Below are 72,089 nucleotides of genomic sequence, written 5' to 3'. Positions count from 1 at the left end.
CAACTAGGTGAAATCTCCAACACTTGTCCCACATTTGGAGGGCATATCCCACCAAAATAACCCCTGCAGCAGAGCAACAGTACTTTCACTGCCATGGATTTTACCTTGGCTTATCTCATGCACTGTAATCCGCAAACACAAAGGATGCCAGGGTTCCTTCATAGAATCCAAGTCTGGAGCATAATCCACATGAAGTCCAGGAGAACAGTGTGAGCTCAAGGGACAGCCATGAGTCTGAGAGGTGGTTGAGTTAATCCAGGACTTGCTCCTGCTCTGACTGCCCCAGTGTTCTCCCTTCTGCTGGTAGATGAGAGGGGAGAGATTGTCAATATTGAGACTGCAGCTGCTATTCCAGACTTGATCTGTTCTGGAAGAGGTGGCGGAAGACAGCAAAGAGGCTGCCTGTCTCCGGTGGAAAATACTCTGCCAGGAATCTCTCCTTATTTCCTTCCCTCACCTCCAACACAGTGAAGAAACCAGCTTTGAATTCTTAATGTATAACAACCCAACTGCCATTCATTTTCTTTAATGCAATCAGTAGTAGTGGCACATTTCAGTAATGAAACCCAATTCATTTTCCAAATCTTGTTAGAGAAATTCCACTGTCTGATGAAGGAGTTAAGAAGTCCAGACATAACACAAGAGAGGGGTTTGGGTAAGCACAGATGGCAGAGGAAATAGGAAAAGAGTAAATCAAGGCACTTTTTAATCATTTAATCAAGCTGTGCAGAGAAGTGAAAAAATATATGAACAAAAAAAAACCCAACCTTCCAACCCGTGCAGGACCCTACAGATGACCACACCACCCATGGCTCAAATAAAATCTTCCAGAAATTTCTAGGTACTATAGCTTACTTCCATGAATATGAAAGACAGCCCTGGCTTATCCTTGACCAGGTGCAATACTGAATTTTAATCACTCCTCAGTAAGAATTTGATAGCTTGCAGAGAGGAGAGTTTTTGTAATAAGGTTTGATAAAACATCACCCTTGGGAGAGCTTGTACATAAACACCTCTAAAGAGTTATGCAACCTAGTATACAGCTTTCATGACAACAAATCTATCCAGCGCCAGGAGCACAACTCAGGACTTAAAAAGGTTATACAGCTGCATAGCAATGTTCTCTTCCTCACAGTAATATTCGTTCTCAACAAGGTATGCAAAGGGCAGCAGAGACAGCTTCCTCCCTCTCCCAAACCTTGACTAAAATTATAGTTTTCAGGAATAGGACTAAACCCAAGATTTTTGCCAGCATTGCCACATTGTTTGCACAATAATCACCTCCCCCAAATGACAGCTCGGTGTCATTTCATATTTTTATGATGCCATCTGACAGTCAGGGTTTCCAAGGAAACACTGGTATTGGGGGAGCTGGAAGGATCAGAAGAAAAGGACAGGACCTAAAAATAAGAATCACACACCTCTTCCAGACAGTAAAACCACCTGATAAAAAAGCTGTAAACATCTTCTCCTTGGAATGGTGACCTTTCTAAGATACCCGTAAGACTCCATCCAAGTTGAATAATTTTGCACTGAAAAATGTTTCACTAAGAGAGCTATATTTATGAAATCCCATTCTTTTAAAGGATGCTTGGAAAAATATGCTGACTAGATTATTTCTTAAATTGCCCAGAATAAATGGTAACATTATCATTTTGCACTACTGAAGCCCCCAGTAGCACTCAAAGTCTCATGTGGAGCATGAATAGAACAGATTTCACCTATTTTGAGTGTTTGTGGCTTTTATGCTAGAATTGCAAGATTTATATATACCTGCATATATATATATATTAAATTGAAATGGGTGTGGGAACAGAAAATAATGCTTATTCCCATGAACATTAACAGAATATGCTGGATTTGGATATTCAAAGCACTCCAAACTCAACTGCGCTATATGTGCCCAAAGTAATGACACTGCAACATAGCAAGTTAAACACATTTAAGTCAAGCTGCATCTGAGTTAGGAGATAGCAAAAATATACTAAACATTTTGAGACTGTTCAAAACCTCTAATTTTTCAAAATGTCATTGCTTGTCCAATTACTCCATGAAGAAAACAAAAAATCCCCTCTTAGAAAGGTGTTTCAGGGATATTGTCTCATCTGGGATGAAATTAGGGCTGTGTTCTAAAAAGGGACTATAGTCTGGTCTGTAACAACACATAACACAATGCTGAAGACAGATTTATTATAAAATAGCTTTCACACAAAACTCACTAGAAGTGCTTAAGTATTTTGCCATCTCTCCCAGTTACATAGGCAACCACAACCATTGCACAGTTAAGCAGATTTCACTGAATGTGACTACTGGTCTTTAGACTATATATAAGTATTCAGACTTTTACTCCTAGACAGTCACTTACATTCCATGTACGGGTCAGGAGGGAAATATTCATGGAACTGAAGTCAGAACATTTCAATGTGCTTTTAGAAATGGTATCCAGACACTTGTTTGCAGTATAACTTTGATGTTTTGCACTGCTAGTATCTACACAGAGATCCAAAGGATATCAGTTCAGCAGTGTGTGTAGACCCCCTAACACCAAGTACAGTGATTTACCATGAAAACTTTGTATCAGGGTTGAAATAATTCTTATGCTACATAACTTGGAGAAAGAGAGAGCCTACATATCATAGCTGTACAAAAAAAAAAAAAGGAATCAAAAAAAAACCATATATATAAAGTTAATCTTTTTTTCATGCATCATCATTATTTAAAGGAGCCTTTAACCACTAGCTTTTAGGTATGCAAGCATACTTTTAAGTATATAGGAATCACCAATCACTATTCTGAAATGAGCACAGAGACATAACCCCGGAAGACAAAGAAAGTTGGGCTGCTCTGTCAGTTTGGAAGAGAGTGGCCTCTCACCTCCCCAGAGCACCTCCCCAGCCTTGCTCTCTTCAGAACGCAGCTGCCTTTTCTTTCTTCAGCTGATAGGGGCAGAGCCCAGGCTCATTAGCTACATTAAAGGATGGTTGGTATGCCTTCTTGTTTGATAAAATTCAAGAGTCTCATACCTATTTGTTTGAGCAACCAAGCAGCTCTCCTCTGCATGGCCCCGAAGCTGAAGCAGCGGGAATGCCCAGGGTTTTCCAGACTGATTTAATCACTGTCTTAGTCTCTTCCAATACACTGAAAAAGTGCTCTGGCATATGGAAATTAATTTTTAACTGTTCTCATGTATCATATGCTATGAAAGAATTCCTCTGCTGTCTGAGATAGGTTAAAGCTTTTCAAATCTAACAGATATTACCTTAACTACTGTGCTGAAGGAGCACTCCCATTTGTAATACCATCAGCTGGAGCCCAGGAAATAGGTTTCAACAGCAACACACACACCTGAAATATAAAGCAGAAAAAAAAAAAACCAACCAAAAGCCACCCCTCACTATTTCTTTCCCTTGTTACAGTCAAAACTACACAAATTCATCTTTGTCGTTCCTGAGTTTGGTCTTTTCAAGTTTGATTCATGATGATAAACCAACAGAAAATAAATCTTCATGCCTGAGTTAGCAAGTGGACAGAACAAAATCCCAGCCTGACTAACCACACTAACCTTTTAAAATGCTTTATTTTCATCGACAGGCCATTCCCCATCCTGGCTGCTGAAACTGCACCAGGGGAGAACAACAGTTGCCAGTTAATCCAGTTATAGGATGCTATAAAGGTTGAAGAGGTGGAGTAGTTTGCCATTTGTTGTATGATTATGAGGGATTAAAATCTTTGTTTGTGTGACAAAATTTTAATAAGGACAGTAAATGACTCTGAGAAAAATGTGAAATATCTGCAAATGTTTAGGGATTCTTGGTGAATAAAAAACGAAAGAGAAAATATGAGAGAAAACCAAGGAAAATTTCCAAACATGTTAAAAAGTAGTCAACAGGTTTACAAATCTTTACCATTACACTACTTCAAGTGATACTTTGTGAACTTGCTATAAGCTATAATCAAGAGCCAACATTGAAGGTCCAAGAACTGAAGCAAGGTCTTGAAGGACAAATCATCCAACCACATTCGTGAAGCAGTGGTACAGTTGAAACCCTGAGCAGCTTTCTGCAAACAAGAACTCATGCTGGCAAGAAGCTAAGTACCAGGATGACTATATTAGCCTAAGAGAAAATGTGGATATCAAGCAGAAGAATGCAGATGATTTCTTGAGCTGTTACTGCCATTCATTATTCTCTTTGTTACATCATGAGACATTCTTCAGCATCTCATAGTGCTACTTATTTATTTATTAATAAGTATTAAATAAGTTGTCATTTATTAGTTACCCTGATGAGTAACGTGTTCCAAATTAAAACCCAACACTGCCATAATGAGGAGGGTGGCCAAGAGTGTGTAACTCCATCCTCGGAGGTTGTGTTTTGTCATTTCCACATGTTTTTGGTTTTTCCCTGTGGCAGATGCCAGGACACTGAAACTCTTCGGAGCATCAGTAGGACTGAATCTGGCCATGAGAAAGAAGGGACAGAGAGCAATTTCCAATTTCCAATACATGACAGGGATCCTGTGATGAGTTACATTTTAATTTTTATATTGCAACTGAGGAAGAAAAAATGTAATACATCAAGGGTAATATTTTGGCATTTTATCTGAAGAATGAAAATCACATTTTCAAAATTACTTAAGGATCAAAGGCTTAAAAATCTCAGTAAAGTTTTGTACTTAAGCAGGATCTTAGTTGATTTCAAGATTTTCAAAAGCCATAGATGAAATATAAGGACCAAGACAGAAAACAGCTACAGTGCAGAATACTCATAATCATAAATATATACTGTAGAAAAAGAGGGACAGGTAAAGCCACTGACAACGTATGTCCCTGAAGACATTCTAGGTGTAGAAGGTAGAGTTTGGAAAAAAATAAGGGTTATCCTAAACTGCCCAGGCACTCTATCTTAAAACCCATATAAGCTCAGCTCTATTTCTGAGAGCCTAAAGACACTGGGAAACATGGCCTAAACAAACAAGCCCCAGGGAGTTTCTAAGGGCTTAAGGTCCTTATCACATTGAAAAGTGTCTTAGCACAAAGAGATTTTGCTTCTTGAATCATTAGAGCAATATATGAATATAGGTCTATTTTATTTCAGATTAGTTTTATTGCATGAACTCTGCATCTGCTCTGGATCACAGCATCAAAGCACTTAGTTTACCAGAGGCAGCAGGAGGACAGGTGCGAGGGGGAAATATTTGTACAGCCAGATTTGAGTTCATGGATTTGAGATTCTTGATTAGGAACTGACCATTCCTTTAAAATAAAATATAGAACAGCAATATATATGAAACCTTGTTAAATTTCTAAATAATTGAATTTTCATAACTGATGTACATGTTTCACTTTAAATTCTAAACTCCATTAAGTATCTTTACAATATTAATTGGTAAATGTTAGAAATAGAGTATAGATGGTTTTCTCCCTTCTTATTTTCCTGGAAAAGGTTTGCATATCTCCTGTTCTCTAAAAATCCCTTCTATGTTTCTTCACACAAAATAAAGAAGATGATTCCTTTTATCCTTTAGCACATTTCCCAGTGGAACAGTTTCAGCCTCAGTCTCAGATAGATGTCCAGAGTGACTGCAAATTGATTTATTCCTTGTAACTTTGTCATCAAAATCTGGGAAATGCTTTAATTCAATTTTTGTGTGTCCTTTACCTTTCTTTTATCTCTTTTGCTGCTTTAACAACTGTTAAAATGTTAAAGGCAATCTTTTGTTTATGAAGCAGTCAAAATCAAGGCATTAGATTAAACCTGTATGCTTTGCTTAAAGTAGGAAATATACAAGACAATACTTTTACTTGAGTTTTGAGGCCAAGATGGAAGACTAACAATAAGAGGGGGCAGTAAAAAAAATCTTAGTTTAAAAACAAAAAAGTTTTAAACCAAAGGAGAAATAAAACTTAGCATCATTATACATATTACAGCTGTAGTAAACGCCACACATTTATCCATGTGCATATGTTTGCCATTGCATATGTTTAACCTCACACATCACAATGATTTAGAACATAAACTTAATTCAAACATGAGCACAAAGGTTTTCTTAGCTTCGCGTTCAGAGATCTGTATGTTATATGTAGATATGTAAGATATGTAGGCTCCTCCAAGCTGTCACAAATAAAACCTTCAGTTAAAAACATGGCCCAACTGAAGGCAGTTGGGGATTATAAATAGACCAAAATACCAGTGTTTATGTCTTTTCTCAGCCTAGTATAGTCTATTTAAGCCTCTCTGCCATGCTGAATTTGGGGTGTGTGTGTGAATACCTGTGTGGAATAAATGCATAAATTTACTGACCATATATACTATAGATTTCAAAATGAAGTAGGACAGACATCGATGTCCTGTACAGGCCAAACAAAATTGTAAAATGTTGCTAACCATTTGTTCATGTTTTATTTAACACACTAACTTGTCTTTTACGTTTTTTTATTCCCAATTATCATTTATATATATTTATCATTTACATACATTTATCATTTACATATATTTATTGTTCTACTCTCAACTTGTGGCTTCTTTTCTTATACTGAAAACCATAACCAGCAAAGTCTGTTTTTCTGGAAGGTCTGTCATTATTTACTGTAATTTAAGAGCATTAATCAACTTCTTCCTTTCTGTATTGACTTTGTAGACCTCAAGTCCATATCTGTCATTTCACTACCTTATATTGGTGATACTATCTACTTTTATGAGTTTTTGTTTTGTTATGATCCTGTCATTTAAAACGTGTTCCTTTACTGAGATTTTAGGTGTTAGCTTAATGAAAGAATGGCTTTTTTCCTCAAAGATGAGTGTCTGCAAGTCCTCTGCAAATCTGGGTGCTGCCTCAGGTATTTGTGGTAATCTAGTTCTATGTGCATCAAGAATCTGAATTTTACTAGAAGGGTTTTATACTAAAATATTTTGGCTGTAGGGATTTGTTTGGGGTTGTTTGTTTTTTTTTTTAATCCTTAGGATCTCAGTATTTACCTTTCACTATGCAATGCTGAATATTTTGGCCTGTGCCATACTGTGTATGACTCATTGTGGTCCTTACGTTACTTGAAGCTGAGATGAAGGGTAAGTACCCTGTAGAGAGCAGCCTCTTCTCTCCAAAGGAAAAAAAACAACCTAAAACCTTGCTCTTGTGAAGTATGCTTATGAGTCCCAGTGAGAAGTCATTCTAGCAGAAAGAAGTTAACTGGGGAATTGATTCATATTCAGGAGGATGGAATCTAAATTGCTTCTATCTTCTCCCTGAGCTAGTGGCAGGGTTTTAGCAGCTGGCCCTTCAGCGCAGTTCTTGTAACACATTAATAGAAATAAGATCCTTACAGTCAAGGATTGATTCTAATCCAAGTTTAAAACACCAAGTTCAAATTTTCCAGACAAATCTGTACTTGGATGGCTTAGCGCCTACAGTTATCTCTAAATATGAATGCAAAGAAGAAATAAAAGATATTTGAATGCACACATATTTTTATCCATAGTATCAGTGTTCTTTCTGTAACAGTCTATATTGGTTAATATTAATCTACTGAATATAGCCAATGTGTAAACCAAATGTAAACCAATGTAAACCATGTGAATGTTAGCCAATGTGTAAACCAAACCAAGAAACATATCACAGGGTGAAAGAATTTTTTTATTACAGCAGACTCATGACCACCTTATTTTATTCCTGCCAGTGGGCAGCTACAAATCCATCACAGAAAGTTATAAAAAGCCCTGTCACAGGTAAATAAAATCAAAACATTTTTTTTTTAATTTTTTTTTTTTCTCTTGGAAGAAATTAGCCTCCAACCGAATGCTAGAGGGTGAAATATGCCTAAAGGAATGCTGATGCATATTTCTTCAGAAAAGTCAAGGTTGGATTCTGTGGTAAAGGGGTTGAAACTAGATGATCTTTAAGGTCTCTTGCAACTCAAACCATTCTATGATTCAGATTCAGGCACCCAAGTATAACTTTTTTCCCCAGTTAAACTTTGAGCCTTGCTTGATACACTTAAAGTTACAGCAGTGGTTTCTGCTATTACTGTTTTTTTTTTTTAATACATAGGTATCTCTCCTGTAGCAAATTGCATGTTTGACAATTCATTTTTTCTAATTGTATTCTTAAACCAGCAAATAGCAGCAGCTAGTTTACTCTCAGTACATCATTAATTATTTACTCGGAAATGTAACTTCAGCATATCCCCTTTGATTTGTTTTGTCTTCAGTATCTTATCTTGATCTTTTGATTCTCAACTTATATAGAAATCTTCTGAGAAATACAGTGTTTTGCCTCAGTATTTCTGAAATATTCTTTTTGTTATATTTTTTCTTTCTGAGAGACTGATTGGCAAATAACAGAATATACTGGTTGAATATCTAGCTTTCATCAGCAGACTAACACCTATTCCTTGTTCTGTATTGTAGCACTTATACTTTGTGCACACTATAACTTTGATTACTAGTCTGAAAACTGATGCATATTGAATGAAAATCTTGTGTTGATGCCCAAAATTGTGTGGAGATCTATTTGTCAGCAATGGATGTATCAGCCTCTGCATTACCATTTTGCCTTGTATTTTTTGACTTCTAATATTGTCTAGCTTTGTTAAATATCAAGAGATTTTTATTCTGCAAATATTATGATCTCACTGTTAACAGTGAAATCTCCTCATTGCCTGTTGCCTTGAGGATATTTTTTTCTTTCCTTCACCTGATGTCTTTTAGTTAATTTTTAGTCATAATGAAACATTACCTCACACTTCAGCAGCTTCCATAACATGACCTTCTCAAAGACTTTAAACTGTGGCTTTCTCTGAAGCCCGAGAAAATAATTGTTAATCTTACTGATAGTCTCAACGAGACCTGTTGTAGCAGAAAACCTTCATCAGAAGAATGTTTAGGAAGGACTTCAGGACGACTTTGTCAGTTTCCATATCAGTGAAAACACTGGGAGATAATACTAACTTGTGGTAATTTTCTAGCCAGCAATATTTATGTTTTTATTATTTTTGAGGGCTATTTAAAAATATGAGTATAAATTTTCTGTTAACCTAATTGCACAAGACATCTCAACAGTTATATCAGATAACATTCTGAGTTGGTTTGGGGTTTGGATAGGGAGAGGTTAATTTTTTTATTTTTTGCTTTCACATACTCCACTTCTGTGTAGATGTGTTGAAATATTTAATTCATCTCATAGATTTACGTTATATAGAGGGGCCTGGTAGTACATGTGTTATTACTAGGTTTAATAGATTATAAGTTACTACTTTTATTGTAATCTACTACTTTAGATTTACCGCCTGGACCACCTGTAGAGATATCTACACTTCTGGGAATAATGAATTATATTATAACTTAATACATATGACTTTACTAAGCAAACTGCTATCAGTATAGATCCCCTTCTGAATGTGAAGACTCACTCGATGTGGTACTTCTCTTGTTTTACTTCCTTCTGGGAAAAAGAAAAAGAAACCAAACCAAAAAAACAAAAAACAGCCCAACCAAAAAAACAACCAAACAAAACCAACCACCAAAACAACCAACCAGAAAGGTGTTCTGGATGAATTCTGTTTTTCTTATTTAGTTGCAGGAGCTGCTTCAGGGATAGAGTCTCAGAAGCACTTCAAGACAAATTATATTTCATATATATAATTTTCCTGAATAGGAACTTTTTTTCTGAGTTAAAGTCTTGGCCTAACCTATGGGCACATGCTTAGTTTTGATTCATTCAGTAGCACATCCATGATAGTAATATGGTAGCAGCCTTAAAGTGTTTAAGTGTTCCAGAGAAGGGGCGTTTATTTGGGACTTCATAGACTGTCCTTCAAATGAGACATTTTAACAGTATTTTCTAAACTGACAGAAACAATACACTTCCAGGGTTTCTTACTAAAATACCTTAATATCTAAAGAGAAGTCTACCTCTTCTTCCCTACATAATTTCAAAAAATTAGTATTGAGTTATACAACCTAACAAGGGAAATTCATTTCCTAAAATTACCTTCTGTGAATGAAACCAGGTGTAAGGTATATAACCAGTTGGATTTTGGATTTTTTTTTTTTTTCCCCCAAAGGAAAGATAATCACAGTCAGCCAAACAAACCGGGATGCCTTAGATAAATAAGTACTTTATTTTCTTTCCAGAACAAATTTACATGATAATTCTGTTTTTACCCTCCCACTGCCTTCTATTCCATCTCTCTTCCTTTTTAAAAAATACAATTATTGCACAGATAAAGTTTTTTAGCTCCTTAGGTATTGATTCTGTAATAATTAACAATAAATCTAAAGATCACCTACACAGGATTTCTGTCAGGATCTTTGAATCACTTCAGATATTCTTTTTTAGATAGGAGCTTTTATATATATATATATATACATATAAAACTCAAATGGGTTACATTTTTACTCCTGTACTATTAGCAACTCTTTGAAAAGTGCACAATTTTGTAGTTTTATTCTAGAAGGAACCTGGCTTAAACCACGAGAGCACATCCAAATCCAGGATTAAGGCAGTAATATTAATAGCCAGACTATGATCCTATTGCAGTAAATTCCTGAACCAGCTTTCTGCAGATTCATGAAAAGGGATTTTACTTTTTTGTAAATAAAAGAAATAGACTGAAAAAAACCTCACAAAACCAAACCCCTAAAAGGAACACAACACCCCCATCCTTCCCAACTCAAACGAAAACCAAACAAAATAAACCAACCCATACCTCAGCTGAATGTTTTCACCCCTGGCCAGCTGTGTCTTTTTTCCAGAGAAAGAATGGGGAGTGCTGCAAGACAGGAGACCTCCCTGCCCATCTTCAGCATCCTTTCATTGAGACAGATCAGATCAGCATCTCTGGGCTCATTATGCCAGCATTCACAACATGCCCTGCATCAAGCACCCAGCCGCAAGTCACTCTTGCACTCACCTTTGCATCTTAGGGCATCGCAGCTTTCTCAGATCATTCATAAGATTCCAAAGGTGAAATCATGGTGCACTGCATCTTTTAGGAGAGTGAAAGTTTTCTGTAGTTCTGCTTTTACAGATCAAAGTGTGATGATCCATGTGCTACAGATCTGGAGTTACAGATCCTTCCCATTGTGCAGCAAAGAGGTGTCACCTGGGGGATGCCTGGGAACTCCAATGAGGGAAACCACTATAGAAATGCTAAAATTTTTATGTTTATAACAGCTGCCAAAAAGCTCCAGCACAGCCAGGGAAGGCTCGGAAGGGGGAACAGTGAATGATGTCCTCCCAGTTCCTGCAGTAAGATTTCAGCATGCTCCTGAAATGGCATGGCAGTTGCAGCAGCACATTGCATTAATTTTACAAGTTAATGAAAGACCTAAGGCAATCTAATTCAAGCTCATTTCTGGGGAAGCATGCCAGCTATATTCCCAGGCCAATTATTGTTTTCACAAAGTGCTCTAAATCTGTCAACAAGCAAAAGAGTGAACTACAGTATAAAAACACAGTTGAGAAGGTGAGGCAGTTGGCCCTCAACACCAGGGCAATATGCTTATATGCTATTTGCACATGCCAAAAAGTTTTTACCCCCCCCCTTTTTTTAAAAAAGAAAAAGCTATACAGTTTGATGGTAAATAAATGTTTATTCTCCTACACATCAATATGACAAACACTTTGCAAGCTATTGCGAGAACTCCCAGGAAGGTTCAAATAACTTGTCTGTCTTACTTCTAGGACTGTGGCCAAAGGTAGATAGTACATTTTTATCTACAGAAGAAACAGCATCACAATGGTTTTGGTTTGTTTGTTTGTTGTTTTTTGTTTTTTTTTAAAGTAAAAAGATTACTGAAATAAAAGAGTTGCTATCAATTTCCATGATAAACCAATTCCGGTGTCTTTCTTAAATATTCAGTATTGCTGGGTATATAGTCTTCACAAAAAAAAATGAGAAAGTTTCTTTGCAATGTTTATTTTACAGACAACACCAAGTTGGGTGGGAGTGTGGATCTGCTGGAGGGTAAGAACGCTCTGCAGAAGGCTCTGGACAAGCTGAATGAATGAGCTGTGGCAAATTGCATGAGGTTCAACAAAGCAAAGTGCCGGGACATGCACTTTGGTCACAACAACCCCATGCAATGCTACAGGCTTGGGGAAGAGTGGCTGGAAAGCTGCTTGGCAGAAAGGGACCTGAGCAGTGCTGATTGATGGCTGTTGAACATGAGCCAGCTTGTGCCCCAGCAGCCAAGAAGGCCAACAGCATCCTGCCCTGTGTCAGAAATAGGATACCCAGCAGGACCATGGAAATTATAATCTCCCTGTACTTAGCACTTGTGAGGCCACACCTCAAATCCTGTGTTCAGTTCTACAAGAGAGTTATTGAGGTGCTGGAGCAGATCGAGAAAAGGGTATTGAAGCTGGTGAAGGGCCTGGAGCACAAGTCTTATGAGGAATGGCTGAGGAATCATAAAATCATAGAATAGTTAGGTTTGGAAAGGACCTTAAGAGCATCTAGTTCCAATCCCCCTGCCATGGGCAGGGACTCCTCACACTAAACCATGCCACTCAATGCTCTGTCCAACCTGGCCTTGAACACCACCAGTGATGGAGCATTCACAGCTTCCCTGGGCAACCCATTCCAGGGCCTCACCACCCTTACAGTAACAAACTTCTTCCTTATATCCAATCTAAACCTCCCCTGTTTTAAGTTTTAACCCGTTACCCCTTGTCCTATCACTACAGTCCCTAGTGAAGAGTCCCTCTCCAGCATCCTTGTAGAGGAACTGGGGTTGTCTGAAGAAGAAAACGTTCAGGGGAGATCTTATTGTTCTCTACAACTACCTGAAAGGAGGATGGAGCGAGGAGGTGGCTCTCACAAGTAACAAGCAATAAGAGATAAAAGCCTCAAGCTCTTCCAGCTGAAGTTTATACTGGATATTAGGAAAAAATTCTTCACCAAGAGGGTGGTCAGCCATTGGAACAGGCTTCACAGGGAAATGGTAGAATCACCATCCCTGGACATGTTCAAAAACTGTGTAGTTCTTAGTGACATGGTTTAGTGGTGGACTTGGCAGCCCTGGGGTAGAGGTTGGACTTGTTGATCTTAAAGGTCTTTTCCAACCTAGTTGATTCTATGATTCTATTTCACATACAAGGTAATTTCTTTCCTTCAGATGTATGTGCTGTAATTAAAGAAAGTGTAATTTTACCTCAGTCCCCTTGAGGGCTGCTGGCATATGCTCAACAAGTGTAAGGTGGTTTGGCTGTGCTCAGTTCCTCCAAGACAGGTTGATTTTCCCCTAAAGCTTTGTAGATTTACCTCTTCTACAAAAATAACTATGATCTGCAAAGGCTGAAAGCTCTTCCAGATTGTCAACATTGCACAAGCTTTGGCTATGGCCTGAATCTCAGGGCTGGGTACTGACCTATTGCAGCTATAGCTCTGTAATTGCAAAAGTTATTCTGAGTACTCTCCAAACAAAGACCCAGAAAGCACATCATATTTCATGGGGTGCAATTTGGTAAGATGTGATATGGGAAAAGAAGACAAGATTTTATAATCAGATGAACTAAAACTATAGGACTGATGATGGCTGTCAGCCTAATTATGAAAATGAATCATGTCTGGCTTTGCAGTTATTAGTCAAAGTAATTCATTATTTGCCTAAAAATAACATTAAAATGTCACCAATAAAACCACTCATTGATGGCTGCTCTAAGTTTCCTCTTGTCCATTCTAAATGTTATCCGTGTTAAGAAAACATTAAAAAAAAGTCAGAAAATTATCCTAGTTATAAAAAAAACATCTTTCATCATTTAAATAAATAGAAAATTGAGACATTATCTGATACAGGTTTACAGTATCACAGTATGCTAGAGATTGGAAGGGACCTCGAAAGATCATCTAGTCCAATCCCCCTGCCGGAGCAGGAACACCTAGACAGTGTTACACAGGAATGTGTCCAGGCGGGTTTTGAATGTCTCCAGGGAAGGAGACTCCACAACCTCCCTGGGCAGCCTGTTCCAGTGTTCCGTCACCCTCACTGAGAAGAAGTTTCTTCTCAAGTTTAAGTGGAACCTCTTGTGTTCCAGTTTGTACCCATTACCCCTTGTCCTATCATTGTTTGCCACTGAGTAGAGCCTGGCTCCATCCTCGTGACACTCCCCCTTTATATATTTATAGACACTTATAAGGTCACCCCTCAGTCTCCTCTTCTCCAAACTATAGAGACCCAGCTCCCTCAGTCTTTCCTCATAAGGGAGATGCTCCACTCCCTTAATCATCTTCGTTGCCCTGCGCTGGACTCTCTCCAGCAGCTCCCTGTCCTTCTTGAACTGAGGGGCCCAGAACTGGACACAATATTCCAGATGGGGTCTCACCAGGGCAGAGTAGAGGGGAAGGAGGACCTTTCTCGACCTACTAACCACTGCCCTTCTAATACACCCCAGGATGCCATTGGCCTTCTTAGCCACAAGGGCACAGTGTTGGCTCATGGTCATCCTGTCATCCACTAGGACCCCCAGGTCCCTCTCCGCTACACTGCTCTCTAACATGTCGTTCCCCAACCTATACTGGAACCTGGGGTTGTTCCTGCCCAGATGCAGGACTCTACACTTTCCCTTGTTATATTTCATCAAGTTATTCCCTGCCCAACTCTCCAGCCTGTCCAGGTCTCGCTGGATGGCAGCACAGCCTTCTGGCATGTCAGCCACTCCTCCCAGCTTAGCGTCATCAGCAAACTTGCTGATAGTACACTCAATTCCCTCATCTAAATCGCTGATGAATATATTAAATAATACCGGTCCCAGTACTGACCCTTGAGGCACTCCACTAGTTACAGGCCTCCAACTAGACTCCGCCCCATAGACTACAACTCTCCGGCTTCTCTCCTTCAGCCAGTTCGCAGTCCACCTCACTACCTGATCATCCAGACCACACTTCCTCAATTTAGCCGTGAGGATGCTGTGGGAGACTGTGTCAAATGCTTTGCTGAAGTCAAGGTGGACCACATCCACCGCTCTGCCATCATCCATCCACCGTGTTATTTCCTCATAAAAGGCTAAGAGATTGGTCAAGCATGATTTCCCCTTGGTGAAGCCATGTTGACTGCCCCTCATAACCCTCTTATCCTTGATATGCCTTAAGATGGCACCAAGGATAAGGTGTTCCATCGCTTTCCCAGGGATGGACGTGAGGCTGACCAGTCTATGGTTACCCGGGTCCTCCTTCTTGCCCTTTTTGAAGACTGGAGTGACATTTGCTTTCCTCCAGTCCTCAGGCACCTCTCCCGTTTCCCAAGACTTGGTAAAGATGATGGAGAGTGGTCTAGCAATGACTTCCGCCAGTTCCCTCAGCACCCGTGGGTGCATCCCATCTGGACCCATGGATTTATGGATGTCCAGATTGCTCAACTGATCTCTAACCCATTCCTCATCGACTAAGGCAAACCGCTCCGTCGACCTGACTTCATCTAATGTCTCAGGGGTACAGGGCTCTTCAGGACTGCCTGCAGCAGAGTAGACAGAGACAATGAAGGCATTCAGTAACTCTGCCATCTCTGCATCTTCTGTCACCAGGGCACCCATCCTGTTCATCAGTGGGCCTACATTGCCTCTGGTGTTAGTTTTGTCTGCCATGTATTTGAAAAAGCTCTTTTTGCTGTCCTTGACCCTTCTCACCAGGTTTAATTCTAAGGATGCCTTAGTCCTCCTAGCTGCCTTCCTACATCCTCTAGCAGCAGCCTTATATTCCTCCCAAGTGGCCAGCCCCTCCTTCCATGACCTGTAAACTCTCCTCTTCCACTTGAGCATACCCAGCAATTCCCTATTTAGCCACGCAGGTCTCCTGGCCCTCTTTCTTGACTTCCTATGTGTCGGGATGCTCCAATCTTGAGCACGGAAAAAGCAATCCTTGAATGTCAACCAACTATCTTGGGCCCCTTTACCTTCAAACAGCCTTGCCCATGGGATTTCCCCTAGCAATTGCTTGAAAAGGCCAAAGTTTGCCCTGCTAAAGTCCAGGGTTGCAATTCTACTTGCTATTCTACTAGTCCTACCACACAAGATCCTGAATTCCACCATCTCGTGGTCGCTGCAACCAAGGCAGCCCTCAACCCTTACTGCTTCAACCAGATCCTCCTTGTTAGTGAGGATGAGATCCAGCAGCCTATTTGCATATTATTTATGCAATGAAATATTACAGCTTTTTTGCAAGGGCCCTGAGGCACTTATAATTAAATAAGACATTGTGCTTTTACTAAAAACTTGGCCTTACTTAAAGGTAAAAAAATCTCTGAAGACATGAAGCTCCCCCATATTCTTGCCAGTTAAATACCTTAGCCTTACCTTGTTTGGTATTTTTTGTCTTTCCTGAAGAGGCAAGCACCAAACCAGCTACCTGGAACGAGATGTGGGAAGGCCACCCCACTGGGCAAGCTCATCTTTACACCTAATCCTGATCCCCAGACTTTGCACCTACAGCTTTGTCTCACCTTAGCGACTTCTTAGCAAATCTGCAAGGAGCTGTGGATAAAACAACATCCGATCTGAAGTAGAGTGGAGAAAATAAGAGAAAGGGAGAGAATGAAAACAAATTGAAAGGCAATCAGAAAGTTTTTCTTTCCTTCCAAACTGGGCCCATTGAGATCTGTCACTTCATATTAATAATAGCAGTGCATGCTGTTAAGGAAACATAGGCTCAGAAAGATATACGGACTTTTTTCCTCCCAGTTGAATTGGGAAAATAGACCAGGAGAGAGAGAAAAGAAGGAAGAAAACCAAAGACGTGTAAGGACGCTAATAGTCCAAACTGAGTCCAGTTAGATGGATTTTTGACTCAGTTGTCAGTTGTCTGTCTGATGCCTTTACCAAGCAGAACTCTATGATTGCTCATAAGAAAATAAACAAGCCTTGTCTCCAATTAAGTTAAATGTCTTGAAAACCAGACTTTTCAGATTTTATTAGTGATTGAATACTTCAAGGTGTTTCTAAGTACAAATCAATAGAGAGATTAGCTGCAACAGTCTGCCAAGAGATTATGGACAAGATGTCCATCAAATGGAGAGCTGATGTATTCTGAGCCTGAGAACTGCCTTTTGAGTTGGGGATCAGGTGAGCAGGAGCCGATTCTCCAACTTTCCACTGCAGTACCACAGTGAGGACTATTGATCTCCATCTCTACAGCATGTGGAACATCATTTGACATGCCCATGTTGATGATTAGTGACTGAAGTGTTCAGGCATGGTTCACACCAAGGGGTACTCAGGCAGTGTTTGATCAGATCAGTAGCTTACCCCATGAGTTTCATCAGAGTTTCATTCCTGAAGCCACTGTTTCTGCCAAGGCTTTGTCTATGTTCTCTCCTGCCTAGCAATTTGGATGTAAATGGACCAGTCAGGTCATCCCACCACACTTGTGGGGCACCTAATGCAGAATCAGAACCTTACATGTTTGATTTTTATCCAGCTGGATAAGTCTCTTCTGTTCACAGTCCAAGGTGATCTGACTTTTCATGGATGACACAAGTCTGTCCAGTCCAGGAACAAAAGAAATTCATAAATCTAAAGCCTCAAGCTTTAGTATTTGTCCTTGCAAACGGAAATCCCTTTCCCAGGCTCCAATCCCCAGATGGTTTAAACTTGATGAATTTGTTATTAATTTCTAAGAATAAAAATGCTTGATGAAATTCATTGAGGAATATATTTGTCAAGACAATGTTTTAACAACTGCTGTACCTTTGGGTATGATCAGACTTGCAGTCTCCGCACCACCATATCCCTAAGGGGCTTTTTGTATACTTCCATTTCAAATACTTGCACAATTTACACATTAAATATTTCCATGGATGGGACAAGTTACAGCCTGCCATTCAATTTGATTTAAGTACTGATATTTATTTTTCGCTGGTGTGTCAGTCAATGCCCCCTTTTAGGAAGAAAAATTCACTATGAATTTTTAAACTATCTAACAGGTTTTTAATATACTTTTAAGCATTTTACAAGAAGTCTCTTATTTTCAGATGAGATTGAATTTTTGTATATTTTTAATGTTCTCATTAATGACTTGTCAGGTACCAGTGTTTCCACAGGTAGTTTTACGGATCTCTAATCATAGCATTTCAGACATTTCCTTTTCGTATTGCTTTGTGAAGGCTAATGAGGCTTCACCTCTAAGCAGAAATTACCTGATTCTAAAGAAAGTGAGAACTGGTTGTACTAACAAATTTGAATGCAACAGCAAGACACTGAAAATAATTATTTGCAAATGTGTCTGAACTTGTGAAATCAAATTTCAAACACATAACAGCACAAGAAAGGAGTATTACCATGCAAATTTAAAGCTTCTGTGCTGCTTCTTTCTCCCCTGCTTCAGAGTCACCTCTGCTCTATCACTGTTGTCCTGGACCTTGATCTCTCCAGAGAAATAGTCAAAAGGGACCAGGCAGCCTTTTACAGTGAGATCACCACTTCTTCTCCATTCAGGTTTGTGGAGTTTGCAAGTCTGATGGCTAGTCAGGGGCATAAACTAGATTAATTGGTGGTGTCAGTTCAGTGGCTGGTAGACAAGTGACTATACGATAACTGGCAGTCTGTAACTATCCTCTGCAAGGATAGCAGGAAGTCAGGAGGACTGAAATATTTCTTTGCTGTTAAAAAGTAGGCTTGAGATGTAATCAAAACAATAATTTTGGATTTTTCTTCACTGCTTTTCCATACTTCTAGCTACAAATAAAACAAAACTGGTATGCTTTTAAGTGAAACTAAATGCTGAAGCTGACTTTAAAATTAAGTTTAATATAACATCTAAAGTAAAAAGGAGGTAAAATGAAAAGTCTGCTCTTCTACTTTAATAAAAACAGCACAGATCATCCATGGAAAAATAGATATAATTTACCAATAACTTATTTAAAATGCTTAAATTCAGATGTTCATAAAATAACAGTTATACTCTAGAAATGGAAAACATAATTTTAAAGCTGATCCCATGTGAAAATGAATCTTTAAAACTTGATATAAATATCAACATAAGGTGTCAATCTGTTCTCTCATTTCTCCAAATATGTAGACACATTTAAAATAAACCAAGAAATTTACTGATCATGTATTTATACTCATAAAGCATTTCTCTGCTTGTTAAATGTAACAGAACTGAACCTTTATCTTTACCAGAAATTACTTCAAAATAAGGAATTTCTAATAATATTTCAAAAATGCTTTCGATAAAAAGAAAATACAGCTGCCAAGTTTCTTGGCCCTTGGTGAAATCTGTTTGCGTTTATAGTTACCATTATATCACTGTTAAAAATCCTAGACAAAGTTAAGATTTCAAATGAAATTCTGCAGACAGGACACTCATGACTGTGTGAGGCATCTAATTAGAATCCTAGTCCAGTAGAGAAGGGCACTAACTCTATGTACAAATGCCTTGCACAAGTCTGTTAAGATCTGTGATCAGACAATATTGAAAAAGCTTCAGTCTTCCTTTTCTTACCTCTTCTGGCAGTGATGGAATCTGTGTTTGCATGCACAAAAAAGTCATTTTGCAGCCACTTCATCTGTGGGCACTCATGACTTCCCTGTTTTTATCAGAGATCTTGGATGGGAGATTTTGTGACAAAACTCTGTCACTGCGGAGGGTATATAAAGTGAAGCATTAAGAAAGCATTTCTGTTCCTCAGTCCACTCACTAAAGATCTGTAAACTCCACAAATTAACTCTACAAAGCAGTGTGCATATCAGGGTTTTGCTTTTCTTTCAGCAGTTACAACAATGTCCTATAGTTTTGTTTGATGGATTCAGACTTTCGAAGAAAGCAGTTGCCGTCTGGTGTCCTCTTTTCACCAGACTCCAGACTCCTGCAGACATCAAAGGCAAGGCAGCCTTTTACAGAATTGAGGTGTTGTCCTGCAGTTAAATGGTGTTAACTAATTTTGCTGTGTACTAATCCTCTACAAGAGATTTTGACCATTCTGAAGATAATAGACATTTCAAAAGGAAAAAATAACAGGAAGGAAAACAAACATTCATGACTGTACTTCAATGCCTTCTCCAAAACTGTCCATTATGGTGGACAATACGCAGACCTGCACTTCCTACAGCCAACTACCATTTCTAGACCCATTTGGAATTTCACAAACTCAGCCCCTAAATTCTTAGGTCAAAACTGGCTAAGGTGGAGGACACCATTTCATATGGTAGGAGGACACCTGGAGTACTGTGTGCAGTTCTGGTGTCCTCAACATAAAAAAGACATGGAAGTGTTGGAACAAGTCCAGAGAAGGGCCACAAGGATGATCAGGGGACTGGAGCACCTCCCGTATGAAGATCGGCTGAGAAGGTTGGGGCTGTTCAGCCTGGAGAAGAGAAGGTTGCGTGGAGACCTCATAGCAGCCTTCCAGTATCTGAAGGGGGCCTATAGGGATGCTGGAGAGGGACTCTTCATTAGGGACTATAGTGACAGGACAAGGGGTAACAGGTTAAAACTTAAACAGGGGAGGTTTAGGTTGGATATAAGGAGGAAATTCTTTCCTGTTAGGGTGGTGAGGCACTGGAATAGGTTGCCCAGGGAGGTTGTGAATGCTCCATCCCTAGCAGTGTTCAAGGCCAGGTTGACGAGGCCTTGGGTGATATGGTTTAGTGTGAGGTGTCCCTGTTTATGGCAGGGGGGTTGGAAATAGATGATCTTAACGTCTTTTCCAATCCTAACTATTCTATGATTCTATGACTGGGTTTTAACAATCGATAAACATTCAGTGATACTAATGATTTGATCCTGCATGAGACCAACTTTTCCTTGCCTGGTCCCCCTAGCACTGGATGAGGCTGACATGTGAAGTGGGTGCATAAATGGCCAAGCAGTAGTGTTTGCCTTGGACAGCAGTTGCCATGGCGCAGACAACATTTCTGGTTCCAGAGCTGTTGAACTGCATTGCTCATGCAGAGTCAGCTCCAAAACCATAGTGTGATACTACATGCCTATTGTAGCTCCATCACCTATAGGTGTGGGATTGTGTTCTGCTGTACAATGCCCCTCCTTACTCTGCTGCAGTGTCCTACTTTCATATTCTGGTTTGACAAAGTTTGAGGGGAAAAAAGAAAACCAAACAACACAGATAAAAACTCCAAGCACTTCATCAACAAAAGCATGAACAAAGAAACAAGTGACTACTATATAACTTGTTCTTTAATATTCTTAAGCTGTTATGGAAAATAAATAAGACTCAAATCTTGTAACTCATTCTTATATACCTGAGGTAATACAATATGCATTTTTGCATGTTGGATTTTTGCTTTAAATAACTTCGTAATAGTATTATCCAAATATAAAAAATGAGCTGCAAATGTTGTTTTGGGGTTTTTTGTTTGGTGGTTTGTTTTGGTTTGGGTTTGTTTGTTTTGGTTTGTTTTTTTTTGTTTGCTTGTGTGTATCTGTGTGGGTTTTAGTGGGGTATTTTTTTTCGTAAATAAAGATGTAAGGAACAGATTTTGTCTGAATATCTACAGCAAATAAGACTTATATTTGAATGTTTACATTGAATATTAGAGACTTAATCTGTGAAAGACAAACGAATTAAGCCTTCAGAACAGTGAGAACTTAGTTTTGATTGTGTTTTTTGAGAGTTAAAAAACAATGTAGGTTGTTAATTCTGTTCTCTGAAATGTGATCACAGCTGCAGTGAGAAGATGTAATGACCTGACAAATACTGGGGCATTTGAAGAAAAAGTTAAAAATATATAAAGCACCAGATAAACTGAAGGCTTATGGCACAGCATACTTTAGAGAAGAAAAGATGATATAATTATCTGGATGACTTTCTTAACCGCAGGAGAGCCTATATGGGGAAATGGAATTGTCTACACTGGCAGAGGCCTAAGTCAGCAAACCCAATGTATGTATAGCACACGTTGCTTGGATTACACTGGGTTACGTACCTAGCCCTGAACTACTAATAAGCTGTAGACCTAAAAAAAAAAAGTAGTTCATTCTTTGAGTTCAAAACAATCCTGGCTATCCAACAATTTAATTGAACTAACTAGTTAGGAATACTGCTCTACCATGGGTCTAATTCCCAAATACTACAGATCCAGTGTGGAACCTCACCAGTTTTGGTGTCTTTGAGTCAATGTAAACAATGTAGTAAGAATATTTTAAAGCACAGGATATATGGATGATGTTTGCACAATAACATTTCATGCTATTCATACTATTTCATCTGGTCTTACTACTGACCAGATTAACAGAGGTGCTTTTTTGAACATAAATGTTACAGAATTAGCTTCTGCTCTTCAGTATCACTTACATGGTCTATCATGTTGTTGGGCTGGTTAGTATTTTATGTTAGTTCTTACTGCACTACCGGAGTACCCAATGATATAATATGAAACTATTGATAACCATGGCGTTCTTCCATAGGAAGACTCAATTTTACAGTTTGAAAATGGAGATAACAAAAATGCTGAAGTCTTATTCACGGTGCTGATCTCTCTCTATGCAGTTATATTATCAGTCTTCCTAGTGTAGCTGCAAACTGATTATACCAACAGTTATTCTAGTACTCATCAACTATTTTGATTAGGGAAGTCAGCTATTCTGTCATAAGAGCTTTTTGCTGTTGCACTGGGATGCCTCAGTGTTTCACTATCATGGCTATATCCTAAAAATCATTTTGTCTCTTGAGATGATTGGCAAAACTTCTTGTGGTTAGAAGAAGCCCGAGACATACAAGATTGCAGTGAAGCCAATATCTGAGTTCAAAACTAGTTATCTTATATCCCCATACACTTAACAATATCTTCATGGGTTTATTCATATGGAAAATTTTAGGAAACTCAGGACAATGAAAGTATGCAGAAATCAAATACTCTAAGTCATGATAAGAGAAGCAGTTATGAAACTTCAGAAATCTTACCTCAGAGGAACCTATCCCGCTCAAGAAGAAACAACACCCAGCAATCAGAAAATTTGTTTGAAATTGTTCTGTGAAGAAAAGGACATTTACAAAGGGATTTACGGGAATTAGAACAGAAATCCAAAAACCAAATACGATTTGATGATGAAGCTCCTAAACATAACTTACAAAATGCTCTCCCAGTTTAAGTTTATTAGAATACATTATAAGGACATATGACAAATCACCTATAATCTCTAAATAAATACAATGCCTGGAGCTCTATTCATGGAGAAGGGACATGAGAAATTAGATCTGTTACAAGGGAAGTTCCCCAACCAAGAAATTTGCCAAAACATACAAAATTATAAGAGCATGCAAAAAAAACGAAATAAATTTCAGAAGGATAAACAAGTGCATCAGCACCCTGGCTCCTCTTTTATATGTAAATGCTGTAGTAAAAATAATTAAGAGTTTTGGAAGAAGATAAAAAAGTAGATTTGCACATGAGCAAAGAGCTGCACAACTGATTTCATGGCTGAATACCCATCAGCTATACATGGGAGCTGTTGTCCTGGTATGATCATAGCAGGAGTCAGACTTGGAAAGAAATAATACATTCAGGGATGCATAAGCTGTTAATAACATTAGAAACAAAGAAACCTGATTCTGCAACAATTTAAAACAGAGAAACTAGTTAAATATTCATAGTAATAAATTACACGCTCCAAGCAATGGACTAGGACAGTCATCAGATGCAAGATTTTAGTGGGTAAGATAACAGTTGTCAGAAAGTGGAGAAAAACAAATGATTCATATAAAAGATGTGATGTGGACAAGACTTAGGAGATGTGTATTAGAAACCTGGTGTAGGAACTATGCAAGTGAAGCCTGAATATTAAATAACTTTTAATTAATTCCTCTTTTTATGTGCTTACATCTTTGCAATTTCTGAATTAAATTTTTTTGATAGTGAATTCTGTGATTCACCAGCACAAACATTTTTCTGAACTTTGCCTTTCACAAAATATCTTCAAATTTAATGTGTCCCAACATCCTTTTAACACATTTCCACTATTCCCTGAAAGCACTTCACATTGTTCCATTGATTCCTATAGTATTCAAATCAGACGCATAGGACTGAAAGATAAATGTATTACTTCAGAATGAATGGTTAAAAAAGAGAGTGTGGTAAGATTAATGTATTTGTAACTATTGTTTCCACAATGCCAATAAAGAATAAGTAGGATAACAGATTGCTACTCAAGACACTATGCCCTCAGAATGCATCACTTGAAAAGGGCTGCATTGTTCTTAACGACAGGGATATTTTTTTCATTAATATGACATTTTTCAAGAAAGTGCACATGCTCTGAAGGCCTCCAAAAGAGACACCTGCTGATGCCCTAAACAGCTATTCATAACATAAAAGTGATGTATGTACCTTAACAAGATATAGTGCTTTAAATAGAACATATTTGAGTATTAGCACTGTTGTTGGTGCTTTGAAAACAGATCTTCATTCTCTTTTGCCATTATACATTTGCATTTACTAGACAATTTGAAAAATTCTCTACACCTCCACCCACCCATTGTCTGTCCAGCAGAAGCAAAGGCAGAAGAAACTCCAGCTTGGAGCAGCAATCCATCAACAGCAAGATTAATATAGGGATACAATTATGCATGCTGTTCATAACTTATGCTGCCCTACCATCCATGTGGATTCACAAACTTATCCAGCCCATGCTATTTTGGATGCTTTATTTACATCCAGCTCTAACCTGGTACCGTGGACTGAGTGTCTGGGAGAGGCTGCCATGTTCCAGGGAAGATACCAGAACTGTGGGAGTGTGATTGTGTAGCTGCCTCCAGACTGTCCATCAAGAGCTGGATGAGCAGTGCCCAATTTCATGTTCAAATCAGTTCACTGCAGCCAAGTTTTAACTCACATTTCTTTCTGCCTGTGACCAGAGCCAAGAAATTTCCTTCTCCACTCCCCAAGCTTCTCCCCCTTCACATCTCCCCCCCTTCTTTCAGGGCTTATTCACGCTTGTTCATCAAGTATTTGCAGGGGAACAGCTGTGCTGCTGATACAATCAGCCAGGCAGCGCAAGGTGACTCAGAGCTGGCAGGTCACAAAGAGGCAGCAAAGCACAAATAGCAAGTGCTTATTTAAAATTAGTTGTGGTCAATATATGGACTTAAAAAATTTACCCAAGACAATAGCTGGATAATTTCAGATAACGTGTACATCTGAGAAAATTGTTCTCTGTTGGTGGATATACTCTGAAGTCACATTGATCAAATGACTTATGAATTATTTATCCACCTGTGCTCTTTGCCTTAAAAACAGGCATTATTGATTTTGCTTCCTATATCATATTATGGAATCAAAATATAGGAAAAAATAATGCCATGACTCAAATGGCATGGAAGCGCCCCATCAATGTGCATTTATCTGTTCTATAATGCAGAGAAAGATGTAGAGAGGTGTAACGGCAAGTTAGAAAGTGATTCTGCCTTCACTGGCATCTGCAAAACACTGTAAAGAGAATCTTCCTTTAGCTACAGAATGCAGTCTGGATTTTGAACAGCAGAACACCGCCATTTTGATTTAGATTCAAAGTGTAAGTATTCTACTCTCATATTCCTGCATCCAAAAAAAAACCCTCTATTTGTGTATATATCAAAATTGAGACTTAAATATTCAAGGTGAACAATAGCGAAATGGAGTAGTTACATTGCTGGAATAACAGAAATAGCCTGGGGAAGAATACTCAAACTTCAAACAGAATTTCCTGGGAAAAGCTGAGAATTTTGTTTCTTTTTTTACCACTGAACTATACAGAGAATGATAGGCTTCACAAGGGGAAGAAACAACAATATCATAAAAATAACAACTTACAGTCAAGAAAAATAATAAATACTAAGTGCTTTGTTGTACACTTAAGTTATTCAAGTTAACAAACTTCTGTGGGTTTTCTTCCCCTTCTTATTAATACATTATTACAACAAAAATATTGTGATCTAAGGTGGACAACACGAGCTCCTTTTTTAAGGCTAGGCACAAAATTACTCTTAAGCCCTTCAAACAGAAGAGCTAGGGATTTCCCATGGGTTCCTCAGTCCATTAATTTCCCTGTCATTCCTATCCATTTTTTTCATATCTTCCTTGGACTTGGTGGCAACAGAATACTTGCAAGGCTCCAAAGTACCATTGTCAAAATAACAGATAACAAGGGCAAAGCTCAGCGTCACCTTGTCCCAAATGATACCTGATCAGAAGATCTTCTTATAAAAATCATGCATTTTACTTTTAGTTATGTGACTTCTTTTGACTTCAGAGAGAGTTGCAAAACCTGTGACAAATGCTTGAACTTTCTAATTTTAGTGGCTTTACACAGTAGAATTTGGGAATCACCACTCTGAAACTGCTTCCATCTCCGGTTATCAACACAACAGGCAAAATACAGTAAAACATTTATAAAAGTGTTAATCTATGGTTTCTTTCAAATATTTCCATTGCATTTCAAATTAATACCTTTTTTAATTCAAAGTGAGTCTCAATAGTGCCGAGGACTTCTCATTACATGACACCCTATCAAAATTTGCTATCTTCCTCTCATGTTCATGTGTTATGTAGATGAGTAACACAGCTACTGGTCTTCCAACATACTCACTACATGGAGAAAAACAGTGAAACATTTCGCAAGATGTTTTTTTCCATACCAGCTCATCTTAAAAACTCTACCTTTAAAATAAAATATTTATCTGCAATGAAGCTAACTGACTTCCTATGACTGTCCTGCCTTTAGCTACAGCCAGGGTTTATTAGGACGTCACTCTTAACACACAGTATTATAGAAGCTTTAAAAATAAACCATTTGGTGATGCATGGAGTTATGGCATCTATGGAGGGGAACATCTCTGCTTACAGGAAGCCTTTGATGAAATAATAATATGGGAGACAAACTGAGTACTTTTGTCCTCTATCCCCGTTCCCTGCTCTGGAGTAAAATCTATCCTGTGTGGAAAAAAATCAATACATATATTTCTTCTTTCAAATCACTGCTGGCAAATTAGATCCACATTTCTTTGAGAGAAATTGCTTTAGTGAGAAGCCTCTCTATCAAAGGAGATTTCAAATACCTTGTGTTTCAATGTTTTTCATGTGTGCTTATATAATACATTTACTATATAGGAAGAGTTATACTCTGTACTATATTTGTTGACATAACCTATAGGTATCTTAGTAGCATATCTCATATTTTGAAAGATATTTTGACTACATGTGCTTATTTGGTACAGTTTGGGGACTTCAGATGTTGTATTTGACATATAAACAGCTATGAATGATGACCAAACTTTCAAACACGATATATAAAAAAATTACATTTTCCACAGCCCTTGCTGATGGATGGTGGGGTATAAGAACCTCTAATGGAACTCACTGATACTTGAGAAGATGCAGGCACCTCAGTATGCAAAGATAGTAAAAGACTTAACTGTTGACTGAAATCGCCTTGTATAGAGAATACCTGGTTCTCTCCTGCGGCCTTAAAGCCACTTAGAAAGTGTCATAGTGACATAGCAGAGAAGCAGCAGAAATAATCAGGCCAGCCAAAGCTCTATTCACATTACTCATAATGGGATCCCTCAGCACACAGACATTGAATTTCACAGGCATGGATGAGTAATTTAAAATTACTGTCCTGTTCAGCTGAACCCAGGACAATTAGTTATCATTTTGAATGTATTGTCCTATGATGTGAGATCATTTTCAGTGGGTATGGGATTATGCAGCTATTACATTTAATAAGTTTACATCTTAGAAAAGCTTCTTTTTCTTCTGACAAGTGGGTAGGAAGGCACCGTGCAAGACAACCTAAGGGAAGCCTTAATTCTGCACATTTAGTGGCAAATTAGTCATAATAACAAGTTGCCCTAGAAACTTGAAATACAGCCTGAAGAAGAATTTACCACATATTTAATCATAAAATTCTTCTTTTCTTCCTATTGCCATGAAGAGCCACAGCTGAGCCTTGGTGATGGCATGCTATTCCCATCTACAATGCACCCCCACTTACTGAAAATGAGCATCTGCACTGACACTGAAGTGCAACCCCAGGCTTTGGTAGTTTGGGTTGAACGCATGAGATGAGAGGGAGGAGAAGGCTCAAATAATTTTGGAGCTCATTCAGTTGATCTGAAATTTTACCTGCTCATTGTTTTTCCAGGTGTTCATTTGGTAGATGATGGCTATTAGTCCCATGGTCTTTCCCCATAGTCCAGGGTCACTGAAAGGAATTTATTCAGAGAGAATTAAGGCTCTTCATCCATGAGGAGAAGCTGCGAACAGACACCCCATCAACAGTTAATGGGCCCTGCAGAGGAGCAGGGAGTACAGCACAGTCAGTTGGAGAAAAGTGGGTTCTAAAGGCTACATTGTACTCAAGGACCAAATTCTTAAAAGCAAGGGAAAGTGTAGAGGTAAGTGCCATGGTTTGGAGCTGCACTAAGTGGCCTGAGTAATTCTTGCTCACCAAAGGCTGTGAGAAGAGTTCATCACTGAAGTAGGTTGTCAGCACTTTCATTTCCATGCTTCTGCCTCTGTTCCAGCCCATGCTCCTTGGCTTCTCAGTTTTTTGCATTAATGACACTACCAGTATACAGTTACATTCAGCTTACTAGGAAAGCAGATAAGTTCAGTTATAGTTACATCATTAACAATCAACAAGTTTTCATCCTGTGTCCATAAAGACCTGTCAAGGTAGGTACAGACTAAATGTCTTTACCTTATTTATAAAAGGTAAACATTAGTTTTCATTTTAATGTCAAACTAATAAAAGAATGAATATCCTTGGATAAAGAAATTCTCCACTGATGTCTCAGGCTGCAATGAAATTTTGCTGAAAGCCAATCTATTTCATACTGAGTTTTCTTAAAATTATTCCACATCAATTGGAGGCAGGAAAGATGAGTAAAAAGGCTGGCAAGATATTTGTGCTGTCTTCTACGGGGTGTACTGGGAACAACTTCTTCAACCATCAAATAATGTTTTACAGCTTCTGAGATTATATTACTTCTCCTTGTCAGTCACAAGTACAGGAAAAAAATAGAGCTCTAGTAAACAGAGATGATGGGGATTTACAGGGCCATTCAAATAATACATAAACAGGGATTGAAAGACTATAGGCATACAACAATGTTTCAGAAAATGTTTTTAGATATTTAATAGTACCCTTTAAATATTATTTACTGGCATCCCCCTAAGTATTCTGTTTATCTTTTCTGATACTTTCTCCTCTTTTTTTTTTTCTCTTTTAGGTGGTTTATTAATACAGTATTTGACAGAAGTCACACATCCTTCCCCTATCATTACATTGTTTTCTTTTACTTGGATATTATTATATTTCAATCTGTTTTGGAAAAATTGTTTTCAGCTTATCCTCCAGTTACCATAAGTGAGAAGATGCATTTAAATAATGACAAGTTTTGTAATATATGTTTATAGAAAAATCTGACCTCTCCTACAGTATATAGAGAGAGTTATAATAATGGCACCCAGTTTTGGATAAAAAAGTTTCAGAGCGTTGTGAAAATAGGCTGCATAATTTAAAAAAAACATTAGTGTTAAACAAAAAAGTTAAAATTTCTTAATGAATTTCCTAATTTTATTTATAAAATCTGTATAGGAAAAGTAGAATTTTCAAAAGCACTCAGCTTTGGCTATTTTTCAGCATTCCTTAATTTATGGGCACCTATTTGGATATCTTCCAGTGGAAGTTCTCTAGAAAGTATGCAAACATGCTAACAAATGGTTCTCAAGGTCTTCTAAAAGTAATTTGTAAATGCCCAAGGTCCCTGGTTGAAAATTACTAGTCTATTCTTTTGTCTGCTACAACAAATCTTTACATTCTTAAAAACTACTAGTACTTTGTTTCCAAAAAATGTTTAACACAAATATTTCACTGATTATTATATGCAGTAATTTAGTGGCTTCCTTATTAATGTGGTCTTATTAGCACAGTAAAGAATGTAACTTCAAAATACTTTTAATACTGACTGCCAGTGCATAAACGTATCAGTAGCATAAAACCAGCCATAAGAAAAGCCAAATGAGTCTTACCTAGTCCATAAATATAACAAACCAAGTTACTCCACTTGCTTACTTATGTCCAGTTGACAGCGGTCACTTCACGACTGAATTTGTCATTACAAGATGTCTTTCTCGCGTTCATCTATAAAACGAAGGATCAAATAGGACATTAAAACTTGAACTTAATGGAAATATAAGCCACAAAAGCTTGAGTTCAGGCTTAAGCTCATTAACATTAGTAATTTGAAAGCCAAAAAAACAAATTCCTGAGAAATAAAACCTGCAATAACTTTCAATTTGCAAATCAATTATGAAATAAGGATGGCTTAGGAAAAAAAAAAAAGAAAAGAAAAAAAAAGAAAAGAAAAAAAAAGTCAATTATAATACCTTTTGAAAATTTTAGATTTTAATATTCTATGATTTTACTACAGTATTTTCTGCTTGTGAAGGAAAAAAAGAAATATAAATTCATAGAATTGCAAATCCATGACCAGTTTGTGTGCAAAACCACCAAACAACTTATTTTTTCCAAAATGTCAGAAATACAGAAAAGACTCTTTTTCTCCCCTAAAACAGGAATTATCCCTAAGTGGAAATGAGCATATTTTAAAATTTAAAGTGCACCAGCATTTGAGAAGAGTTGCTTCTGAATGAAAACACTGGTGTTTGGAGCTGTGTATTCCTTCATGTCATTTAAAAATCACTTTGTCTCTGTAGCATGACGTACTTTCCTTTCTCTCCAAAGGGTGGAATGGAGGCTGCTAGCCAAAAAGTTCATCTATTCAACAGAAGAATTTGTCAAAGCCTGATCTATGGCTTATTCTCCCTCTAAAAAATATTGGTTCATAGAAAGTTGATGGGATTTTTCATTTACTGAGGTACTGCTATATTTATTATTGATCTCTGTATTGTAACAATTCTTACAATTCAGTCTGTCACATGGATATATTTTTACCACATTTTCGATAAGAGCAAGGCCATGCACACACATAAGTAAAACGAATGTAAGGGGAACATTCTGTATGGTTCTCTATTACTAAAATCTGAGAAATACTTAAAAAAACAAAATAACATATTTATTGAGCAAATGTGCTTACTTAAATCCCACTTCATTTGGGCTGTGCTTATACTACGAAACTGAGTTTAAATTCAGATTTGGAATTTTAAGGCCAAAATAAATCTGAAATGTCTATTGACTTCAGCTTGATACATCTGGATACACACGTGGAACTGAGAAGAGAATTTGCCCAGCTGAAGACAATTCCCTGCACAATATATATGTTAAAGATTTAAGGGTCTCCACTTTGAGCAAACTGAGACTAAATATAATCCATAGAGTCTATCTATGGAGAAAAGAAGAAAAAAAAAGGGGGGGTGGGAAGTGGAGAAAGAAAAAAAAGGGTTGCAGACAAACCCAAGAGGAAAAAAAGATGGGGGGGGCGGGGGGGGAGCCAAAAAAAAAGAAAAAATAATAAAGAAAAAACAACAGCAGATTCACTTCAATTCAGACAGGTAAAATGCTTTTCCAGGCTGATCAGCAAGACAGAAAAGAGTTTCTGATATATCAGCAAAGCAAGGTATGCCACATAGCCAGAATGTGTCCCCATCCTCCAAAGGAGAAATAAAACCTGCCAGCCCAGTTTAATTGGTGGAGATGGAATTGCCTTAGAAAATCACTACTGTATCTTCTTAAGGACGTACATGTTGGAGTCTTGCTAATCCTTATCCACTCTGTCTCAGAAGCTGTGCAATGCTCACTCAGGTGTCCAGGAGGTACTTTGGCTTAGCTCAAGGCAAAGGGAGACAAGGAGGTGCTTTGTCTATGTGGACATCTTTGGAGCACCTTTTGCTTCCTCTCCCATGAGCACTTTGTGCTTGTGGGCTGCATCATTTGTTGTGATCTTATTCCCTCTTGACAGGAAATTTCCTGGGCTGTACAGCCAGTATGTAAAACTGGTGTGCTATTGATAGGGACCTAGAAAGCGGGAAAGCAGAGGTGTTTCAAACTCATCTGCCACCCATCCCACCCTTTTTTATGGGGGCATGTTTTGCTGGTTTTGTTTTTTTTTAATTCAGTACTGTCAAATGCTTTGCTTGAAAATAATTCCTGTAATATTCTGGATTCCCATTTGTTTGACAAATATGAGAAAATCAAAATTAAAGATATTTGCCATAGAATCAACTCCAGACACTAAATGTGAGCCACATCCAAAAGGACTGCTTTGTGTTCTGGAGAATTGTTTCCTAGTCAGAAAAAAATTGCCCATTTGGGGATGTTACAGGTGGCACATTAGAGATAACCATTCAGACTGGGTACAATAACAGAATCTCTGCTGAGTATAAAAACATTTCTTTTTCCTAGTAGAAGTTAGAAAGACTCAATATCAAAAATCTTTGTAACTATGATTGCCTTTCCTGATAAGATCCAAGGTCTCTCCCACCCCACTTTGCGAAGCAAATTTCCCAGGCAGTCATGAGCCCATTGCCCCTCTGGCACAGCGCTGGCAGTGAAGATTTAAAGGATCTGCTTCTTCCACTGCCTTTTTCCCCAATATGTTTAATGAAATATCGTCATGTTTCCTTGTACCGGAACTGCTTCAAAGAAAGAACAGATTTATTTCAAAATCGAAGTGCAATCTAAGAGTCTAGTCCAGTGCATTAAACAGCAGCCTTCCATAAGGAAAGATTGCTGGCTTTTCATGGTTAATAAATTAATGGGGGGGGGGGGGGGGGGGAGGCAAGGAAAACAGAGGCACAGGTCTCAGTTCAGAAGGTTTAATCATGAGTGATAACAAGGAATCAAAGGAGGAATCATCAGTAAGTAGGAAAATACACACCTGCACAAGAAGTTCTGTTGCTGTAAGAAGTCTCAAATATTAAAAGGCCTGCCAAATTAAAAAAAAAAAATATTAAAAAATTATTTGGTATAAGAGCAAGCTGCCAACTAAAGAAAATGCTCAACCAAATTTGTCTACACAGGGTCATTTTTCAAATGGTATTAGAATAGAAAAATTATAACACAAAGAAGTCTGTAATTTTAGCAGATGATTACTAACTGCCCTAATTAAGTGGCTTTAATTGACTCCATTGAAGTCAAGAGACAATGCCTACGTACATTGCTGCAAGACTCAGTAATCATAATTTCTGCAAAGTAACTTTTAAATGAGTTATCCTGCAGCTTTCATTATCTAGATGGCTGTTTTCTATCCCTGATTTACAGATCCCCAGGGGCTAGTGTGGCACTGAAGGTGACTAAGAAAAACATGTTTACTGTCAATACACTTTTCCTGGGAGCTTTGAAGGATCCCAAAATTGAGAAAGATAAAGAGAAAGGGGGCAAAGGAAATACACTTTTTCTGCTTTATTATGTATTTCTAACTTTCTAAGCATTTTCAAAACATGGAAAGGTATCTTCTTGCTTTCCCCTGAAGAATTAATTTTGTTCTCCTTCTTAATTAAAAGGAAAGACTATTAAGAAAAGAAAAATTAGGCACAAAACCAAAACATTTCAACATGTGCAACTGTTGCTCCTAAAACATACTTTATACTCCTTATAACTTTATCTAATCTCACTACTGAAAGTGGGCAACTTCAACTAAATTTTTTTTTTTAGAGAGTCTGAATAATACAACTTCATCAAAAAACAAATTAACCTGTGGTGCCACTATTCAGCAAAACTTTTAATAACTGAAGACACAGCCCTATAGCAGGAAGCATTAAGGCCTCTTGTTTTGTTTTCTCATTTACCCCCATAACTCCTTCATTTAATCTTAAAATCTGGCAAAAGCAATTAGTCCCTGTTCCTCCCATGAAATCACTTTATGGATCTGCAGCCTGTTGCTTTACTGTCATTCCTTTCTTCTAAGCTGAATACGTTCAACTTTCCTGCAGTTAGACGTTATAAACCCTTCTCTCTTTTATTTGCACTCTTCCCAACTCTCTTATTTATCTTATCTTGTTTTTCAGAAATATCGTGCTTGAAAGCTTAATGTAGCATTTTAAACGTTATCTTCCCAATTCAAAATTGAAAGGACTATATATTTTCATTTACAGCTTGTGTTCTACAGGGAATCAAAAACTCAGAGTGGAGACCAGATCTAAAGTATAAAAGCCTTGTACTAGAGCAACTACTTTAAGAGTATTTTAACACAAATATATGAAAAAGCTGAATTAAAACCATGTGTATACATAAGTAGCTCAGTCACTTCTGAGTCTTTGAACATCTACCATGACTAGCTTAGGGTTTTTTTTAACTCAATACTTAATTTTTTGTACAGTTTCCCCTAACAAAAGAAAAATATATAATTTCTTCTATAATTTTTTCTCAGTTACTTTTTTAATACCTTTTCTCCATTTTTCCCTGAAGATATCCAAGAAAACAGTTGGTAGCCAATGTTCTATGGTAGGTTTCTTTTTTCCTCTTCTGAATAAATTGAGGAAATAATCTGGTCTACTTTTCCACCCTTGGAGAATCATAGAATGTTTTTCTGTTTAACTCCACAATGCTCATTTTCTTTATTATTTTCTTCTGTGGGGCAAAAGAAGCTCATTAAATTACAGTCACATTTCTTTAGATACTTCAATAAAATTCACATAGGTCAATACTGAGAATGCTGACACCATTTTCTCAGTTTTATTTACTGGTTCTGAGAAGCTAATGCAACAGTTACAGTCAGCTGTGAGATTGACAGTGCTGTTTTAAAAAGAAATAAAGAAATAAAAGTACTGTCCACATTTGGAATCAAGCTTTCAGGGGTGGTGTGCCTGTATATGACAAGTGTGAAGCTTTGCACCCATTTCCCTCCTTGCCTTATTTCTGCCAACTCAGCCTGGGGTGGACAGTAGGTAATACTTTCTTCAGCACAAGAAACTGCACAGAAAAGAAAAATACTAAAACTACAGGGAACAACAGTGCAGCGCAAAACTAAAAGAAGACAGAGACAGTCAGGAAAACTACTGAAGCAATGAAGACTTGCAACAACTGCAAGAAGGGATCAATAAATATAGGCAACATGTAGATATCTGTTTGAATTCTGCCAGTCCCATGGAAATTAATATAAAGTGACACTGGAAGCAGTAACACTGCAGTTGAAAACAACTCTCCAGCTAGTCCAGCTAATATGGTGCTGGGTGGTTAAGACATCCTCTGGCAGACATTTTTTCCCCAAGACCTGTTGGAGAAGAGATAAATAGTTACCTAAAGAGCAAAAAATTCACAAATAGACATTGCAGCTTACCAGAATGCCCGTGGTTCTCACCTTGTTTACTATTATCTCACTACATTACTGCAGTTCCCTGGGGAGCACAACTCAATGAACACCATCAGCACCCTAGAAGCATAAGAACGGCCAGACAAGTTCCCTGAGGTTTTCCCCAGCTGCATCTACTGATAAGGGTCCAGGTGATAGCATTTAAGTAAATCTGTTGCCAGGTAAATTCTCCTTGAGCAGCCTTTAATACAGATTTAGCTGTGACAAGAAAGATAAGGTTAAGTCCATAAAAGGTAGTCTTGTGTCAAGTAAAAAAAAAACAGGAACACTGTATATATCAAAATACCCTCATAAAGCAAAGGGGAGAGGATTTGGCACAACATGGGAGCACTTTATACTCTTATAAACCTGATTATTAGTGAGAACCCTAGATTTTATTATGCTTCAGTTTGTACTGGTCCCTCTCCTGACTGCAAAGGAGCAATTTGCACCACCTCGGTGTCTTGTCCAGCATATGGGCATGCAAATGTATACTCCCATTCCTCCAAGTGTCTAAGGAGCAAATACACTTCAAATATACTTCAAAGACTGGGTATTCAGTTTTACAAAGTTCATGTTGTAGTAGGTGCCTTTACATTAGCCTCCTGGAGAGTATCAGGAGATTTGAGTTATTTCTGGTGGAGGACAAAAAGTTTTTAAAAGTTGTGATATTTTTACAGTTCTTATGAGAACTGCCATGTAAAATTTATTTTACTCTTTGTGGGTTTTTTGTTTATGATTTTCAAACATTTGTTCACTTAGTTGTTTATTTAAGGAAATAGTAATATTTATCTTCAGTGTCTTTGTTTGGAGGTGTGGGCACTGGATTGTAGATAGTTTTGTCATATTGCAGACTGTGACAAACTAAAAAGTCTCAGGTTCCTGCAGGATTTAGAAGTTGCCAGCAGAGGCTGGAAACAGTGAAAGGCTCTGCCCAGAGCTAACATGCATGAAATATCATATGTGGGAAGGAGAACACAGTGCTGCAGAAACCCAGTAAAGAGGTAACATCTGTGGAGGATACCTGTCCTGGGTTCAGCAGTAGCAGTCATGGTTTTTTTCTTTGTGGTAGCTGGTGCAGTGCTGTGTTTTGACTTCCAGCCTGAGAACAGTGTTGGTGAAGTCGATGTCTTCAGTTGTTGCTAAGTGATTTTTACCCTGACCAAGGACTTTGTGAGGCTCATGCTCTGCCAGGGAGGAGGGGAAGCTGTGAGGAAGCAGAGATGGGGCGCCTGACCAGGGCTAGCCAGGGAGGTATTCCATACCACAGCACGTCATGCCCGGGGTGGGGGGTAACTGGGAGTTACCCGGAAGGACACGGGCTTCCGGGTGGAACTCGTTTTCTTGGCCGGTGGTATCGTATTCTCTTCCCTTGTTATTTTCCCTTATCATTGTTGTCGTTGATAGTAGCGGTGGTGATTTGTGTTGTACATTGGTTGCTGGACTGTTCTTGTCTCAACCCGTAGGAGTTGCACTCTTTCGATCCTCCTCCCTGTTCCTCTGGGAGCGGGGAAGGGGAGAGCCCCGGTGGCGGGGGGGGGACGGACCTCGATTGTTGTCAGCTCGGCACCACTCACTGGGAGTGAGTGAACAAGTTACCTGACTGGGTTTAAACCACGACAATCCCTTTGCCTGGAAAATTAAGAGGTTGTATGCCCCATAATATGCCTTCCAATATCTTTATACAAGACCTTCTTGAAGGAATAATAAATCGCCTTAGTCGATGAGGAATGGGTTAGAGATCAGTTGAGCAATCTGGACATCCATAAATCCATGGGTCCAGATGGGATGCACCCACGGGTGCTGAGGGAACTGGCGGAAGTCATTGCTAGACCACTCTCCATCATCTTTACCAAGTCTTGGGAAACGGGAGAGGTGCCTGAAGACTGGAGGAAAGCAAATGTCACTCCAGTCTTCAAAAAGGGCAAGACGGAGGACCCGGGTAACTATAGACCGGTCAGCCTCACCTCAGTTCAAGAAGGACAGGGAGCTGCTGGAGAGAGTCCAGCGCAGGGCAACCAAGATGATTAAGGGAGTGGAGCATCTCCCTTATGAGGAAAGACTGAGGGAGCTGGGTCTTTATAGTTTAGAGAAGAGGAGACTGAGGGGTGACCTTATAAGTGTCTATAAATATATAAAGGGGGAGTGTCACGAGGATGGAGCCAGGCTCTACTCAGTGGCAAACAATGATAGGACAAGGGGTAATGGGTACAAACTGGAACACAAGAGGTTCCACTTAAACTTGAGAAGAAACTTCTTCTCAGTGAGGGTGACGGAACACTGGAACAGGCTGCCCAGGGAGGTTGTGGAGTCTCCTTCCCTGGAGACATTCAAAGCCCGCCTGGACACATTCCTGTGTAACGTTATCTAGGTGTTCCTGCTCTGGCAGGGGGATTGGACTAGATGATCTTTTGAGGTCCCTTCCAATCTCCAGCACACTGTGATACTGTGATACTGTGATACCTCCATCCCTGGGAAAGTGATGGAACACCTTGTCCTTGGTACCATCTTAAGGCATATCAAGGATAAGAGGGTTATGAGGGGCAGTCAACATGGCTTCACCAAGGGGAAATCATGCTTGACCAATCTCTTAGCCTTTTATGAGGAAATAACACGGTGGATGGATGATGGCAGAGCGGTGGATGTGGTCTACCTTGACTTCAGCAAAGCATTTGACACAGTCTCCCACAGCATCCTCATGGCTAAATTGAGGAAGTGTGGACTGGATGATCAGGTAGTGAGGTGGACTGCGAACTGGCTGAAGGAGAGAAGCCAGAGAGTTGTAGTCTATGGGGCGGAGTCGAGTTGGAGGCCTGTAACTAGTGGAGTGCCTCAAGGGTCAGTACTGGGACCGGTATTATTTAATATATTCATCAGCGTTTTAGATGAGGGAATTGAGTGTACTATCAGCAAGTTTGCTGATGACACTAAGCTGGGAGGAGTGGCTGACACACCAGAAGGCTGTGCTGCCATCCAGCGAGACCTGGACAGGCTGGAGAGTTGGGCAGGGAATAACTTGATGAAATATAACAAGGGAAAGTGTAGAGTCCTGCATCTGGGCAGGAACAACCCCAGGTTCCAGTATACGTTGGGAAACGACCTGTTAGAGAGCAGTGTAGGGGAGAGGGACCTGGGGATCCTAGTGGACGACAGGATGACCATGAGCCAACACTGTGCCCTTGTGGCCAAGAAGGCCAATGGCATCCTGGGGTGTATTAGAAGGGGGGTGGTTAGTAGGTCGAGAGAGGTCCTCCTTCCCCTCTACTCTGCCCTGGTGAGACCCCATCTGGAATATTGTGTCCAGTTCTGGGCCCCTCAGTTCAAGAAGGACAGGGAGCTGCTGGAGAGAGTCCAGCGCAGGGCAACAAAGATGATTAAGGGAGTGGAGCATCTCCCTTATGAGGAAAGACTGAGGGAGCTGGGTCTCTATAGTTTGGAGGAGACTGAGGGGTGACCTTATTAGTGTCTATAAATATATAAAGGGGGAGTGTCACGAGGATGGAGCCAGGCTCTACTCAGTGGCAAACAATGATAGGACAAGGGGTAATGGGTACAAACTGGAACACAAGAGGTTCCACTTAAACTTGAGAAGAAACTTCTTCTCAGTGAGGGTGACGGAACACTGGAACAGGCTGCCCAGAGAGGTTGTGGAGTCTCCTTCCCTGGAGACATTCAAAACCCCCCTGGACACATTCCTGTGGAACATTATCTAGGTGTTCCTGCTCCGACACGGGAATTGGACTAGATGATCTTTCGAGGTCCCTTCCAATCTCTAGCATACTGTGATACTGCGAATATTGAAAGTGCCACATGCCTGAAAAGTTGTATTGATTTAACATCAGAAATAACTGTCAGAATTTTCTCCCCTTAATCCCAAGAGACTCAGGCTGGGGTTTCACACTGGCAGATGGCCTACACACCACTTCCTCCAAACACTTTCTCATAGCCAAGAATTAAAATTTACAGAATTCAAAAGAAATAACTTTAACTTCCCCAATCAAACCCAAGACCACTGACCTGAGAACTGTACACAGCCCCTCACCAGGCAGCTACACAATGCTATTGTGCACAATGCCCTCTGTGCAGCTCACATGCCTTTGAAATCAATAAGAAAGATTTCCTCTAATAGTTTTTGAAAAGGGCTGGAGCACAGTACAAGGCTGCCATGCTCAGAATAGAGGGTATGCATCAACAGAACAATTTTTAGCACCTATAAATAAGAAAACAATGTAGAAATTATGCATTGCCCTAACTGCAGCAAAAAGAACACAAAAATATTAATGTAATTACATGAAAAATACCAATTATTACAAATTTCTTTTTCATGCTTTCATGCCGATTCATTTTTTTGGTAAGCAGCTCCACTGCTCTTTGCCATCCATATGTGTATGTGCATATATTCAGATATATGTATGTACAAACACACATGCACTTTTTATTTCTGCACCACAGGCCAACATGACTTCTTTGCCTCTTCAATAACCAGATGGCAAAGATATATGCCTGTGCAAAGGCACTGTATTCTGGATCATTGCTCTTTGCTGTTTTTCAGCTGGATGTCACTTCAGATTACCTAGTGTTGTCTGAAGTACAACACAAGCCCAACAAGCCAATTTCTATACTTTTGTAATACACTTGCATTCACTGACACTGCATGAGGTATAAATAAGTACAGATATTGCCCTAATAAATTTACAGTAATATAAATCTGGAAAAATAATCTTCTGCATTAGCAATCAAATAATATACTGAGATAAAATGAACCTTTAGGGAAAATACTTAAAGACTGAAGGATGAGTGAAGTATGGAACGTTTAGCTAAGTAATGATTAAATAGGTACATGAACTACATATTAATATTTGATGAATTAAGTTGGAAAAAAATACGTAGGGTAACGTAAGGGGGTATAGCTTAAAGCCATGTGAAGAAATCTCATCAGGAAGACATATTAGATTGGGGAATAGTCTCTCAAGAAAAGAAGTATTAACCCTATAATTTAGATAACTGAAAATACAACTGGAGAAAATACCAGAAAACGACAACATGCAGCAAATATTCCAGGATTTGAGGGAATGATCTAGAAGACAAATGGTGACAAGAGTCCTATCTCTAGTTTCAGCTGACACTTCTTTAAGCTCTTGCCAAATGAGCATGAGACAGAGCTTTTCTGCCATGGGGACCAAAAGGGATATCCAGGAAAAGCAGAGGACCCTGACAGCAGTTGTTAATGGAACATCAAGCTTTGCTAAAGGTAAACAGAGACTGCCAGGTTAAGGGCACGGAGACTCAACAAAAATCATTGAACAAAAGACAAAATCTATTTATATGGCTCTGTTATTCAGTTAGAGGAATCAACATTTGGAGAATATGTTCTACAGCTCTTTCTCCACAGTTATGTTTATAAAGGATGAACTGCTTAAACAAGCCATGCAAACTTGTCTGCTGCTTCTCAACTTCACGTCTTTTGGTTCTCCCCTCTCCCAGCAGTAGAAGATGCCATTCAGGTTCAGGTCTAATTAAGCTGATCTGACTTGTATAGAAAGTCCACTGCTTCAACAATAATAGGCCCCATTCTGTGACTACATTTCTTTAACCAGAAAATGTCCACTGAAATCAAAAAAGGAGTTTTACATACCCATCACACAGCAGTGAACAGCAAGTCTTGTCTAAGGACTTCATTGTTCTTTCTGTGCAAGATATGGCTCATTGTCAGAGGCTGTCCTGGGTTCAGCTTAAGCCACAGTATTGGCTTATATGATTTTTCATCTGCTTAAGTGTATAATTTATGTTTACAAAGTGCAGATTCATAACTAAAGTAAGAGCTAGTACTTGCCCTGGGCTAACATCTCTGTTTTCACCCAATAGCAAAAACTGATGTCATGTATCTTTTTTATCTTTTGGAATTGCCTACAAGTCCACATTATAAAATATATATAAATAAATAGATGTTATGCCTACATTTAAATTATATAATCTGTATACTTGTACTATATATATATTCATATATATATATATACATTATGTGCAGAGGAGAGAGTTTCAAGCCAACCTTATTGAGATTCAAAGCACAGCAGACCTTTTTCTCATCATATGAACAAGACTATTTTGAGGCAAATTTGCATTTTGTAGCCAGAGGCCTCATTTGCAGGTGACTGAACTATCAATTAAAATAGCTTGTGTAGGTTTTTCTGTAGGATTTTCATATAAACAGGTCATTGCTCTTTATTCAAGTGGTGAGTGGCATTTTAGACATTAATAACAGAAAGTTTTCCTAAAGATTTCCAGTACTGTCTTATGGATTGGCATTTTCTTTTCCCCAAGCTAGTGGAGGAATGAAGATGCACCTTTCCACACATTGTCACACTGGTCAAGAGTCTTAGCAGTATTATAGATATGTGCTGCTATAACAAGTTGTCTACCTTACTAATTAAAATTTAAAAACTCAATTCAGATCATATATGGTTATCAAAAAAATCCATCAATGGCTCCTCCATAGCCTTAAACCTTTGACACTTTGGACTTTGAATAAAGTGAAAAACAAGTTAACAGAACTGAACTGATTTCAGGATTGGTACTTTGATGAAGCTTAGGATAGTCCTGTTTACCTTGCATTGTTTCAAAAGCAATCTGTTCTTGACCTACATGTTGTTTATAGCCAGTTTTCTATGGTTATTTGCAATTTATCTGTGCTGTTCAGTTGCATGTTTATATCAGGTCCAGCCTCGTAATTCAGCTCCAAGCCACTCTTCAGTGTAAGCATGTTAAAATAGGTCATGAACTCCATACTCACAATTACTACAGCTCTATTTCTGTTATTGACTGATTGTTCTTTCTTAGGATATTTTTATTTGTCTCAACAATGCACTTAAGTGTAACTGGGTTCAGCACTTCTATGATTAAGGGATTTTTAGGTTAGCTATTTAATCATGGACCAACAATTTTGTCACTGGTAGTGAGTCAATCATCCTACAAAATACACAGTTAATGTTTGAGGTTTTTGTTTCATGGTTTGTTTGTTTTTCATAAACTGTTCATCAAACACTTGTGAATAATGAATGCACAACTACTTAGTATCAGACATTATATGTAAATTTAGGGCCCAATTAATCCAATAGTTTATCAAGAATATTTAAGTAATATTAGCTAAAAGCATCAAATTAATTCTCTAATAGCCAACTGAACTTTCTGACTGTGCATAAGTGTTTGCAAAACATGGGCGTGCACACACAGCCTCTACCCTCAAGCTGCTGCTGAGCTAGCCTGAGCCTTGTACTCACCTTCACCAGCCTCAGGGAAAGCAAAGGATTTGCAGCCTCACTCATATTTTCATTCAAAAATTGCCCAAAACCAATAATGTTATGCCTAGTGGAAGTGAAATGTCATACTTTACATTCCTTTTATGACTTTATTTAATATGTATATGGTTTTCTTGATTTAAGATATAATCTGTCAAAGTATATTTGTACCACCACCTCCAGGATTGCTGTGGTGTAACTAAGGTTCAGTTATAATTTTCATTATAAATATATGCAGTAAGTTTGAATAATTTTTTTGTAAAGCATACCAAGCTGTCTGCTTGGATGCGTTGGATTTTTCCTCCATGAAATTGATTTAAATCTTATAAGACATTTTTCTAGAGAGGCCAAAAAATAAAACTGCATCTCTCAATATTAATAGTTACACTTCATAAGAAAAAGCAAAAAACTTTTTTACATAGATTATTTTTTTAACAGTTTACACAAAAGCAATGAGAAAACCAATACTGGCTATGTAAGTTTTATCAGCAGCTTTGGATGGGGTGATACTAGTGTCTCACAATGGGTAAAAACGTGAAATCACCAAAGTCACCATAATGTAGCTTTTCTAGAAACTTCAGGGTATACAATCTACTCTGATTTCTAAATGAGGCCAACCAATGTCAAAGATGATATGTTTCACAGATGATGATTAAGTAATTCAGGCTCAAAATACTGTAACTTAGGTCTTGAGTATGAAAACCTTTACTTAATCCCTTTGAAGTCAACCAAGCTGCCTGTGTGTTTAGGGATACCTCTCATGAAGGAAGGATTTCTTTCTTAAAAAGTATCTGGGAATAAGGATAGAGTAAAACCACATATTTCACATTTAGGTATTTTATCTAAACAGCTGGAGTTTGGTCAGCAGATTCCAGGAAGTTTGTCAGATTTCTGAATTTTATAACAAAGATACTCTGCTTTAATAATTAGAATTTAATAATTTAAATCGTGTCTTTGCATTCCAAAATATAAACAATTAAACCCCCATGATTTATGTTATATATTGCACATGTAAAGCAGTCAAGTGAATCACTGGTCACTTAGACATGCAATGACATGTATAGAACTATTCCCTTCACAATTTATTAGAAAAAGCTGAAATTGAGAGCTTTTTTACAAATAGAACATCTTGGTTAAAAATGTCAGTCTGTATTAACTGAAATATTCTATCCAGGATTTGATAAGTTTAAGTAAGATCTGTATGTCTGTTGGGTCATATTTGAAACCAAAATTAACTTTGAATCAAAAATCAAATTACAGCTCTTTGCAAAATGTCAAAATCTGGTTCTCTTACAGCTGTGCTGAAAAAAAAAAAAACAAAAACTAAATCAAAATTAAAAAAAAAAAAAATGCAGAAAGCCTAAAGAAATTGCCAAAGCAGACTCTTTTATGCAAAAAGTCCATGGAGCTGAATTTTTTAAATTAAGAGAGGTGTGACTATTTGATGTGTTTCGCCTGAGTACTTTATATTGCTTATAAAGACCCAACAAAGTGCCTGACGAATTCTGCAGCTCTATCTGTTGTGGAGCCCTAGCAGGTACAGAGCTCAAAGAAACAGCCACCTCCTCCCATTATATGACCTTGTTCAAAGCACAGTATGTAGCTGCAGGAAGTAAGAACTGATAGTGCTGCAAGCTGTTATAGGCAACATTACCTTAGTCATTCTTTGGGTGGAGGAAGGAAGAAGGAAATTTTCTGAGTTAAAGTTGCTATAATTAATTTTCTGTGTGTGCACTTTACTCATACAGTCAATTTGTCATTGAAGGGTATAATTTACTCTTCTCTCCACAGACTTTTGAACAGCAAAGTAAAAGATGTTCAATATCGCAAAGTATGCAATACTGATGATAAAGCAGAAAAATCAGTGCTTTGCAAACCCTCCCATCACTTTGAGTCCTTTTTTCTAGCTGGGCTCTAAAGGAACTTTCCATCAAAGCCAGAAGAAAAATATATACAATTTTAAACCTTTACCTGACCTCTTGTTTCCAAAGGGTTACGCCTTAAACCTCTGGGTCCTTCCAGCTTTCTTTTTTCTTGTTAGAACTTCCTTTTCAGGTGTCCTCCATGCCCCTTTATGGCACAGACCAGGCTTTCACGCCAGCTACCTCCTGCTCTGCTGGGAGCCCACACAGTGGAGCCACGCTCTGACCTTGCCTTCAAACACAAAAGACAAAAGGGAAAGGATGAAACCAACTGAAGCAAGAGAAACAGTTGTACTAGGCAGCAGACGAGAGAGTGAAAAACCGCAACAACATAGTATTAGTGGGAACTGCAAGTTACAGCAAAATGCACTGCACAAAAAGCATTTTAACCCTAACTCTGCAATCCAGAGGATTTTTTGTCCTTGTCATGTCATGGAATAGATTTCTTACTCTCAAATGCAGGTCTTGTGAAGCCCAAGCAGAACTGTACTAGAAGAAACTGGAGAAACAAACAAAATTCCAGGTGGCTGCTCTGTTAAGAGAGGTTTTACAAAGACTGGTCTAAATAAGGAGTGAACCGACCTTTAAAGTAATAGAACCAAGGAAGATTGATAAAAGTATTGATTGAAGGAGATATTAGTAGAAGTATTTTCATATCTATTCATCTTTACTGCATGAGCCAGATGACAAACTTTTGAGCCATTTTTTAAAAAACAGGACTTCTCAGAAACAGGATGAAATACAAATACCAACTGCAACATTAAAGGTGATATCATATTTAACATAGAAGCATCTCTGGTGTATCTCAGAAGACATACTAAAAAAAAGGTCTTATGAATAGAAGTCTTAATAATGCTTAACCATAATAAGAGGGTAGGAGAGAAAGGATTAAGATCTAGTGAATCATTGTGAGGATATACACATCATAATGTCTTCTAAAAGTGAATCCATTTCTAAGAGCACAGACTTACAGAGAAATCACATCTCACATCTGAATACTTACAATTTTAAAATATGAGTAAAATAACTCAGCTCACAATGATGAGTTCTCCCTGCTGTTGACTGTTTTTTTCCTTTTGCAGCCTGAGTTAAGCACCATTTCTAGTGAAAGCAGTCTAATGTTTTCTCTGTAGAGTTTAGTTTCACAGTTATAATCCAAGCTTTTTATTTGTAACACTAGCCCATTGCAGATTAGGGAATAAAGGAAAAATTAGGATGTGTGGAGGTGCATTTCAGTTGTCAATTTGTTTGCTTTTAATTTCTCAGAGATTTGTGATAAGAGAAGATTGCTGAGAGAAATCATGTTTTTTCGAATGTGTAGCAGTTTTGAATGGGATTACTTTGAGCTCTGCATTTTTTCTCCATCCTTTGAAGCATTGCAATCATGTTCTGATTTCCAGATTCACCCTGCTGTATTTTTACCTCATATCAGTTGAATGTATGACAGATATAGTGCATGGCATAGTTCCAGTTAAATATTGCTGGAAAAGCAAACACTGAAATCACAAGGAGCCTCAAGGAGGGTGAAAAGAGCTTTGCCTTACTCAGCACAACAAAGCCGTGGGCAGAAACACCTATGGTTAAAAGCGCAAATTCCTTTGGAAGACCTCACCAGCTGCAGACGTCTGTATAGACACATACTTGCACATGCATGCAAGCATATATTTGTCTGTTTTCTATGGTCTTGTCTATAGCATGCAAATCTTTAATATTTTTTAGTGAACGCTAAGGTCGGTTCATTATCAAAGACCCTTTTAAATCAACAGGATTCTTGAGACAAATTAATATTTGCACTTAAAACTGAATTTTGTCCTTTTAGGGCTTTTATTGAATCATTCTGAGAGAAAATGAGTTTAAGATCAATTAAATAAATTTACAAAACTCAGAAGTGAATGTAGGTATTCAGTTTCAGTTTTCTAACCTGCTTGAATGTTGACCTTCGAAATGACTTGTAACCATCTGCTCATGACATCTATATATTTCTTGAAATTGGGGAAAAGGAGTTCAGAGCATGAATTTCCTAAGGGCTCGATTCTTGGCAGAAGCATAACTAGGGAAGCATGACCTATAATTTCCCAGCCTAAAAATCTCTGGAGTTATCAGCAGAGATGGCGAAGGGAGGTTTTAGATGTTGAGGGCATAGCCAATTAGAAAAGTCACTTTAAGTGGATGCTAAAACAGGGAGAGAAGGATCTTGGCTGGCACTCAAAATTTAAATAGAGCATAAAAAGATGGTATTTTATTATTTCACGAGGAACTAAAGGAAAGTAATCAAGAATAGTCTGTACAACTTATTATAGGAAAGAAAAATAGAGGGACTGCAATTCAGATTTTCAAATCCAACAGTTTTATGAACTAAATAAGTAATAAATCCAAAAATAACAAAATTAAATAGAATTTAAGAAGCTATTTTAAAAAAACAATTTGAATTAAACAGTATATTAGTTAGCATTTGAGCAAATTTATGTATTCTTATATTGTTACAGCTCTTGGTTGGGTATAAACAGCAGGATAAGTAGGAAGGTAAAACTCCTGGAAATCACAATTACTGCATTTTACGATGGCAATTTATATTTACAGTATTCATTGCTCAAAGTTGAAATTGTGACAAGTCTGTAACAGCTGTCTCTTTGAAACCTGTTTGCTATAAGACACATTTTCTGAAGGCTTATACCCAGTCCCCAGTAAATGTATCACACACAGATGTCCCTGATGTTTTATCAAGGCTCATAGTTTTGTCCCTTTTCTCCAAATACAATGATATGTTTTGCTATCTCTGCTTTTGTAGTGCTACAGGTTGTATTCAAAGGAGAAATGCCTTATATAGGCTTATCTTTGTTATTTATGCAGAAGAGCAAACAGGTGTAAAGAGCAGATAAATGAAAGGTCCTTCTCAAAAGGAACATGGGAGCTGGAGTCCCAGGGTTCCTGAATGTGCTTACCTTTAACCACGGCAAACAGGTCAATGAGTGAGTCTCCATAGACATGGGATACTGATCGCACGTTAAAGAGTGAGTTGGGTGAAGAAATGCAGTGAAGAATAACAGCAGAGCAAAAGGGAATTTAAATCTGCTCCAGAGTTCTGAAAATTGGCAGAGGCACAAGGTGATTACAGCTGTTTATTTCAAATACTGAAGGATCATTAGGGAGGTTTTATGGAAAAGATTTATTAATTTGTCAAACTTACCTTAAATATGTTTTCTCTTTTTATCACACCTCCACAAAGCTAAAAAGTCATATCGTAACTGTTATTGGACTAAGCTTTCAAACTGCCTTTAGGTAAGTACTGTCTGTGCATCTGACCATGATTCACAGAGGTGAAGTGGAACAGGAATGGTTAATTGAATGGTCTTTATAAAAGCAGGGTGTCAAAAGCAAGGAGCACTGTTTTGCTCCCAGATTTTAATCAGAAAGCTTTCTATTAAGACAAACAGGTAGGTAGGTAGATAGATATTTGCATGTCTTGCACCTCTGGCAGTGATTTCAGTCTGTGGAGGCAAGGTGTAAGACATCAAACAAAACTCTCTTCTGATGCTGGCAGTAGCAGTCCTCACCTAATTTGACATGTGTAATTAGTGTCTCAAGGTGCAAGGTAGTGAAGAATCCTAACTACAGTCTTTGTACGAGAGAACAAAGAGTAAGAGAAATGCTTATATTTAGCCTTGATGTACTTTCAGTTTTTAAACCAAACAGAAGTGTTAAATAAATAGCTATGAATAGATTTGAAAACAGCTAGCAACAATAAGACAAAGGACTGGAAGAGATTAAGAATTTTTTTTTTGGGGGGGGTACTTTGACTTCTTTTCCTCTTTCACACCTTATTAACCTCTTCTTACTTCCCATTTCAGTGAAGTTTCCACAGTACTGATGTCCATGCCTTGGCTTGTCAGACTGTCACAACTTTCCCTCCTGAGCTGGAGGGCAGCTCTCCTTTATCAGAAAGGTACTCAATAGGAAGGCTCATGGCTGAGGGCATGTTCTAAAACTTTATTTTCCAGAACCATCAATTTTTATTCCCTTCAACATAAGTATCCTGTCTTGCTAGTCAGCTTGATAGTTGTCAACCGCATTAATGATAGGGAAAGGAGCAAGAAGAATTGTTTAAAATTCTGTAATGAAATAAGGACAATGGAAATTTTGGCTGAATAAGAGGAGAAACATCTATCTCTTAATGGACAGCTGCAATAAATTTTGAAATATCAATTTGGTCAAAACGCTGGAAATAAGCTATAAAGAACAATTTCTGCACTGACACGAGATGAACTTCTAACCAAGAAGCTTTTATGTGTCTCTAACTTCTGAATATACCAATAGAACAGGAAGAGGGTGTGGATATCAAAGAAAATTGCTTTAGGGAATTTAATCTCACTATTAGCCATTTGTCCCCATGGATGTTGTCATGAAATGAAAAACATCACCTAGAGCTACTATAATGGTAAAATGAAAAAGAAATTTTTATTTGAAAGAAAAAGTTTATAAGATGTTTATAAGACAGTAGACAATAACACAACAAGGTCAGATTTAGCAGATAGAAATGGTTCTTGTGTTACTGGACACCAGCAGGAAATATATCTTTGTTCAAGGATTAATTGCCACCTTTCAGCAACAGAGGTTTTCCATCAGGAGGAAGCTTGAAGAGAGAGATTTCTTGAAAGGAAACATTATCCTTGTTATGTCCCAGGGCTTTCAGAAAGGTAATTGAGCCTTCTTAAAAGCAAGGAGCTTCTGTAAGTGGCATTATACTGACAGTAACCACCTTTCAAGCATTTGGTTTTCACTTCTGTTCAAGTGTTGTGTCATTAGCATATAGAGATATTTATCATGTACAGAATGTCACAACAAGGAAACTTCTAAGAGCTTACCTTGATAAAAAGGAGCTCAGTTTGTCTGAAGGGGAAAAACGCAGTGTTGGCTTATGTATTAAAGTACATATTAAAATCTTATGGTGTTTGGAGAAAGGCAGAAAATCACTGAGGAGATGTTCCTGAACATCTTTTGGTACTCTGTCTTTCTCCTACCTTAGGTATAGCTTGTTCTGCTCCCAGATTCCCAGTGTGTGGCCATGCAATAAACAGTCTCACAACACTGAAGCTTTTGCAACAATAGCTTGGTCCCCTTGCACAATTATGTCAGTGTATCTTTTCCATGTACGTATTCCCAGTTTCTAGGGGAAGCAGACCCCGAAGTTGCAGGACAGCAGGGATAAACTCTCTAAAGAGGAAAAGAGGAAAACCAAGAGAACTATTTCTTGTTCTTGTAATGACATTTTTTAAGAAACAGACCTTCCACAAAGGTGGTACAGAAAACAGGATCTTCAAACATAATTTACCTAAAGCAAAGCCAGAAACCTTTAAAATAGTAACTGGAGAGGAAATCTATTTTCACCACTTCACAGCTAGATGCTTTCACTAAGAAAAATATCCCTTTCAGAAATCTCTCTAATATTTCTCCTATGAAGTGGAGTCAGTGAGGTACCCAGGGAACTTTACATCAGTAAAAAAAGTCATAGCTCTCCTGCAAGTTTTATGACTAGAACCATCTCCTTTTCACCTTCTTTTTATTCCATTCTGCTCCCTCAGTGGCCTCTACTCTTAAAATACTTAAAAGAGAAGCTAAAGCATGAAGATTATACAGGACTATTCCCACAGATGACTCCTGCTCCCTGCTGCTCCCAATGTTCTTGCTAGCAGGATCTCCACTCTTGAGAATATTCTGTGGATGATATCTAAATGTCAACTGTGCCAACTTCTGAGACCTTGAAAATGCAGTATGTGTTGGGTTAGGATTAATATCTGTCACTTGACTCACTGGTCATGCCACCTTCCCATATAAGTACCTTAATTTACTTTCCGTATACATTCTTCTCTGCTGAAATGAAAGACAAGATAAAAGACATAGAGCTGATGTGCTGTTTGGTGACCGAGGCCCCTGTCAAGAGCTTAGAACTGGACTAAGACCACAAGCTCATTTCACATAACCAAATGAACAGCAGTCATACTATAATGATTTCTACAGCTGCTAAGAGCCATGGCCTTCAGACGATATATTGAATTCAGTATTTCCTTATGCAGATAGATAATCATTTTTTAAGCTCAGAAATCTAATATCTTCCAACACGAGAGTAAATTTCTTGTACTGTGAAGACTACAAGGATCAAATCTGCATCCTGTGTTCCAGGTACTCAGCTGTCATTCTGTGGCCCACTTTGAGTTTTACATATACCTAAATTGAATTAAAGCCTGAAACTCAATGACTTTTATCAACCTGTTGACTGTGAATCTGAAACTTTTCATTAACAGAGTCCTAAATGGAAATACCATATTTATAAGGTGATATACATTTATAAAAATTGCAAAATAGTAACTTTTCTGCTCTTTTAGCATGTTAAAATCACGATCTTAGCAGTGAAGAAGTAATTAGTTTGTCATTCTACAAAAAGCCAATGTGTACTAAGCATGTTCATGCCCCTAGAAGGGAGACAGCTATTAAATTCCTTACCTTTCCTATGTAAAAAGCTATTCTGGAAACATGCAAGTACTGTGATTCTTCCAAGCACTACACATCATTTCAAGAAACATTAAACTATTACCTTCCCATTTTTGGTTCTTACATGTTTCATCAAAATAATGACTTGGAGCGAAACAGTGAACAGCAAGCCAGGTCCTACAGAAAGAAAATTTTAAGAATATGTGGTAGAAAACCTCAGTATAAAATCAAAAGGGAAAACTAAAGCAGTAAAATATTGTACTGTTTCTTTAGAATACAGAGCAATGAAGTAGTAATTTACAATTAAATACCACGTTTAGCATGCTGTGTATTCAAAGCAACAATTCAATAACATAATGTAATAACTCAATAATATAATTTCCAATACATTCTTGGTTAACAACTGGCCTGTTTATTAATAGCCAAAATTGAAACTGCTATAGACTTTCATTATGGTAGTCAGTAATGATGCATTACCCATATTATTTCCCATTAAAATTAATTGTTATTGGGCATTGTACCTGAAGTTCCCAGAGGTATATTTGTCCTTAATTTTACGAGGAGAAATTTCTGGGGAAAAAGAAAAATACAACAAAAATCCCCAACAAAATAGAAAAAAAATCCCCAAAACACCACCAAGCTTTGCTGTATTCTGAGTTCACGTACTTCAGTGTTTTGTTTCAGAACAAAGTTATTTCCAGAATTGCTCATCACCCACATGGGAACTGGCTGTTCGAAAGAGCTCCCTGGCTGCTTCCAACCTGCTTCTGCTCCCACCTCTGAAACCTTCACTGTACCCTGATTGAGGGCAAAATTTTCCAAAGGTCTTTTTGAAGTGTTTAAATTCCATTTTCTGTTTTATATCCTCACCACCAGAGCACTAAACAGCCCAAAAGAGTTTTTATTAATGACTAACATCTGCCCAGTGCCATTATATATCATATAGAACCTTTTTTTTCTCTAGCTATGTACTGGCTGTAATGTTTCTGAAGTTTGGTGTAAAATCTGTGGTTTAGTCTAAGAGGAGCAACTTTTAAGTCTTGTAGTCATTTCCCAGCCCTGTTTCTTACTGTGTATGTTTTCATTTCTAGTCTGCCTATATCATATCCCATTGCCTGCAGGTCTTCCTGACCACACCCTTATACTGTGAAAACATTAACTCGTTGCAACCCAACTGACTGTTAAGGAGAGGAGAAAAGGCATAAAAAAAATTTTACTTACTGAGATAAAGACTGGAACTGTGAGAAAATTTACATAAGTCCATAATATTTTTCCAACGATGGAATAAAAATTAATTGGGAGGTACAGTTGCACTATGCTTGATATTGAAATCAGTCACAAGATTCAATATAAGATTCAATCAGATTCAAGCCAAACCTAGTCTTTCCCAGTCTAGGTTTTATTTATTGAAGAATAAGGGATACTGGGGTGGGAGGGGGGAGGCGATAGAGGGGGAAGAGTTTGGATTTATTTTTTTTTAAACTGACATTTTCAATTTTGCCAAATTACTGACTTCTCATGGTTTAACCTTTTTTATTTTTTTTCCTACATAATGGAGATGAATTATCACCTTAAAGTCAACTTCTCAAAGGTACGGTTGGAATTAAGAGCACAGTTGCAAAACTGGAGGATTCTAGAGCCCAAGTAAGAGATATGCTGCAGATTTTAAGATATCCTTTATATATGTTTGTGTCCATGTAGTAAATCGGAACTTCAGTAGAGCCTTCTGTTTAAACCAATGGGACAATCACCTCTTAGTGTGGGTATGCAGGAGGAAGAGGAGTGCAGAACCCCCTACTCTTCCCAAGTACCACAAAATGAGGTTCAAATTTTGGCTTTTCTGCATCTTTTGAGCATACCTCAGTTTACAAAAATGGAATTTGCCATTATGGTGGGACACTGTGTCTAAGACAGGCTGTCACCTTTCTATATCTCTCCCTTTCCATATCTAATCAGAGACTGGCACAAGTGATATTGTGTTAAAAAGTAGTTTGAATTTTACAGCCTGCGTATTTTGGAATAGAAAGGATCTAAGTGCTCATTTCTTGAGTTACCTCTCTTTGAAGCTTGCAACAAATCAATCTGTGCCCTTTATCTAAGATTTGTGAAAATTAGGCACAAGGCTACAATGCCATATTTATTCAAGCCTCCCAGAATTGAAACCTTTTCAATTACATTGTTTTGTTTTACATTTTGTGCAACAGTAAATTTATTTCTTATGCAGCAACTGAAGGCAGCATTTTTGATCTTTAGGCTAATTCATTACATCAGAACATAAACCCCATAAGCTAGAGCTAACAAGGGAAATATGTGTATTACCAAAAGCACAAGTTTTATACAATGGGAGATTCTGGTTGCAAAATGCTGAAAGTGTAGCAAATCCAAAATTGAAGTTAGTACAAAACATTCAGTTCAATGAAAGCTGCAGTTCAGAGCAGTCTTACCACAGCTATGTTGACTCTTGAAATCACATGAAATGTACAAAGAAACACAAGGTTATAAAAAAATGCAATCTAAAAGATAAAAATCTCCTGATAGTCTGCTGCTTTGTTTGATTCAATATGAAATTTTAAGATCTGATTGTAAAAGACAAACTCAGTAATTTAATGACTTGAAATTAGGTCCTCACCTTTGTTTTCAGTCAAACCTTCTTCCTCACCCAGTCCTGTCCTCCATTCTTTTCTTCCAAAGACACAGTGAAAGAGGAAAAGAGTTTCTCACAGATGTGCAGATACTCCCCAGAGCCAGGTCAATCCCCTTGCATGACAGAGGCCTTGCAGTGGAAAGAGAAACCAGAACAAAGAAATATAAATATAGGGAAGGTTGTGGTCATGGCAGATAAAACACATGAAGGGAATACAAGCTTCTCAAGAAATCTTATTTGGGCTGCGAATGGAGGAGGTCAGAGTGACCTCCCCAGCCCTGCAGCAGCTTGAACAGCCATGCCAATCCAAGAAGAGAAACTTGCTATTGTTATGAACAGAAAGGAAACCAAGGGACCATTTATGTAATGCGGCAGCTCTTCTGTTTTGCTGCAATGCAATAATTGCTTACCTCTTTCTGAAGAATGGCACACAATGCAGACCAAAGAGAAAAATATATGCGATGACTGTCTTGAAACCACAGCTTTATGCATTTTAATATAAGTTTATGAGAGCTTAAAACTATGGCCCTTACTCACACTGTAATCATTTACCTACAAGACTATTTTTCCATGGGCTTGCCTGTGGCAACATGAACACCATGACTGTAGCAGCTTTGTTTCTCCTGCCAATAACCCCAACACTTTCTAGTTAGCTGGGAATCAGCCATACCGCTCTGCAAATAGGGCACTGTATTTTAATTTGCTAGAAGTACCCATACTGAAATACCACAATTTCTCAAAGTTTCTGCAAGTCTATTCTGTGAGTTTATTATATTTTTTTTCTTTTATAGTCTTACATTTAAATAAAGTCCTCAGATTATTCTACTCCATTAGTCTCACGCTTCTCACTTTATCCCCTGTCTTCCTTCTGAATGTTGCACAGAAGAAAGCATTTGGAATTCAATCTTTAATTTTTTTATTTCCATAAACATTTTTCTTTTCTTTTTTTTTTTTTATTTTGCTGAACATGTCATTCCATTCCTTCCAACTGTGCTATTTCTACAGTTGCCAATATTCATGTTTTTCAACAAGGACATGGTTTCTGTACAAATATCCAAACACAGTTTCAATGATAATTATGTTTTCCTCTTGCCATTTCCCTTTTGGGGTTAAGGTGAGCATGTAAACCAGATGGTTTTGGCAAAAACAAATTTTTAAACTGATAACCTTGCAAAAGCTATTTCTGCATATCTTAGAAGCTGAAGGAAGATCCTGCATGATTTATAACAGCAGATACAGAACAACAAACAGAACACTATATAAGAAAACAGGCTATTGTTACCTTAATATCGTTATTTATTAATACTTATGCAATATTCAGTAGTGTTTCTCCATCTACTCAAAACAATAGCTCTAATTACTTGAACTGCTCCATAACTTATTTTTTTTTAGGCATGCATGACAATTCAATCTGATTATGTGATTCAAACAGGAGGAAAACATATAACTAGTCATTTCTTATGTCCTATTTATGCAAATATATTAAGCTAACCAGTAGACCCGCTATTTATAGCCAATACCTTAATCTTGCAAGTAAGAAGGTAGTAAAAATGCTAGGAAATGCTTGTTAAGTCAGATGAGAGCATCAGCTGTTTAAAACAGCTTACTTAGCTCAATGAAACAAATTATATGTAGTGTTCCTCCTGTTCTGATCCATGCTAAAATAAATTAGCTTTTTACATGGGGCTGTGTAGAGAACGCATTTAAGTACAAGGAAAAACACTGCTTTTTAAAGGATTGTAGTAATCTTTTTCTCTGTGCCCAGGGATCAAAAAAGAAAGGATTAAAATATTCTCAGTATTCCCCTTCACAGAGAAAAGTGTGGAAACACTGCAAATGACAGCAGTCCGACACAGGCCCCTAAAGCACTGTTTTGGTTTTGGCCAATGATTTTTTCCCCTCATTTTTTCTCTAGCACAGTGCTGCCTCTTGCTCAAGCCACTTGTAGGATTTGATTATATTCTTTTGGACTGTTTAAAGAATGAAGCAGTTTTTGTCAGTAATATAAAATTAAACTGTCATTTTCAGTAGTTTATAATTTCAGGTGTTAATTATATACATAATAGTGGTCATGAAAGAAATCTGTAGAAATAACAAAGGGTCAAATTTAAAAGCAATAATAAATATTATTTTTACATTCTAGGAAAAACTCCACCCCAGCAATACATATAATCCAATTATTAAAGAAACTAAGATTAAAGAAGTTTCTTGAGAAAAATAAAAGGTCTCCTATGATAAGCAGTTCTTACCTAATCAAAATTCTTCTTCCAAGTCTTGCAAAATGTAGGAAATCCAAACGCTATGTGCTGATGTTGCCAGAGGACAATCAAAGGTTGTCATATAATTCTCCCTTCATTCCCATTACAGAAATTGCACCGGTACCCCTAGGTAAAGTTTGTCTATTCTGATCTCTGCCAATTGAAGGGGCTCCTGCAACCTGCCTAAGAGGATTAAAAACCCTTGATCTAATTCGTATCATGTGTTCTTATACCCAGAAAGATCCAATTCTTGCCTTGAACATCAAAACCATTAAAGAGAAGTGGCCTCAAAGGGCAAACAGCCATGCAGACCAGGACAAAATTTTTTAAAATTTCAGAAAATAATCAGAGAGCCAGCTATCAAAAGGGGAACTTGCTGGGATAAGGAAGGGGTAGGGGATGAGGAGAAGAATTAATTTTTAACCATCATTTAATACATTTCTAATTTGCACTCAAAACCTGACTGCATTCAAACTACTCTTATTCTGTTAGGGATTCAGGACAGCTCTGCCCAAAGAAGCCAAGAAGCACACCTTAACCTGTAAGCAGATGAAAACAAAGGGCTACCTGTCCAAAGGGGCTACCTGTCCCTTATTTCTGACAATGTCTCATTTAATTTGTAGAATTATAGAATAGTTAGGGTTGGAAAGGACCGTAAGACCATCTAGTTCCAACCCCCTGCCATGGGCACAGATCCCTCATCATAAACCATGTCGCTCAAGGCTCTGTTCAACCTGACCTTGAACACTGTCAGGGATGGAACTTCTACCAGTCCTCTGGGCAACCTTTTCCAGTGCCTCACCACCCTCACAGTAATGCACTTCTTCCTTTTATCTAACTTACACTTCCCCTGTTTAAGTTTAAACCCATTAACCCTTGTCCTACCACTACAACCCCTGATGAAGAGTTCTTCTCCAGCATACTTGTAGGCCACCTTCAGATACCAGAAGGTTGCTATAAGGTCACCACACAGTCTTGTCTTTTCCAGAATAGATATAGGACTGCATAGTTTGATAAATATTCCAGAATATCTGTCCCTTCTTCTCTGTTTTCACAGTTTATACAAATGAGGCATGGAACAGTTTCCCAATAACTAACAGCATAACAGACTTAAAGGCTTCAAGTTCTACTTTCTACCCTTCAGAAAAGATGAACTGTCGCCTTACTTTTATGACCCCAGAGAATGGGATGATTAACTCAGTCAAAATGTGTTTTATCAGGTGAGTCTTGGTAGCTGTAGCAACAAGAGTTATTTAGGACCATCTGAAAGTAACATAATGGAACAATAAAATTCGGTATTTTGTCTGGTGTGTTACTTTAAACAGGATGAATGAAAGACTCATGAAGGGGTCAAAACACTTTATTTTTTTTTGTGTAGCTGCATATTTGTCTTCGCCCATCAGGTTCCTCTCTCTCAGTATGGTGATGGTCCAGATCTGAATGACAGTCCCTCATAGTCTGTTTTTCAGCCTTATCTGGTTTGAAGATTACAGAAATACATGGATAATTCACATTTTAAAATAAGCATTTCAAATATAATATTTATATAAATGTAATATACATAAAACAGTTTTATGCCTTCCTCTTTTTATACTGCATTTTACAATTTTCAAGCATTTATGAAGCCAGAGTGCACAGTACGAAAAAAAGAATATACATTCAAGGCATTAGATTTCATCATTACTCACCCCCATTGAAAGCCCAGACAAATTTGTTTCACTAGTTCAGAAGTATGGTATTCTGCTAAATATAACTTGGTGAGTTGATTCAGTTGGGAAGAGACACCATTATGAAATTTATTGCACAATTTTGTATTCCTCCTCAAATACAGGATGTCTTTGAATGGAGCTCAAAGATTCAATCAAATAAATCAGATTAATCCCTTTTGAAAGGCAGCTCAAGGGGAAAGAGTAACAGTTCTTTATGTCGTGCATTGACACATGTCTGAGCAGTAGGATGGTCAAGAGGCCTGTGAAGCTTGACTGGCATTAATTAATTCACTGTCTGTATTAAGTTTTCACTTCCAAATCCACAAACATGATGGGAAGACTTGGATTTACTACAAAAATGTGGTATGAACACATTGCTTCAATACACATATTCAGAACCCTATATGTATTCAGAACCCTACATACAAAGAGATCTGCTAGTACACAGAACAACACTATGCATATTGCAACAGTTTTTAATACACTGATTTAAAGTCTTTTAGATTTGATTGGTAAGAAACAGGATTAAAAAAGGCCAAAGAGAATATAATCAGTGGCAGAAGTTTTAGTGTATATATATGTGTGTATATATATGTATTCCCTTTACTTGTTCTAAAATCAGTTGATTCTGCAGCAATAAACAAAGCAACTAACATTAGCTCTCCAAGTAACAATCAGGCACTTATAATAGCTACTCTCATGAGGAAAGATGCCAGGCAATGTGTAAAGCCATCCAGATTTTCCCCCCAAACTAAGGAATGTTCACTCAATCCAGTCAAAATTAACTAAACTAGTACAAAAAAATATCCACAGTGTATTAAATATAGCTTTTCCTGATACTGACAGATCAACTTTTTGGGTTGAAACACTTTTAGTCTGTATTTCTAAAGCATTTTCTAACATTTTCTGTATTTTCTTTACTGAATATCTAGGGGTGTTCCAGAAAGAACCCTAAAGTTTTTGAGAGGAGTCTAAATAGCAGCCAAATATACTATAATATCTCAAGTTATAGTACCTCAGTAAAACATTTTTCACTTGGAGTGTAAACCTGGTTTCTTTCAAGGGCTGATTTCAAATAGCAGTGTTCACCCCAACCAGTTAAAGAAATGGCTTTTTAAAAAGCTTTTTTTTTTTTTTTTTTTAAAAGTATAGCATGAGAAATTAGAGTTCTGAAAGAGTAGAAAGTAGTCAGGAAAATACCAAGACATGAGTCATGACTCATTGATTGTTAAGTCTAGAAATCTGGTAAGCATGATCACATGGAACAATTGACCACAATAGCTGTTAGTAAGTTTTCAGAAATCACACATCTCTCTATCCATTTTTTCCAGTTCATTATAGGAGCAATTGTACTTCAAGACCAATTGCCATCACTGGACCAAAGAACAAGAATATATGTAGCAGCTCAAGGAAGGTGCTATCTTTGAATCTCATAAAAAAATCTTTCGTTTTGGTAAAATATGATGTCAAGGGCTGTAAGAATTAGCTACACCCACAAAATCAGATATAATCATGTGTGTTCATGGAGAAGATTGATCCAATTAGTATCTCTTCTGACTGGATTTCAAAATGACCTGCTGTGTATGTGGAAGTCATTTGCTCAAGTCAGGAGGTTCTGACTACTCCTGGAAGAGACAGTTGTGGCTAGAAAATAAAAAATAAAAAGAAATAAATTAAAAAAAATAAAAATTGAGCATTTCCTTGACTATCTATGATGTTGCATGTGATCCTGAGAATGTCTGCTTGTCCAAGAGTCAAGACTGGGTTTTAGATGCTAGGATTGTGAATTTGTTTCTGACCTGAAATTTATTACATTTCCCATTCCTATAGCAAAAGTATACACTTGAATCAATTTTTCTTTTGCTGCTATTCAGCTCAGGTCTCCCTTGATGCCTGAAGTATGAAACAAGCAAGTGTGAGAAACTTCACTTCTCTGTATGATAGATACCACCAAAATCAGTTCAGTTGTTTTCAGTCTAAGTAGGTCCAGTCATTGATTAACAAGTTCTGCCATAATAATCAAGGAATTATTTCCTTTCTGTAATTTAAACATGCAATACCTTGTTTGCTTTTCTGACCAGCACTAAACCAGGCAAAAAACCTTGTTTGCACCCAGAACTGTTGTATTGTTTTCCCTTTCCAAATTCATTAACTGTTTGATAACATTAATAATGCATCTGCATGTTTTATCTTTTATCTTTTATCCTTCTACCATTTCACATAGCTCTTCAAGTTCCTTCCAACAACTTTTGCTATTCAACCAAGTAAATCTGAATCATCTTATCTGCCTATTTTTACTCATATTGTTTAGCACTCTGCCTTAGCTCATCAAAACGCATTTAAACCAAGCCACTCCTGAACAAAACTGGAGGCTCTCTGAGAAATGCTCACCATGTAGAAAAATTATCACTCCATTCCTAACTTGCTTTTTTAGTAGTTTCTTAATCAATATTTTTCTTTAACCATCTTAGACATATTGCACTGAAGACGAGGAAGCTTGGTTAAATACAACAAACAAATGCAGCAGAAAAAACCCAAAACAAAACCAAAACCCACAAAACAATTTCAAGTATTCAAAGCATGGACTGGTTACACAAAATCTATTATCTTTCTTAAAAAAAAAAAAAATACTAAATTCATAATTAACTAAAATGGATAAATAAGGAGACTTGACTCTCATGTTAATATTTTCTATTAATAAGCTGAAATAAGGGTTTTTCATAGAAAAAAAATAAATATTTTAATGAAAATAACTGTGTTTAATATTCTTATGAAATAAATGAGATTCTTTGCTCTTTCAGAATGTAGCCCAAATGAAATTTTTTAAGGATAAGAATGATAAATTACTTTAAATGAAGCATTGTACAACCATGAACTACCACAGAAAAAGAAAATTGCTTTGATTGGATTTACATACACTGGGCATCTGCATTCAAATAAAGATTCAGAACTTCTATTCACACATTATACTCTGAAATAAGACTAAAATCTTCTGAGTTTCAGTAATAGCTGTCATATTTGTGCTTCCAATTTACATGACTTTGCATTATTTTGAATAATTTTTTTAAATTAAAGTTTTGAGATACATATTCCTAGCTTTCCATTTTTCAACACTTGCATAAAATTTTTCTTCTTCCCATTCTCAGAAGTATAATTCCTGGTATTGTGGCAATTATTTTGTTCCAGATGCAATAGTCGTCCTTTTTTAGGTTTTCATATTGCAAATAGCCCTAAACACTACCTATGTATCGCTTGGGTTAATTCCTGGTTTGGTTTTGTTCTTTTTGGTTTCTTTTTTGATTTGTTTTTTTTGTTTTTTGTTTTTTTTAATTTGTTTGTTTTGTTTTTTTCCCTCTGCTTTTTTAATTATTACAATATTTAGATCTTTCTTAGCCTTTATTTCATTATAGTTTAAGAAAAATACATTAATTATATGTCCAGGCCAAGCTTTTGAAGATAAATATGACACTCCCTCTGTTCTCTAAAGTTGACACCATATTCTTCCCCAGTATTAAATGTTTTACCCAAAGCTGTTTTGAAGTCTCTGAACTGAAAATGAAAAATTGCAGGAAAAGCTTTTGTACAGAGAATTTAACCCTTATTTTCTGAACAGATCAGATTACCTGCCCAGAAAGTAATGTTAAATAATAATAACCCTGATATCAGCTGATACTTACATTAAACACTGAAGATTTAGCTGGAGAGGGTGCTGGGCCATCTAGCCTAGGCCATGCTTTGCCGAGAAAGGATGGACCGGATGATCCTTGAGGTCCCTTCGAACACTATATTCTATGATTCTATGACATGTTGGGTGATGTACATAGAGTCCAAAAAAAACCACCAGCATTTTTTCATAAAGCTTGATTCATGCCCAGTCATCAACATCTATATTAATTCATTATTTTCTTTGTTCTCTTATGGCACTTTCAAAGGTTAGAGCTTCATAGCCTGTAGAAAAAGCTGAAACACATCAAAGCCAGAAACTTATCATTTATGTACCACCATTTAGGATATAAAAGTACGTATTATTTATTCAAATACAGAAATCATACGTTAAATATGCATGAACGTAAAATGGAGGTTAAGACAATTTTCCTGCTATTCCTGTGGAAGTGGTTTTGGTCTCTTCCACTTTCAGTGGTTTTCATGAGTCATATATATATTTCACAGTAGCCAGAAGCTTGGAGGAGTCCCTCCTATTTGCTGCTTCTTATCCAGCTACTTTAACAGCGAGATCAAGCTTTATTGTCTCTTGAAACATAGGTCAGAGTTTTGGGTGAATTTCTGAAATATTTAAAAAAGACTTACAATTATGATTAGTAGTACAGTACAATATTCAGTAAAAGTTTTCTTCTCCAAGTCCTTGAGAGGTAAGTTTGATAAAAAAAAATAAACTTAATTGAAAAGCTTCCTTTGCAAAATGAACACCTTCTCATGCTACAAGTATTTTTAAAGGCTTGCAGAGGGAAAATAAAAAGCAGGCTGAGAGTAAATGCAACACTATATACATTTTTTTACTTAATAGTTGTAAGTTTTTGACCACACGTCTCATACAGAGGGAAGTGAAATTACCTATCTTTCTAACAAAAATAAGAAAGAATTTTACAATGCAAAATCAGATAAAATAGCTAAAATAGCAATGGCAGTTGCAAAAAATAAGTTACACATATGCGTGCACACACACAAATCCAAGTTGGATAGACAAGTAAAAGCATTCCAAGAATATTATGGAGTAACTTGAACATTTATGTGCCACAAATACAGCACTGTAAATCTTTTTTTTATAGAATGGATATTTATGGACTGTAGGAAGGAACAAACTTTTCTACAGTTTTATACAATCTCTGAACATTGCAACACATTGCACTTTTCACAGATGTGAAGACCAAATTCACACCTAATGTTGATTGATATATATAAACTATTTTTATGGGAGAGCAGTAGCTGGTGTTTCCTGCTCACGAAAAAGGGGAGAGAAGGCTAGCAAGATACAACAAATTACAAGAGATAGAAGTACATTAATCAAGGCAGGCAGCAGTACACTGACTGACAAATACAAGGTATGTATGCTACTACAATCACAGCACCAGAAACCTCTAAAATATAAAGTGGAAAGTTGCTGTCTTATGGAATATGACAAAGATAGCACTGGCAAAACTTGAAAGTTTAGAAATAATCAACTAGAAAAGCAGTAGTGAAACCAAGTACAGAAGGAAATGTTGATATCTAAAGTGGCAAGTGCAGGAAAAAGTGGGATTGGTATTTGCTGATAAAGTAGAAAAAAAATAATCAATTTCAACATCAGCTGTCTTGTAGGAGTAACTCACCTTTATATTATCTTTTTGTCAGAGGCATCATGTGGAATCAGAGCACCAGTCTGAAAGACACCAACAGAGATATACACACTGAGAAATGGATGAGCAAAGACAACAGGGAGTTACTGGAAAGTCACGTAGCAGAAAGACACTTCATAATTATATTAGAAGAAATCTTTTTCATCCCACTGTGTCATTTTTGTTCCCTTCTGGATAGTTAACCTGAATCCCTACACTCTCTTCCTTCAGAAAAATTCTCAGGAGAGATCTGTTGCAAATTAGGTGAAGACCTCTTCCTTTAGAGTCAATATTAACTCTGTTTGCAGGAAGATCGCGTAAAATCCCAGTATTATTAGTGTCAGTTGCTTACACCATGAATCCTGAAATATGAAACTGTACAGGTCAGCTATATCACCGGTACAAAGAAGCTCATGCCTGGGCCATTTCAAGCTCCCTGCTCTATTACTAACACACACAGTCGTGCATCATTTCAGCCTTCATGCTATGCTTGCTTTTTAAGAGATTCAAAAGCATGTGCTCAGTTGCATGTCATCAGTTGAAATAAGAATTGAAGGCATTCCAAAATACATGTCTGACTAAGTTGTCTCAGTGGAAAATGTCAGTGCAGCGTGTACAAAGCAAAAAAGACAATTAGGTCTTGGGAAGACAATGTCAACATGAGTAGTTAATCCACAATGTCCAGAATCCCACCCATGTGTAGCACATGTATTTACTCTAGAGAAGAAACAGTTGCCCCACTGAAACCAAGAACAGAAATTTCCTAAAATTCAATAGGGTGCAAATTTTCTCAGTAATTGCTGAGAAAATTTGTGTTTTGTAATATCTAAGGAAAGCACATACTACATATGTGAGTTTATACAGATAATTCTGATCTTGAAAACAGGAAGTCTTTTTATTGAATTACTACTTATGTCATTTCCAATGCCATACCTGCACAAAACTTCCTCGGCTGCTTCCATTTCAGAACAAAAATGTAGTTACTTTAAGACACCAACCTCTACTACTTGTATGTGAAAGATTGCTCAGTGTATAGTCATCAATTTCATTAATCATAAATAATTTACAGAATGAAAGTCAGGTAGTGTTTTCTATTGTCTTTCAAGCATTCACTTATTGTTGCTAATCATCAATAAGTAGGGTTTTTTTGTTGTTTTTTTTTATTATGACCTCAAAACTTGTCCTGCAAGACCAATTTGTTGTTTGCTATTAATTACTTGCTGTTTGTCAGAGCAAAGCCCCATGTCCTGAGAGGAGCACTTGTGTGCTCCTGGTGCTTTGCAGACACTTTCCCTTCTTATTTTGATGCACTTCAAAACTTGGTGTAAACAGCAATACCTGGCAAAATTAGATTTCATGGTCCAGTTGTCGAAGGAATAACAGCAATCTATTTGACAAATGCAAAGACCTGCCAGTGGGGGAATTACCGGTGACTGTCATAGATGACAAGTGTTAATTAATGGCTTTTTTATTCTGACAGAACTGCCATACTCAGTTGACCCTTTACTTATCAGTTTTCAAGAAAACCCTTTTCCATCCTAGTAGGTCATTCCTACAGACCAAGAAGGAGCTGAAGTCTGGGATTCCCACTTCCAGCCTCAATAGCTGCAGCTTCAAAGAGAAATTAAAACAAAACAAAACAACTGGAAAAAAAAAAAACAAAAAAGAGAAATTAAAACAAAACAAAACAACTGAAAAAAAAAAACAAAAACAAAAAAACAACCCCCCTCACCCCTCCAAAAGCTATTCAATACACCTTTATAAAACCTGCTGTCAGCAAAGCAGAATTGAAAAGAGATGTACAATGGGATGTGCAAGAGCTCAAAGGACAAAGAACAATGCAATTACATTTTAAGGGTGTGCTGAACATCCTGCCTTAGAGCACCAACTAAATGCAGCATCAGTGTCTCCCAGTCAAGCCCAGAGAGATGATTGATAGATGAAAATAATGTCCTCGTTGCTATGGCAGCTTTCCTATCAACCTGCTGATCAATGCAGGGAGTCCGATTTCCCCAAGCTGTTAATCTTGTCAGAAGTGTTAACATCCCTCAGGTTTGGCAGCATTTCACCTACTATAGCTTTTTAATGGCATCTAAGTTATACTGACATGTTATATTAAGTAGCTGCACCTATGTGGGTTATACAGCCTTCCTGTAAGAAACAATCACTCTCACATGCATACTCCTGTAATATAAGTGGGATTAATTCTAGGAATGACCTAAGATCAACTTCCACATTATGAAATTACAGCTGTGTACTTTGCATCATACATTTTATACTGGTCCTAAAGCATCACAGGCTGGCACTTACTAAAGGGGTCTAATTCCCAAGCAAAGTCCAACTGAACTGATCTGCGGTTTAGAGGAGCTAAATGCTCCATGCTGGCTTGTACAGGATGCTCTTAATGACTAAATAACAGCACACAAGAGAGCTACAGAAAAGGCAGATAGCAAAGGGCTGCCATAATCAATGGTATTAAATATACCAGGGAAAACTTTGGACAAAATCAATAACATTCTGTCTTGGGTTCAGCAGTAGCAGTCATGTTTCTCCTTTGTGGTAGCTGGTGCAGTGCAGTGTTTTGACTTCCAGCCTGGGAATAGTGCTGCTGATACCGATGTTTTCAGTTGTTGCTAAGTGATGTTTACCCTGACCAAGGACTTTGTGAGGCTCATGCTCTGCCAGGGAGGAGGGGAAGCCAAGAGGAAGCACAGACAGGACGCCTGACCCAAGCTAGCCAGGGAGGTATTCCATACCACAGCACGTCATGCCCAGGGTGGGGGGTAACTGGGAGTTACACGGAAGGACACGGGCTTCCGGGTGGGACTCGTTTCTTGGCAGGTGATATCATATTCTCTTCCCTTGTTTTTGTTGTCACTGGTGGTAGCGGTGGTGATTTGTGTTGTGCATTGGTTGCTGGACTGTTCTTGTCTCAACCCGTGGGAGTTGCACTCTTTCGATCCTCCTCCCTGTTCCTCCGGGAGTGGGGAAGGGGAGAACCCCGGGGTGGGGGGGAGGGGGGCCCTCGATTGCTCTCAGCCTGGCACCACTCACCGGGAGTGAGTGAACAAGCTGTCTGGCTAGGGTTTAAACCACGACACATTCCTATTAATTTGATAATGCTGTTTGTAGCTAGATAATTAAAGCCTTAGAAATGTTTGTATGACCAAAGGCTTTATTTTCAAAGCTACTGGGTAGTTTGAAGATACCTGTTAGTTGTCTAATGAGATTTCCCATAGAGTTTCGACATCATTTAGATGCATGATTCAATTTCTTTTATAATCACAGAATCCTAGAATATTTTGGGTCGGAAGGGATGTTAAAGATCATCCAGTTCCAACCTTCCTGCCATGATCAGGGACACCTTCCACTAGATGAGGTTGCTCATGGCTCCATCCAACCTGGCCTTGAACACTTCCAGGGATAGGGCATCCACAACACCTCTGGGCATCCTGTTCCAGTGTCTCATCACCCTCACAGTAAAACATTATGAAGGTCCCGGGTTTCTGACTTTGTTTCATGTGAAACCCAACTTGGTAGTCACTGGTCCAACAGATATTTACAAATTGCATCTACTGGTCAAAATAAATTATTGTGAATTATATCCACCACATTTAGAATCAGTTCAAAAGTTTTTTTTTCCTTTAGAGCCCAAGAGATCAAGTTGTACACTCTCATTTTCATTTCAAGAGGCATATATTACCTGGGCATGATCAGATGAACTTCCAGCAAAGTTATTCAAGTTCTCAAGTAGTTCCCTGTGTAATCTTAGCATACAGTTTACACATATATGTATTTATGTAGGTGATGCTTATCTATAGAAATACCATACATAACATAGACCCCGAAACTGCATTTTGCAACGTATTTCTGAAACAATACCAGTCATGCTATTTAGTACTAACTCAGCATTCAAAATGCATATTTCACCTTTTAAAAGTTTCTCCAGAAACACTTCTATGAATATATCAAGTTTCTAAGCTATGAATAAAGCAATGTCAAATGCTTGATTTAACCCCTTTTACACTGTCACTTGCAGTACAGAAAATGAATGAAGCCTAAGGTCTTTCCCTGTTAAGTGATAGCTTTAATTACCTTTTAAAAGCAGTTGAATAGCATAAAGGAAAAATAAACTTGGAGAACTAAGAATAGACATATAAATTAACGGGGGGGGGGGGGGAGGAACATTTCTTTAGGAAAAAACATGAAAGGAAAGTTTTCAGCTTTTAAAAAAAAGGTAACTTTTTGAATAGGTTTTCAAGAAAATATAAAAATAGATTTTTGTTCATAATTTCAGAAAATAATTGTCATTAGCATACACAATGGTGTGAACGCCTACCAAGCACTGACTGAGCATCCTGAACATGGGGCAGCATCACTCTCCCCTATGCACTGAACAAACACATCTTCAGTCCCTCTGTGACCAAAATTACAGTAGCAGATAATTCAAAGGCAAAGTTCAAATGAAAAAATAGAAAAACTGCAGTTGGTTTTGACAAGTGCACATCCTTCACAAGTCAACACTTGCAGTGGATGTTACAGTATGAATGAATAAAGTCAGCAGAGGAGCCTTAAGCCCATGGAGAACATGAAGCAACAAAGATAACAAGGTGTTCTTTCTGTTAGCAAGATACCGTTAAATAGAAAGATTTTTCATGGTAATAAAAAAATAAGGAAAAATAGATGCAGCCTCAAAACTGTTGCCAAAATGAGCAATTTTTCTCAAGCAAAACTAGATAAAGGCAAGCTTGTAAGTGAAGACTCACACAACGAGCCTAAATAGGAAAGACAACAACAGAATGAAAGAAAACAAGGAGATTAGCTTAGAAAAATAATAGACGAGAAAATAAACCAGATATAACAACTCTCTTGGGAAAAGAGTATAAAATCAGAATAAGAGGAAGTGCCTTACCAAGCACAAACAAAAAATGATGTATGAAGTTAAAAAAAAAAACACCAAACAACAAAACAGGACTCCAAATGTGGAAATATTAGACAGCTCCAAATAGCCACGCAGTCAAATTCCAAGAGGTGCTTAAAAAGAAAAATGTTATTTTCACAGAATATGTACAGGAACAAAATACATCCCTTTACTGCAAAAGTAGTTAGCCAGTTCCTCTGTCCTTCACCAAACTTTTCAAAGGGGATTTGAATGTACAGTTTTACTTTCCAAATGCTATTATTTGGTCTTTGTTCTCATCAATATCATTAGTCACAAGGCTTTTTTAGTTTTCCTCTACAATGGCATTTTATGAGTCAGCCAACTGAGTGGCCCAGAGATACCTGACATGATCAGAAAGCACATCCCAGGCTCAGAAATAACAAAGCAGACTACAATTATGTGTGCATGGACAGACATTATGTTCTATCCTTTGTAATGGTATTAGAAGATTGACTTAATATTTAAGAACAGGTAATTTCTTCTTGTCTGAAAAAATTATGAAAGTTGGCTTCTTGATGTGAAAGCTTGAAGGTCTAAATCTAACATCTATTGAAATCAATAGGGTTAAAAAAAAGGTAAGTGGCAATTTTTGTGTTGATTTCTGAGACCTGTGAATCACTTTCCAACACATTAATCATAAAGCACAAATAGAAGTGAGATTTCTTTGTTGCATTTATATTCTTTATGGAAAAAGTTTTACAAAAGCCAAACAACAGGCTTACCATTAACATAAAGTTAACCTTACAAATATCCTTCTCTTTCATCCTAACCAGATATGTGTAAAAAGATGGCTCATAAAATAGTAGAGCTGGCAAAATAGACACCACTGAAATTTGTGCCGATCTTCATATCTTGAGCAAATTTTTGTTTTAGTCAATGATATATCTGAAAGACTTTCACAGAGTAGTGTATCCACACACAAAATTAAAAAAAAAAAAAACACACCAAAAAAACAAAAAACAAACAAACAAAAAAAAATAAAAAAAAAACAGAAATGATCTCAGCTGCAAGTTCAGGAAAGTGCTGTCCTAAGAGTTAAATTTGAACAAGACAAAAGAAATGGTTGAAATTCCTTTATTCAATGACTACAGGATACCTACACCACATGTTCACTCAGAGTTGCAAGTGAGAAATGGCAGCTGCAAAGACTGGCAGTTGATTGGCATTCTGCCCCTCGCTTTAGGTGGCCCAGCAAGTTATGCTTCCTACACTCCTTCTGTATGCAAATACTAGAAACATACAGGTATTCTTACATATGTATAGAAAGGCAAGAAATTGAAATATTCAAAACTTTAAAAATTTACATGAGTTGAATAGATATAAAAAAAACACCAAAACCCAAGCCAGAAAACCCCACCAAAATCCCCAAAACCTAAATAAACAAACACCTTCCCCCCCAACACACACACACCAAAAAAACAACCAAAAAAACAACCATGGAATTATAAGACCAAACTATAAGCTTTCTTGCATCTGTCTACAGATTTCCAAAGCAGGCACCTTGTTTCTCCAATGCTTTTCAAAAAAAGGTACTTTTCACGCCAGAATAACAACATAAAGTACTTCTCCATGAAGATTTTCTCGAATTATCTTAAAAAATCTTTCTGGTTTTAATTTTCTGTGGATTTCTTATTGAGCCAAACAATAATTTTGATTGCTGAAGGCAAAATATATTGTGATAAAATATTTCACCTTCATAAACATCAGGACAGAAAATGCCTGTGGTGGGAATTCTCTGAGCAACTAAGGCCAAACTCAGCTGCTGCCTCCAGACAGACTATTCACTCCCAGGACAATTTGGAAATGTACTTTTCTTGAATATATTTTTGGTGCAAAATTCCTTTTATAAACCTAGCACTTCAATGTCTTTAAGGATACCTGTTCTAAAGAGCTGGACAGTCCTAGTTTAAACTCTTTATTTTCAGCTGCACAGCCTTTCTGCCTTAGACTCAAGAGGAGGACAACTAAGGTTTCCCAGCCCCTCTGTGAGGCTGTGACATCTGCTCCACAGCTTGAGACTCTTCAGGTCCTCCAACAAAACATCTCCTGTTTTGCATGTGAGAAGCAAGGCTTTTTACTTTTGTTCAATCCCTTATTTTTGCAAAAACAATAGCTGAAATACTTTGTATTTACAAAAATAAAACACAGATTCACACAAATCCTATATTTAAGCATTTTCTTTTGTATGTAAAATATATTTACCAAAAATATTCTTCTGAAGAGCAGTCAAGTAAATTAAGTGTTCTCAGATTTTAAGAGAAAGCCCTGGGACTAGAACTGTGTGAATAATTGATTGCTTTGGTTCACTGCCCATTGTAAATTTTAGCAGGTGCTTTGTTGATCAGTCCTGCCTCTTCAGTTTTGTCTTTTCTTGCGGAAGAAAAAAATTGATAGAGAAAAAGGACATAGGTTAGGGAAAGGAAGATAGATGGCGAAACCTCTACGACCTTATCGAGCTTGTGATAGGTAAGGGGGCAGAAAGGTGGTCCAGAAAAAAGGGCTTGCTGTGGAAAAGGGGTCTTAAGGACACACTGAATGCCTCATGCCGATGCAGGTAACCTGGGCCACTTGATGGACAGAAGGAGAGGTTTCGTTTCAACAGATAACCCTAAAATAGTGTTTTAGAGATGTTTTTTGTTTTGTTTGTTTGAGGATTTTTTTTACTAAATAGGTGTCATTTTATGTGACTTGTGTGGGACACAGGTTCTGCTTACATACAATAAAACTTCAATTTAAAATTCAGGAGTTATTGGCTCTTCACACACAGTTCTCCCTTTCCTCTTTGTAACACAGCAATTTGGCCCTGTGCAAGTATATTTTTCTCTTAACAATAGCTTCCTCCATTTTGAAGATGGTTAATTTTAACTATCACATTGAATAAATTATATACTAAGTTTTCTTAGTGACTAGGGCATAAAACATGTACAGAAAACTTACCATCCCTTCTTGGATTATTGTTGGAGTAAAATGTGCATATAGAAGATGAAGTACTCCATGAATGCAAGGAGTCTGCTGGGAGTATGACTGTTCTGTCACATGGCGGAAAAATACATAAATTAAAAAAAGACCAATGTTTCTCAAAGTTGCTTTAGGTCATAGAAAGAAATGCATACTTATCAGAACTAACATCAAGAAAAAGATAAGGAGGAGCTGAGTTATCTTTAGAGTGATAACAGCAAGGGAAAAACATTATCTGATGAATTTCAAAATGTGCATTAGGCATTCTTCATGCACTGAAAAAGCCTCAGGCTCTCCTAAATATGCTGGGTTTATTCTGTCAGACATGGATCTCAGAGCAAGAGCTAAAATTAGCATTTTTTCTTTTTCTAATTTAGTTCAGGATCTATCTCAGTTATTGCTATCACCATAAGTATGCAATAACATGGTGTTACCTTGTGGCTTATTTTAGGTCCCTAGTAGGCATTTCTTTAACCCTAGTGATACGTATGGGTATGCAAGAACATCTTCTTGTCCAGAAAACTATCTCTCTGCTATCTTACAGTGGGAGGTCTTGGCAAACAGTCCTGTTTTAATGGTTATCGCTGCAATAACCTCAATTCTCTCCTCACCTACTTTTCCTCATTCCTCCTCCCTACCTCATCCTTCTTCCTTCCAGGCTTACCTGTTTTTTCCATGAACATCTATATAACCCATCCTAAATGTTTTTATTTTTTCCAGTTTACTATTTGTGCAGCACCCTATTTCTGTCAAGTATCAAGCCCCTCCTTAGTGACAATTTTGTTGATGGCATTCAGTTCTACTACGTTCTTGCATTGCCCCAGATTACAGCTTCCACCTGCAGCAATCTCTGTAAGTATCTTCATTCCCAACCTCTTAATAGTTGCCTAAACCAACTAATTTAAAAGCCTACTGCTTGACCTAATTGGCTACTGTTAGGATGTCACTCAGCTCCACTTCCCACTAGCCATTAAGTTACAGATCAATATTCCTGTTCATTAGTGGACTCAAGTACAGTATTTTTTAATTTATTAATTTTTATTATTATTTTGTTTTTCATTCCTTTCACTGCATTACAACCAAGTGAAATGCACTGACAGACCCAAACACAGACTTTTGGCCAGATCACAATCATCAGTTTCATTACTTCATAGCCTTCTTTTGCTTATGGAGATCTGTTTCTCAGCATGTGATTTCCTACCATATGGCTTGCACCAAAAAAAAAAAAACAAAAACAACCCCCCCCCCCCAAAAAAAACAATAAAACTCGTGGGAGTAGTGCATTCAAAACTGTTTGGTCAACACATTTGTTACTTCCATTGTGGAGGCCCAAAGCACTGATTCGTCATGAAATTAGAGAAG

General features: G+C 37.6%; 2 long non-coding RNA genes across 2 annotated transcripts; both read right to left on the bottom strand.

Annotated features, from left to right (window-relative positions):
- Positions 1-29,512: 29,512 nt before the first annotated feature.
- Positions 29,513-53,692, bottom strand: LOC134155637 (uncharacterized). The gene is made up of 6 exons (XR_009961651.1): positions 53,513-53,692; positions 44,447-44,629; positions 35,169-35,399; positions 34,275-34,459; positions 29,962-30,073; positions 29,513-29,622 (listed from the first exon to the last, which is right to left on the bottom strand). It is a non-coding gene; the product is annotated as an uncharacterized LOC134155637 (long non-coding RNA).
- A 7,136-nt stretch (positions 53,693-60,828) lies between these two features.
- Positions 60,829-63,937, bottom strand: LOC134155702 (uncharacterized). Its single transcript, XR_009961684.1, has 2 exons — positions 62,822-63,937; positions 60,829-61,454 (listed from the first exon to the last, which is right to left on the bottom strand). It is a non-coding gene; the product is annotated as an uncharacterized LOC134155702 (long non-coding RNA).
- Positions 63,938-72,089: the final 8,152 nt, after the last annotated feature.

Source organism: Pezoporus occidentalis, unplaced genomic scaffold, assembly GCF_034315485.1.
Source record: "Pezoporus occidentalis ecotype Australia unplaced genomic scaffold, CSIRO_AGI_Poc_V1 ctg8, whole genome shotgun sequence".
NCBI lineage: Eukaryota > Metazoa > Chordata > Aves > Psittaciformes > Psittacidae > Pezoporus > Pezoporus occidentalis.
Note: the sequence above shows the minus strand (reverse complement) of the source record. Positions and strands in the feature narration are given on the sequence as shown.